This window comes from Carcharhinus amblyrhynchos, chromosome 35, assembly GCF_965287045.1.
Source record: "Carcharhinus amblyrhynchos chromosome 35, sCarAmb.v2.hapA, whole genome shotgun sequence".
NCBI lineage: Eukaryota > Metazoa > Chordata > Chondrichthyes > Carcharhiniformes > Carcharhinidae > Carcharhinus > Carcharhinus amblyrhynchos.
The window spans coordinates 9880895-9932879 of record NC_137358.1 but is presented as its reverse complement, the minus strand read 5'-3'; the positions used below and the strand labels follow the sequence as shown (position 1 = coordinate 9932879).

The window sequence follows — 51985 nt, the reverse complement described above, 5'->3', positions numbered from 1 at the left end:
GGGCTATAAATGTTGGCCCAGCCATGTCTGGATGTATCACAGCTTGGTATGGCTCTGATCAAGACCGCAAAAAACTACAAAGGGTTGTGAATGAAGCTTAGTCTATCATGGAAACTCAACCTCCCACCCATTCACTCCGTCTACACTTCCCGCTGCCTCGGAAAAGCAGCCAACATCATCAAGGACCCATACCCCGGACATTCTCTCTTCCACCTTCTTCTGTTGGGAAAAAGATACAAAAGTCTGAGGTCACGTACCAACCGACTCAAGGACAGCTTCTTCCCTGCTGCCGTCAGACTTTTGAATGGACCTACCTCATATTAAGCTGATCTTTCTCTACACCCTAGCTATGACTGTAACACTACATTCTGCACTCTCTCCCCTCCTTCTCCATGAACGGTATGCTTTGTCTGTATAGCACGCAAGAATCAATACTTTTCACTGTGTCCTAATGCATGTGACAGTAATAAATCAGATCAAATCAAATCATTGAATCAAATGGAGGGGAACGGTGGCACAGTGGTTAGCACTGCTGCCCGACAGCATCAGGGACACAAGTTCAATTCCTATCTGTGCGGAGTGTGCACATTCTCCCCGTTTCTGCATGGGTTTCCTCCGGGTGCTCTGGTTTCCTCCCCCAGTCCAAAGATGTGCAGGTTAGGTTGATTGGCCATGATAAATTGACCCGGGATTAGGAGGTTAGATGTGTGAGGTTACAGGAATGGGGCCTGGGTGGGATTGTGGCCGATGCAGACTCGATGGGCCGAATGACCTCTGCACTGTAAGGATTCTATGATTCTATGAATTTAAAAAAAAGGAAGGATGAAAATCGGGCGTGCCAGAACGCACATTCTCAAACATTGCGAAAGAGCAACAACCGACAGAAATATTTGATTGCGAAGACAATTTTCCAAATTGCCACATATTCTAAATTTAGACGAGGGACTTGGTTTTCATTTCCTGATAGTGAAAGTTTTCTCATGCTGTTTGGGTTACACTCAACATTTCCAGTGAACAGAAGGCTCAGGGAAGGTATTGCGTTTGGAGATGACTCCTCCTTAGCAACATCTGGGAAGCGGGGCTGGTTCACGACCTCTTTGAAGTCCAACCAGTTAATTTGGACTTTAACCTGGTTGTTGTGAGGCTTCTTACCCCAGTCCAACACCGGCATCTCCACATCATCATGACCCCTTGTCCATAGCGGGCGATTCTCCTTGAGGCGGGGAGGACTGGGGTTAGGGTTGGATTTTTCATCGTATGACTTGCCCACGTACTTTAGTCAAATCCGACTCATCCAATCCCCGTGATCCACTGCTGTGTCAATTGGAAAGCAAAATTACTTCACCCAGTTGGACGATACTTGACATTCAGCCAAACAGCCTCTTCTCTGCCTCGTTCTCAACATTTCCATATCTAATAAAGAAAAAGGTGACAAAAAAAACAACATTTTTTTAATATCTAGATAAGTTTTCTCCGGGATTGCAGTGTCGCGGATCGTCGATCCGTGGAGAGGCCAGGCCCAATCCTCACTCCTAGTTGGAGTAAGGCCGCATCTGTGGTGTGGCTTACAAAGAAAAGCTTACAGGGACGGCACGGTGCTTAGCACTGCTGCCTCACAGTGCCAGGGACCCGGGTTCGATTCCAGCTTTGTCAGTGTGGAGTTTGCATGTTCTCCCGTGTCTATGTGGGTTTCCTCCGGATGCCCCAGTTTCCTCTCACAGTCCGAAAGACGTGCTGGTTAGGTGGATAGGCCATGCTAAATTCTCCCTCAGTGTCCAAAGATGTGTAGGATAGTGAGATTGGCTATGCTCACTTGTTCCTTGGTGTCCAAAGATGTGCAGGTTAGGTGGATTGGCCAAGGTAAATTGCCCCAAAGTATCCAAAGATGTGCAGGATAGGGTGAATTGGCCACGCTAAATTGCCCCTTAATATCCAAAGATGCACAGGATAGATGATTTGGCAATGTTAAATTACCCCTTGTGTCCAAAGACATGTAGATTAGAGTGGACTGGCCATGCTAAATTGCTCCTTAGTATTCAAAGATATGTAGGTTAGATGGATTGGCCATGCTAAATTGCCCCTTAGTGTCCAAAGATGTGCAGGTTAGGTGGATTGGCCATGCTAAATTGCCCCTTAGTGTCCAAAGATGTGCAGGTTAGGTGGATTGGCCATGCTAAATTACCCCTTAGTATTCAAAGATATGTAGGTTAAATGAATTAGCCATGCTAAATTGCCCCTTAGTATCCAAAGACATGTAGGTTAGATGGATTGGCCATGCTAAATTGCCCCTTAGTATTCAAAGATATGTAGGTTAAATGAATTAGCCATGCTAAATCGCCCCTTAGTATCCAAAGACATGTAGGTTAGATGGATTGGCCATGCTAAATTGCCCCTTAGTGTCCAAAGATGTGCAGGTTAGGTGGATTGGCCATGCTAAATTACCCCTTAGTGTCCAAAGATGTGCAGGCTAGTGGATTGGCCATGCTAAATTGCCCTTTAGTGTCAGGGGGATTAGCAGGATAAATACGTGGGGTTACGGGGATAGGGCCTGGGAGGGACTGCTATCAGTGCAGGCTCAATGGGCCAAATGGCCTCCTCATGCACTGTACGGATTCTATGATTCTAAGAGGGACAAAAGTTCCTTTGATGACACTTCACTTCCTCTGATTCGAATTAACTACCAGAAATTACTGGCATTAATCAACTCAGTAAGAAACCTCACACCATCAGGTTAAAGTACAACAGGTTTATTTGCTAGTAAACCCACAAGCTTTCGGAAACGCTGTCCCTTTGTCAGATGTGTGGGAAGTTCCTGAGGATGGAATTTTCTGATCTCCAGAGATTAAGAGGTGGTTAAATCTTAACACAGATTGACAGAACTGGCCAATCTTTTGCCTTGCTACAAACTCAATGATACTCTAATTCTTTGAGTGCTAATCGAATAGTGACAGCAGGTAGGACTGATTATGATTTAATTTGATTTATTATTGTCACATGTACTGAGATAGAACATAGAACACTACAACTTCACGCTGCAGATGCAGTGAAAATTATTGTTACTTGCACACTACACAGACAAAGCATGCCGTTCATTGAGTACATAGGAGGGAAGGAAAGGAGGGGGTGCAGAAAATAGCTTAAAGTTTATCTATTATTATCACGAGTAGGCTTACATTAACACTGCGATGAAGTTGCTGTGAAAATCCCCCACACTCCGGCACCTGTTCGGGTACACTGAGGGAGAATTTAGCATGGCCAATGCATCTAACCAGCACAGTCTTTCAGACTGTGGGAGGAAACCAGAGCACCCGGAGGAAACCCACGCAAACACGGGGAGAACATGCAGACTCCACACAGACAGTGACCCAAGCTGGGAATCAAACCCTGGTCCCTAGCACTATGAGGCATCAGTGCTAACCACTGTGCCACCGTGCTGAATGTAGTGATACAGTCATAGCTAGGGTGTAGAGAAAGATCAATTGAATATAAGGTAGGTCCATTCAAAAGTCTGATGGTAGCAGCGAAGAAGCTGTCCTTGAGTCGGTTGGTGCGTGACCTTAGACTTTTGTATCTTTTTCCCGACGGAAGGTGGAAGAGAGAATGTCCGGGGTGCGTGGGGTCCTTGATTATGCCGGCTGCTTTTCCGAGGCAGCGGGAAGTGTAGACAGAGTCAATGGATGGGAGGCTGGTTTGCGTGATGGACTGGGCTACATTCACAACCAAAGTTTATTTATTTATTAGTATCCTAAGTAGGCTTACATTAGCATTGCAATGATGTTACTGTGAAAATCCCCTAGTTGCCACACTCTAGCACCTGTTCAGGTACACTGGGTGGTCCAGTGGCACAGTGGTTAGCACTATTGCCTCACAGTCCCAGGGACACGGGTTCGATTCGCGGCTTGGGTCACTGTCTGTGCGGAATCTGCACATTCCCCCCGTGTCTGCGTGGGTTTTCCCTAGGCGCTCCGGTTTCCTCCCACAGTCCAATGATGTGTGGGTTAGGTGGATTGGCCATGCTAAATTGTCCCTTAGTGTCAGGGGAACTAGCTAGCATAACGACAAGGGGTTATGGGGATAGGGCCTGGGTGGAACTGTAGGCGGTGCAGACTCAGTGGGCTGTAGGATTCTATAATTCTATGATTTAGCACAGCCAGTACATCTAACCAGCAAGTCTTTTGGACTGTGGGAGGAAACCGGAGCTCCCAGAGGAAACCCACGCAGACACGGGGAGAACGTGCAGACTCCGCACAGACAGTGACCTGAGCTGGGAATCGAACCCAGGTCCCTGGTGCTGTGAGGCAGCAGTGCTAACCACTGCTGAATTTATTGTTACTCATTCCTTTAGATTAGCAGCCAGTGTAATAAAAACATTTTTGCACCAACTGAAGGTGATTCAGAGTTTTTGGGGAATTTTCCTTCCCAAAGCTCTACAGCCTCACGCAAATAGTTCAGCAAGCCCATAAAAACCCCCACTAGATTTCATTTCTCAAAGGATACGATTGAAAGGTAAGGACGTCACATTAAACTGGCCTTGAACCTTGGCCAAACCACAAAGATATCAACTGTCTGGAAACAGAGATATACAAGGATAAGGTCAGAATTGAGTAGGCGTGCACTTACGGAACAGGACTGACAAGCTGCATCTAGTCATCACTTGAGAGAACGAAGGGGCAATTTACCATAACCAATCCACCCAACCCGCACATCTTTAGACACTAAGGGGCAATATAGCATGGCCAATTCGCAAAACCCTCACATCTTTGGACATAAAAGGGCAAAGGACATCATACAAACCAGCCTCTCATCCATTGATTCTGTCCACACTTCCTGCTGCCTCGGTAAAGCAGCCGCATTAATCAAGGACCCCACGCACCCCGGACATTCTCTCTTCCACCTTCTTCCTTCGGGAAAAAGATACAAAAGTCTGAGATCGTGTATCAACCGACTCAGGAACAGCTTCTTCCCTGCTGCCGTCAGACTTTTGAATGAACCTACTTTGCATTAAGTTGACTTCTCTCTACACCCCAGCTATGACTGTAACACTACATTCTGCACTCTCTCCTTTCCTTCTCTATGAACAGTATGCTTTGTCTGTATAGTGCGCAAGAAACAGTACTTTTCACTGTACACTAATACATGTGACAATAATAAATCAAATCAAATTTAGCATGGTCAATCCAACTAAAATGTACATGTTTGGACTCTAAGGGGCAATTTAAAGTTTATTTATTTATTTGTGTCACAAGTAAGTTTACATTAACACAGCAATGAAGTTACTTTGAAAACCCCCTAGTCGCCACACTCCAGCTCCTGTTTGGATACACGGAGAGAAGATTTAGCATGACCAATTCAGCTAACTAGCACGTCTTTTAGTCTGTGGGAGGAAACTGGAGCACCCGGAGGAAACCCACACAGACATGGGGAGAATGTGCAGACACCACACAAACAATGACCCAAGACAGGGATCGAACCTGAGGCAGCAGTGCTCGCCACTGTGCCATGGTGCTGCCAGATTGGTCATGCTAAATTGCCCCTTAGTGTCTAAAAATGTGCAGGTTAGGTGAATAGGCCATGCTAAATTGCCCCTTAGTGTAAGGGGGTTTGCAGGGTAAATGCGTAGGGTTACAGGGATAAGACCCGGGTGGGATTGTTGTCAGTACACCTTCAAAAGAAGTGGACAAGTGGCGGGTAACTATAGGCTGGTTAGCTTAACTCCTGGAGTAGGGAAAATTCTTGAACCTATCATCAAGGAAGAAATAGTGAGACATTTGGATATAAATTGTCCCATTGGCAAGACGCAGTGTGGGTTCATGAAGGGCGGGTCATGTTTGACTAATTTAGTGGAATTCATTGAGAACATTACATACGCGGTGGTCAATGGGGAACCTGTGGATGTGGTGTACCTGGATTTCCAGAAGGCATTTGACAAGGTGCCGCACCAAAGACTGCTACATAAGATAAAGGTGCACAGTGTTACGGGTAAATGTATTAACATGGATAGAGGATTGGTTTACTAACAGAAAGCAAAGAGTGGGGGTAAATGGATGTTTTTCTGGTTGGCGATCAGTGACTAGTGGTGTGCCTCAGGGATCAGTATTGGGGCTCCAATTGTTTACGACTGACATCGATAATTTGGAGTTGGGGACCAAGTGTAGTGTGTCAAAATTCGCAGATGACACGAAGATAAGTGGCAGAGCAAAGTGTGCAGAGGATGCTGAAAGTCTGCAAAGGGATATAGATAGTCTAAGTGAGCGGGTGAGCGTCTGGCAAATGGAGTACAATGTTGGTAAACGTGAGTTCATCCATTTTGGCAGGAATAACAGCAAATGGACTATTATATAAATGGCAAAAAATTGCAACATGCTGCTGTGCAGAGGGACCTGGGTGTCCTTGTGCATGAATCACAAAAAGTCGATTTGCAGATGCAGCAGGTAATTAAGAAGGCAAATGGAATTTTGTCCTTAATTGCTAAAGGGATGGAGTTTAAAAACAGCAAAGTTTTGTTGCATCTGTATAAGGTACTGGTGAGGCCACATCTGGAGTTACTGTGTACAGTTTTGGTCTCCTTACTTGAGAAAGGATATACTGGCACTGGAGAGGGTGCAGAGGAGATTCACTAGGTTGATTCCGGAGTTGAGAGGGTTGGCTTATGAGGAGAGATTGAGTAGACTGGTGCTATACTCATTGGAATTCAGAAGAATGAGGGGAGATCTTATAGAAACACATAAGACTATGAAGGGAATAGATAAGGTAGAAGCAGGGAAGTTGTTTCCACTGGCAGGTGAAACTAAAATTAGGTGGCATAGCCTCAAAATAAGGGGAAGCAGATTTAGGACTGAGTTGAGGAGGAACTTCTTCACCCAAAGGGTTGTGAATCTGTGGAATTCCCTGCCCGGTGAAGCTGTTGAGGCTACCTCATTGAATGTTTTTAAGGCAAGGATAGATGGATTTTTGGACAGTAAAGGAATTAAGGGTTATGGTGAGCGGGCGGATAAGTGGAGCTGAGTCCACAAAAAGATCAACCATGATCTTATTGAATGGCGGAGCAGGCTCGAGGGGCCAGATGGCCTACTCCTGCTCCTAGTCCTTATGATGGGTTGAATGGCCTCTTCTGCACTGTAGGGATTCTAGAGTTCTATTATATTGTTTCCTCTTGTGGAAGAATCTAGAAGTGGTGGGGAGGGGGCAAGTTACTGTTTCAACATATGGGATTGCTTATTTAAGTTGGAGATGGGAAGAGGCAGAGGTTTTGGATATTTTTAAGGCTGAAGTGTTGACTAACAAGGGGGTAAAAGGTTATCGGGTTTGGTGAAAGGTTCGGGGGTCGAGGGGAAATGTGGAGTTGTGGTTACAATCATAGAATCCCTACAGTACAGAAGGAGGCCATTCAGCCCATTGGGTCTGCGCCGATCACGATCCCATCCAGGCCCTATCCCCGTAGCCCCTCATATTTACCCTGTTAATCAACCTAACCCGCACATCTTTGGACCGTGGGAGATGAAACCCACGCAGACACGTGGAGAATGTGCAGTCTCCACACAGACAGTGGGGCGGCACAGTGGTTAGCACTGCTGCTCCACAGCTCCAGGGACCTGGGTTCGATTCCCGGCTTGGGTTCACTGTCTGTGTGGAGTTTGCACATCCTCCCCGTGTCTGCGTGGGTTTCCTCCGGGTGCTCCGGTTTCCTCCCACAGTCCGAAAGATGTGCGGGTTAGGCTGATTGGCCGTGCTAAAAATTGTCCTGCGATGTGTCGGTTAGAGGGATTAGTGGGTAAATATGTAGGGAAATGGTTGGGGGAGGGGTAGGGCCTGGGTGGGATTGCGGTCGGTGCAGATGGGCCGAACGGCCTCTTTCTGTGCCGTAGGATTTCTACGATTCTATCCCCGTTACAGTGAGCCGAGGCTGGAATCGAACCCGGGACCCTGGCGCCGTGGGGCAGCAGTGCCAACCGCCGTGCCGCCAGATCGGCAGCGATCCTACTGAGTGGGCGAGCACGGGGGCCGAATGGCCATCCTCCTACTAACCAACTCGTGCGAATCAAGGGCCTGGGAAGCTCTCGCCAGGCCACACACCCTTCAGGTAAGCGTGTTTCCCCTCCTTTCTGGAGTTACACCTGTGCCGGAGACACCTGTCAGCAACCCCACCCCGTAACTATCGGCCTTGTAGATTTACGGGATAACGCTGTCAAAATAAAAACCAGAACTTCCAGTCCGGGGAGGGGAGAGGGGGGGGTTAATAAAAGGCAGGTCAGATGATTGGAAAACTGGTTTCGGTCTTGACTGCAGCTGAGAAAATAGCGACTCTCTCTCTCTCTCTCTCTCGGTCTTTTGCGATCTGCTTTAAGTTTTTTGTTGCTATGTAGGAGTGGTCAGTTAGCGCCCTCCCTCCCTGCTCATTGAGCCGGGCACGCTTCCTCAAATCTAGTTTCGGTGCCCGCCACGGAGGCTTTGGTTAATCGGCCGCCTCTTTATTTCGTTTTCTTTCTCTCTCTCTCTCTCTCTCTGTCTCGGGCCTCCTGAGATGCAGCGGCAACTGAGGGAGGAGAGGTGAGGAGGAGGAGGAGGCTCTGGTTCCCACCGGGGTGACGGAAGGTTTTGGGGGGGGGTGGGGGGTATTGTGGAGGGGGGTGGGGGGGGGGGCGGTGTTGGTGTGGATTGAGCGGGAGGGCTGAGAAGCAGGGAGGTCTTGGGGGGGTGGGGGGGTGGTGGTATTGTGGGGGGGGCGGTGTTGGTGTGGATTGAACGGGAGGGCTGAGAAGCAGGGAGGTTTTGGGGGGGTGGGGGGTGGTGGTATTGTGGGGGGGGGGCGGTGTTGGTGTGGATTGAGCGGGAGGGCTGAGAAGCAGGGAGGTTTTGGGGGGGTGGGGGGTGGTGGTATTGTGGGGGGGGGCGGTGTTGGTGTGGATTGAACGGGAGGGCTGAGAAGCAGGGAGGTTTCGGGCGCCGGCTTAAGATTCCTCTTTCCCCGTTGCAGCGATTACGACCAGCTCCCTGACGATGTGCCGGTCTCTGCCCACGTTGCCGACACAGAGCCCACCAAAGGGTTCAACAGCCACTACGTGAGTATTCCGCCTCTTAAAGGGACAGCACCCACCCCCCCACCCCACCCCACCCTGCTCCCAGTACCCCCCCCCCCCCAACCAAAACCCCACCATCCCACCCCAACACTCACCCCCTCAACCCCCACCGTACCACTTGCTTCTTATTCGGCTGCTCTGAGCGACAGGTGCTTGGGCATGAGGCCAAGTTTCTGCCCAGTAGGATACCCCCCCCCCCCCCCCCCCCCCCCCCCCCCACCAAAGCAGTGGTGGTGGTGTCGACAGTGGTATTAAAATAAAAGCTAAAGTTTATTAATTGTTGTCACGAGTCAGCTGCATTGAAGTTACCGTGAAAAATCCCCCAGTCGCCGTAATCCGGCACCTGTTCTAGTTAAAGTTTATTAATTAGTGTTACAAGTAAGCCTACATTAACGCTGCATTGAAGTTACTGTGAAAATCCCTGGTCACTACACTCTGGCACCATCTCAAGTTAAAGTTTATTAATTAGTAAACTTACATTAACACTGCATTGAAGTTACTGTGAAAATCCCCTAGTCGCCACACTCTGGCGCCATCTCAAGTTAAAGTTTATTAATTAGTAAACTTACATTAACACTGCATTGAAGTTACTGTGAAAATCCCCTGGTCACTACACTCTGGCACCATCTCAAGTTAAAGTTTATTAATTAGTAGGCTTACATTAACACTGCATTGAAGTTACTGTGAAAATCCCCTCACTCTGGCGCCATTTCAAGTTAAAGTTTATTAATTAGAGTCACAAGTAAACTTACATTAACACTGCAATGAAGTTACTGTGAAAATCCCCCAGTCGACACACTCTGTGTTCGGGTACATTGAGGGAGAATTTTGAGGTAAAGTGCATTGTGAGGCAGCAGTTCTAACCACTGTGCTACCGGGCCATCCATTTCATGATCATCATTTAGACATTTCATAGAATCCTAGAATCCCTACAGTGCAGAAGGAGGCCATTCGGCCCATCGAGTCTGCATCGGTCACAATCCCACCCAGGCCCTATTCTCATAACCCCACCCTGTTAATCCCCTTACACTTGGGCCAATTTAGTATGGCCAATCCACCTAACCCACACATCTTTGGACTGTGGGAAGAAACCGGAGCACCCGGAGGAAACCCACGCAGAGACGGGGGAGAATGTGCAAACTCCACACAGACAGTGACCTGAGGCTGGAATTGAACCCGGGTCCCTGGTGCTGTGAGGCAGAAGTGCTAACCGCTGCGCCACCGGGCCGCCCCGTTTAGTAAGTATGCAGATGATACAAAATTAGGAGATATTGTTGCTGGAGTGGTAATCCAGAGACCCCAGGGTAATCCTCAGGGGATCCGGGATTCGAATCCTTCCACGACAGGTGGTGAAATTTAAAAACTTGATTTTAAAAATAAAATCTGGAATTAAAAATCTAAATGATGATGAAGTGGGCGACACGGCGGCGCAGTGGTTAGCACTGCTGCCTTACAGCGCCAGGGACCCGGGTTCGATTCCCAGCTTAGGCCACTGTTTGTGGGGAGTTTGCACATTCTCCCTGTGTCTGCGTGGGTTTCCTCCGGGTGCTCCGGTTTCCTCCTGCACTCCAAAGATGTGCGGGTTAGGTTGATTGGCCGTGCTAAATTGCCCCTTAGTGTTGGGGGGGGTTGTTAGCCGGGTAAAAATGTGGGGTTACAGGGATAGGGCCTGGGGTGGGATTGATGTCGGTGCAGACTCAATGGGCCGAATGGCCTCGTTCTGCACTGTGGGGTCTTCTGGCCGCACTCGCCTGAAGGTCAGATATTATAAATCACCCACCCCCACCCCCCAGGTCAACGGACATTTGCATGGTCCGTGTCGTGGCGGGCGAGATGACAAAATTCTATGTGACTCCAGGCCCACAGCAACATGGTTGACTCTTAACTGCCCCTGAAAAGGCTGTTAGAGACACTCAGTTCAAGGGCAATTAGGGATGGGCAGCAAATGCTGGCCCAGCCAGCGATACCCATGGGAGAAGGAAGGCCCTGGGATATATTCGGGATTCCCATTTCAATAACGTTGGCCTTTGTTCTTCCCTCAGGTCTTTGCAATTCAGGTGAAGCAGAAAGGTGGTGGCAAGTATTTCATATTCCGCCGCTACCGGCAGTTCTACAACCTTCACGTCAAACTTCAGGAGAAGTTCAGTCCGGAGAACCAGAAGAATATCCACACCTGTGAACTGCCTTCTCTCCCGGGTAAGCAGACACAGCACGGGCCTTGTTGGGCTGTCCCTAGCCTTGGTTTGTACCCGCTTAGACACCACTGAGCAGACTTGTAGAAGTTACCAGGACGTCTTCATTGACACCAAATTCCTGCACGTACTGACAGTCAAGGGTACAAGGGTGGCACGGTGGTTAGCACCGCTGCCTCACAGCGCTGGGGACCTGGGTTCGACTCTGGCCTCAGGTGACTGTGTGGAGTTTGCAAGTTCTCTCTACATGGGTTTCCTCCGAGTGCTCTGGTTTCCTCCCGCACTCTAAAGAGTTGTAGGTTAGGGTGGATTGGCCATGCTAAATTGTCCCTTAGTGTCCAAAGATGTGTAGGTTAGGTGGCTTGGCCGTGCTAAATTGCCCCCTGGCGTCCAAAGATGTGTAGGTTAGGTGGATTGGCCATGCTTAGTGTATAGGTTAGGGATGAGTGGGTAAATACATGGGGTAGATCATATATCATAGAACCCTACAGTACAGAAAGAGGCCCTTCAGCCCATTGAGTCTGCACTGACTGCAATCCCACCCAGGCCCTGCCCGCATATCCTTACATATTTTACCTACTAATCCCTCTAACCTACGCATCTCAGCAGACTAAGGGGCAATTTTTAGCACGGCCGAACAACCTACCCGCACATCTTTGGACTGTGGGAGGAAACCGGAACACCCAGAGGAAACCCACGTAGACACAAGGAGAATGTGCAAACTCCACACAGACAGTGACCCGAGCCGGGAATCGAACCCAGGTCCCTGGAGCTGTGAAGCAGCAGTGCTGACCACCGTGTTACCCACTATGTGGTACGGGGTAAAATTCTCTGCAGGACAGTCGGTGCAGACTCTATGGGCCGAATGGCCTCGTTCTGCCCTGCAGGGATTGGCCATGCTAACTTGTCCCTGAGTATCAAGGGGAATGTCGGACTGTGGGTGGCACGGTGGCACAGTGGTTGGCACTGCTGTTTCACAGCTCCAGGGACCTGGGTTCGATTCCCGCCTTGGGTCACTCTCTTGGGGAGTTTGTACATTCTCCTCATGTCTGCGTGGGTTTCCTCTGGGTGTTCCGGTTTCCTCCCACAGTCCAAAGATGTGCGGGTTAGGTTGATTGGCCGTGCTAAAATTGTCCCTTAGTGTCTTGAGATGCGTAGGTTAGAGGGATTAGTGGGTAAATGTATGGGGCTACGGGGGGGAGGTGGGGCCTGGGTGGGATTGTGGTTGGTGCAGACTCAATGGGCCAAATGGCCTCTTTCAGCACCGTAGGGATTCTATGATTAGCAGAATAAATATGTGGGGTTACAGAGATAGGGCCTGGGTGGGATTGTGGTTGGTGTAGACTTGATGGGCTGAATCGCCTTCTTCTGCACTGTAGGAACTCTGTGATTCTATACCTGGCTGCCACTGTGTGTGGATGGTGGAGGGAGTGCATGTTTGTGGATGGAGTGCTGACCAAGTGGGGCTGTTTCGTCCTGGGTAGATGTATTTGCCTGAGCTGTGTGCTGGGTCTGAGACAGTGTTGATTGGGAAGAGTGTCCGTGTTGGGAGAATATGCACCATCTAACTGCGATTGCAGAAGTATTTAATGAGACATTGCTGCCAGATGTTTGTAGCAGATTTACTCAGGGGAAGGCACTCGGTCAGCCATGAAATTCCCAGCAAAACCAGCCCTCCTCATTGCCCCAAAGGTCACGTCTACCATTTTGTTTCTCTCCAACCACTGCCCCCACGATTAAACACCTCAAACAAGCTGCGGAGACTTGGAGAACAAAGAACAGTATAGCACAGGCCATTCGGCCCACCAAGCCTGTGCCTGCAACATGACTTCTCTAAACTGCCTCTCCCCAGTCCTTACCCCTCTATTCCCTGCCTGGGTGGCACAGTGGTTAGCACTGCTGCCTCACCGCTCCGGGAACCCGGGTTCGATTCCCGGCTTGGGTCTGTGCGGAGTCTGTATGTTCTCCCAGTGTCTGTGTGGGTTTCGTCTGAGTGCTCCGGTTTCCTCCCACAGTCTGAAAGACGTGCTGGTTAGGCGTTACGTTCTCCCTCCGTGTAGCCGAACAGGTGCCAGAGTGCGGGGACTGGGAATTTTCGCAGTAAACCTAAACTGTTTGTGTCCTACCCAGTGAATAAACAAGACTGACTGTCCCACAACCCCCACGATGACGTGAAGCATTCGCGGAAATGCGCTGGGGGAGGGTTTGGCATTGAGCCAAAGTCTGGTCGCATCTTTGAGAAAAACCTCAACATCCTTTCACACGCGCGATAGGCAGAGGTTTTCCATTTTCCGGCTACGTGCCATCGCGGATGGGAAACGCAGAACTGTATCCTGAGCTCCTACCCTACAGACCCTGACTCCACGCCTCCCGCATGGAATTCACCCTCCCCTCACTGTCCCGCCCCACGGACCACCTTCACACCCGCCCTATAGAATCCCTCCCCTCCCCCCAGCTCCATCCCCGTGAATGCCTCCCCCCCCCACCCCGACTGCCCAGTGGCAAACCAACCCACTCCTTTCCCATGCCATACCTCCCCCACAGACTCTCTCAATGCCTGCCCGACAGAACCACACCCCACCCCCAGCACCTACCCCACGGACCTCCCCTCCCCGCCAGGCCTGCCTAAGGAAACTGTCCCTTGAACTCCGACATGGAGATTTCACTCCCTCTGCATCTGCCCTACAGATCCCCTTCTCAGCTGCAGAAACCACCACCTAAACTACACATCTTGGGACACTAAGGGACAATTTAGCATGGCCAATCCACCTAACCTGCACATCTTTGGACACTAAGCGGCAATTTAGCATGGCCAATCCACCTAACCTGCACATCTTTGGACACTAAGGGACAAGTTAGCATGGCCAATCCACCTAACCTGCACATCTTTGGACACTAAGCAGCAATTTAGCATGGCCAATCCATCTAACCCGCACATCTTTGGACACTAAGGGGCAATTTAGCATGGCCAATCCATCTAACCCGCACATCTTTGGACACTAAGGGGCAATTTAGCATGGCCAATCCACTTAAGCCAAACATCTTTGGATATTAAAGGGCAATTTAGCATGGCCAATCCACCCTAACCTGCACATCTTTGGACACTAAGGGGCAATTTAGCATGGCCAATCCACCTAACCTGCACATCTTTGGACTGTGGGAGGAAACCGGAGCACCCGGAGGAAACCCACGCAGACATGGGGAGAATGTGCAGCCTTCGCACAGATGGTGACCCAAGCCGGGAATCGAACCCTGGTCCCTGGCGCTGTGAGGCAGCAGTGCTAATCACGGTGCCACTGTGTGCTAACTAGTTTGGATTTTGATTGTTTCAGCTAAACAATGCCACTGTTACCCAAATCCCTTAAGAAACTAGGGAAGAATTTTCCAGAAATATTCCTACATTGGCGACAGTGGGGGGAGGGGGGTAAATTTTCCAATGATGCTTTCATGATCACCACGAGACTTTCAACTCCAAGTTCTTATTGAACTCAAAATCCACCATCTGCCGTGGTGAGATTCGAACCCTGGTCCCCAGAACATTAACCTGGGATTACTAATGCAGTGACAATACCAATACGCCATTATCATAGAATCAAAGAACCCTACAGTTCAGAAAGAGGCCCTTTGGCCCATCAAGTCTGCACTGACCACAATCCCACCCAGGCTCTAGCCCCATATCCCAACATATTTTACCCACTAACCCTCTAACCTACGCATCCTGGGACACTAAGGGGCAATTTTAGCATGGCCAATTAACCTAACCCTCACATCTTTGGACTGTGGGAGGCCGGAGGAAACCCACGCAGACACGAGAAGAACATGCAGGCTCCACACAGACAGTGACCCGAGCTGGGAATCGAACCCAGGTCCCTGGAGCTGTGAAGCAGCAGTGCTGACCACTGTCCTACTGTGCCGCCCTCACCATGACCTCAAAACCACCCAATCCCCACCTCCCTGCCCCAACCCCCAACATGCTCTCACGGTCACCGGTAACACTCCCTCTCCACAGTCAATGTGTCCCTTATTTTATAGAATAGAATAGAAATCATACAGTACAGAAAGAGGCCGTTCAGCCCATCGAGTCTGCACCGACCACAATCCCATCCAAGCCCTACCCCCATATCCATACATATTTTCCTCACTAATCCTCTAACCTACGCTTCTACAGTCAATGGCCAATCAACCTAACCCGCACATCTTTGGACTGTGGGAGGAAACCGGAGCACCCGGAGGAAACCCACGCAGACACAGGGAGGATGTGCAAACTCCACACAGACAGTGACCTGAGCCGGGAATCGAACCCAGGTCCCTGGAGCTGTGAAGCAGCAGTGCTAACCACTGTGCCACCGTGCCACCCTAAATTCCACGAGAGTCAGTCATCCTGAGGGCCAGAACCCCGATGGTCTCCGTCCTTGGTCTCTGAAGATGGTGTGAACATAATGATAAAAATATGGCGCAGTGTTGAGTTGTCCAGGGCCCTGCCTCAAGGTTTGTCCCCATCAGGGCGAAAGGTTCCCTTTCCCACGTCCATCTCCACTCAGTGAATCTATCTCCTTTCTCAGTGTTTAATCCACTAGATGGCAATCTAATACATAAATGGAAAACTACAAGTTCTAAATGAATCAATCTTCAAATTGGTCGCCCCCTCAGTTCATTATTCTCTCTTTTGGACCTGTGCAGAATTCTATTCCATCTTGTTTCATTAGTTTCATGTTTGGATTGCATTCCCTGCTTCCCTGTTCTCCCACCTCTGCAGAATTCCTCCCCACATTTCCCTCACTTTGAGATCATAGGATCATCGAATCCCTACAGTGCAGGAGGAGGCCATTCGGCCCATCGAGTCTGTACCGACCGCAATCCCACTCAGGTCCTATTCCCACACATTTACCCAGCTAATCACCCTGGCACTAAGGGCAATTTAGCACGGTCAATGCACCTAACCTGCACATTTTTGGATTGTGGGAGAAAACGGGAGCACCCGGAGGAAATCCACGCAGACACGGGGAGAATGTGCAAACTCCTCACAGACAGTGACCCAAGCTGGGAATTAAACCCGGGTCCCTGGTGCTGTGAGACAGCAGTGCCAACCACTGTGCCCACCATGTAACTTTGATTGGAGAAAGAGCATGGTGTGCTGGTAACGCAGGTGCCCAGGTGAACGTTCTGGGGGATTGGGTTCAAATCTCTCCACAGCAGTGGTGAAACTAACACTAATTGTCATTTGGGGCAGCATGGTGGTTACCACTGCTGCCTCACAGCATCACGGGGTCGATTCTGGCCTTGGGTCCCTGTCTGTGTGGAGCCTGCACGTTCTCCCCGTGTCTGCATGGGCTTCGTCCGGGTGCTCCGGTTTCCTCCCACAGTCCAAAGATGTGCAGGTTAGGTGGATTGGCCACGCCAAATTGCCTGTTAGTGGCCAAAACTGTGCAGATTAGATGGATCAGCAATGGTAAATGCGTGTGGTTACGAGGATAGGGCAGGGGAGAGGGTCTGGGTGAGATAGTCTGTCGGAGAATCAGCGCAAACCCGATGGGCCAAATGGCCTCTTCTGCACTGAGGGATTTTATGAATTGATTTGATTTATTATTATCACATGTATTGGAATAGAGTGAAAAGAATTGTTTCTTGTGCGCTATACAGACAACGCATATTGTTCATAGAATCCATAGGGGAGAAGAAAAGGAGGGGGTGCAGGATATAGTGCTGCAGTTACAGATAGGGTGTAGAGAAAAATCAGCTTAACAAAAAGTTCATTCATTCAAAAGTCTGATGGCAGCGTGGAGGAAGCTGCTGTTGACCTCAGACTTTTATATCTTCTTCGTGATTAAAGAAAGTGGAAGAAAGTATGCCCAGTGTGCGTGGGGTTCTTAATGATGCTGGCTGCTTTTCCGAGCCAGCGGGAAGTGTAGGTGGAGTCGATGGATGGGAGGCTGGTTTGCGTGATGGATTGGGCTACGTTCACAACACTTCATTGTTTCTTGCGGTCTTGGGCAGAGCAGGAGCCCATCCCAAGCTGTGATACATCTGGAAAGGACACTTTTTATGGTGCGTCTATAAAAATTTGTGGGAGTCGTAGTGGACATGCCAAATTTCCTTAGCCTCCCTGAGAATGTAGAGGTGTTGGTGGGCTTTCTTAACTATAGCGTCAGCGTGGAGGTACCAAGAGAGGTTGTGGGAGATCGGGACACTTAGAAACATGAAGCTCTCGACCATTTCCACTTCATCCCCATTGATGTAGACAAGGGTACGTTCTCCTTTACACTTGCTGAAGTTGATGACTATCTCCTTCGTTTTGTTGACATTGAGGGAGAGATTATTGTGGTCGCACCAGATTCTCTATCTCTTTCCTGTTCTCTCTCCTGTCATTGTTTGAGATCTGACCCAATACGGTGGTGTCATCAGCAAACTTGATAATGCAGTTGGAGGGGAATTTGGCCACACAGTCATAGGTGTACAACATCTAAGATATAGGAGCAGAATTAGGCCATTCGGCCCATCGAGTCCATCTCTGCCATTCGATCATGGCTGGTATGCTCCTCATCCCCATTTTCCTGTCTTCTCCCCATAACCCTTCAACCCATTACCAATTAAAAATCTGTCTAACTCCTTCTTAAATTTACTCACTGTCCCAGCACCCACAGCACTTTGGGGTAGCGAATTCCACACATTCACAATCCTTTGGGAGAAGTAGTTCTGATTATCTTCATGTGAAACTTGTTAAACTGGATTAGAGCATCCAGTTCCTTGAGGAAGGATTTGACGGCATTAGAGAGAGCACAGAGAGGTTGAACGAGAATGGGTATCGGGGATAAGGAACTTTGGATCCGTGGATAGATTGGAGGAGTTGAGAGCACCCTCTTTGGGGAAGGGAAGGCTGACAGGAGATTTGATGGACGTGTTCAAAATTACAATGGATCTGGACAGAGTCGATCAAAAACTATTTTGACTGAGGGAAACCAAGAACAAGAGGGTGCGCAGATTTAAGCTGATTAAGGAACAGGGAGAAAAATTTTCCACACAGCGAGTGGTTATGAGCTGGGATGCACTGCCTGAATAGAAAGGTATTCACACAGAGGATGGTGAAAGGGTGGAGTCTGCACATTCTCCCCATGTCTGCGTGGGTTTCTATCGGGGGCTCCGATTTCCTCCCACAATCTGAAAGACGTGCTGGTTAGGGTGCATTGGCCGTGCTAAATTCTCCCTCAGTGTGACCCGAACAGGTGCCAGAGTGTGGCGACTGGGGGATTTTCATAGAATCCCTACAGTACAGAACCATACCATTCGGCCCATCGAGTCTGTACCAATCACAATCCCCACACAAGCCCTATAACCTGCAAACCTCTTTGACCCTGCCAATCCCCCTGACACCAGGGTTAATTTAGCACGGCCAATCCACCTACCGGGAGTGTGGAGACGAGGGAATGTTCACAATAACTTCATTGCAGTATTAATGTAAGTCTATTTGTGACACTAATTTAACTTTAAACTTTAGCCCGCACGTCTTTGGAGTGTGGGAGGAGCACACGGAGGAAACCCACTCAGACACGGGGAGAACGTGCAGACTCCGCACAGGCAGTGACCCGAGGCTGGAATTGAACCCAGGTCCACTGGCACTGTGAGGCAGCAGTGCTGTCGTGCTGCCGTTTGCACAGTAACTTCATTGCAGTGTTAACGTAAGCCTACTTGCGACTAATAAACAAACTTTTTTACTTAATACTTCATCCAAAGGACAGCATTGTCAACACAGAATATGTGCTTCAGGCAAAATGAGTGCCCTTTGCAGAAAGGTTGAGTCAGATACTGTACTGGTTATTGTGACTGTGACACAATATGATTTGTTATGTCTGGGGCACGCTGTCTCAGAGACACATTCAGTAATAACTCTGAAAAAGAAACTTGGTGAAGTAATTTTCTTTCTTGTTCATTGACAGGACATGGGCATCTTTGGCAGTCATGATGTAGAGATGCCGGCATTGGCAATATCATTGGCTGGGCCAGCATTTATTGCCCATCCCTTGTTGCCCGAGGTCTTGGAACTCTGGTGGAGGCAGGTTCAACTGGGGCATTCAAGAGGGCATTATTTGAACTCCTCAGAATAGTGTGCAAGTCTTCCCCTGCTCCCTGTCAAAGAGGACTTTTACCATTCTCTTCCATTCCAATTCTCTCCCTGCACAGACTAGTGCACAAAGGAGACTTTCAGCTGTTTCCAGAGATAGTAATTCTCAGAACAGGTCACTAATCTGTCACCAGGGGGCTTATAGCTTGAGGAGCGCCGCTCCACATCAAGATAAAGGCAAAATACTGCGAGTGCTGGAATCTGAAACAAAAACAGACTCATGATATGGGAAATCACGTTGCAGCTGTATAAAACCTTGGTTAGGCCGCATTTGGAGTATTGCGTGCAGTTCTGGTCGCCATAGGAATGGGTGGAATTAGGGAGAGGAAGGAATTAGCTGATGTTATGACTAACAGCTGGACACCTTTTAGTTGCAGAAGACTTTACAATTCTAAGCCAGCATCTCTCTATTCTTTGTTTTATTCATTCATGGGACACGGGCGTCGTTGGCTGGGCCAGCATTTATTGCCCATCCCTAATTGGCCTTGGAGGGCAGTTGAGAGTCAGCCACATTGCCGTGGCTCTGGAGTCACATGTAGGCCAGATTTCCTTCCCTAAAGGGACATTATTGATCCAGATGGGGGTTTTTCCGACAATGGTCATCAGTAGGTTCTTAATTCCAGATATTTTAAATTGAGTTCAAACTCTACCATGGGGGGATTCGAACCCGGGTCCCCAGCTGCATTTCTGGATTAATAGTCTAGCGATAATATCACTAGGCCATCGCTTCCCCTCTTCCTGGAATAACAATTTGTTACAATAATAATAATAAACCCTTGACCCAGAGCAGCCAGGCAATGATAAAGACCCACATTACCACCTTGCCTTGTTTGTGTTGCTCATAGTAATTTGAGTGCAATGTATCCACTATTTTTTAACCATATTAGGCTAATTCAGTACCATTCAACCTCGTCTCAAGGTTGCCTGGATTAAATTCCTCTTCTGGTTAGTTTTACCTCCGTCATCCGAAATTCTCGATTTCCTGCATACCTTGGGATTATCCACAAACTCTTAGGCAAGTCTAATCTGCAATATTACGAGCTGACATTTCATAAGTCAAGCCGTCGTCACTTCGAGAAGATTCTGTTTCTCTTGGAACCCACCCAAGCGCCCCACTGCAGGGTGCCTCAGTGAAAACTGGAAGTCCTGGAAACCGCACGTCCTGACCAGCAGCAACGGTGGGAGAAACTGCTAGCCTGTCAGGAACAAAGAACTTGCCCCAGAAAAAGGGAGGTAGACGTATAGAATCCCTACAGTGCTGGAGGCCATTTGGCCCATTGATTCTGCACTGATTCTCCAATGGAGCATCCCACTCAGCCCCAAAACCCTGCACATTTAGCACGGCCAATCCATCTAACCAAAACATCTTTGGACACTAAGGTGCAATTTAGCATGGCCAATCCACCTAACCTGCACATCTCTAAACATTAAAGGGCAATTTAGCATGGCCAATCCATCTAACCTGCATATCTGTGGACACTGAGGGGCAATTTAGCATGGCCAATCCTTCTAACCTACACATGTTTGGACACTGACGGGCAATTTAGCATGGCCAATCCTTCTAACCTACACACGTTTGGACACTAAGGTGCAATTTAGCATGGCCAATCCACCTAACCTACAAATCTTTGGACACTAAGGTGCAATTTAGCATGGCCAATCCACCTAACCTGCACATCTTTGGATGTTAAGGGGCAATTTAGCATGGCCAATCCACCTAACCTACACATCTTTGAACATTAAGGGGCAATTTAGCATGGCCAAATTTGGACACTAAGGAGGAATTTAGTATGGCCAATCCACCTAACCTGCGCATCTTTAGAAACTAAGGGGCAATTTGGCATGGCCAATCCATCTAACCTGCACATCTATGGGCACTAGGAGGTAATTTAACATGGCCAATCAACTTAACCTACACACCTTTGGCGACTAAGAGGCGATTTAGCATGGCCGGAATTGAATCCCTGTCCCTGATGCTGTGATACAGCAGTGCTAACCGGTATGCCACCATTTTAGAGATCAAATGTTCTAATGATCTAAGCAAGGACAGAGTTGGTCTGGGGGTGGGAGTATTAATGTCATGTCAAATGCAGTGTTATGGTTAAGATAAACAGCTGATGGGTATCAAGCGTCTGTGAGTGCGTATAACCAGGGGATGGCCGGGACACTGGACTGGATGAAATGAGAGATGTGGGACTCAACATAGGAATAAACTCCCTCAAGGAAGAAAAGCCCAGTGTCTTAATCTCTGCTTCACTAACCTACTTGTGCTGGGAGGCGGGGGGAGGATGGAAGGGGGCAAGTGAGGAGGGAAAGGTTAAAAAAATCAAGGCAACAGAAGGAGTTAGGTTTCAGGACAGAGTGGAGGACAGGAATGATTAACAGCACAAGGCATTTGATAATGGGACAGGAAAATGAGAGGCTCTGGGGAAGGATGAATGGTTACGGGAGAAGAGCAGAGGCGGAGGGAAGCATCAGGGATCTGGAAAAGTGGGAATGCTCCTGGGAATGTGGGTGAACCAATCACTGGTCAAACCCTACAACTGCCGACTAGGTTTCTGGCGAGGCTGGTCGGAGGAGGGGCTAAGATAGGGAGAGAGAGTGATGCGAGATGACAATAATCTCTCCCTCAATGTCAGTAAAACGAAGGAGATCGTCATTGATTTCACAAAGCGTAATGGAGGACATACCCCTGTTTACATCGACAGAGATGAAGTGGAGATGGTCGAGAGCTTCGAGGTGTTCCTATCACCAGCAATCTGCCCTGGTCCCTTCATACCAACACTATAGTTAAGAAAGCCCACCAACGAGTCTACTTTCTCAGAGAAATTTGGCGTGCCCACTACGACTCTCACCAAATTTTACAGATGCAGCATAGAAAGAATTCTTTCCAGGTGTATCACAGCTTGGGTATGGGCTCCTGCTCTGCCCAAGTCCGCAAGAAACTACAAAGGGTTATGAATGTAGCCCAGTTCGCCATGCAAACCAGTCTCCCATCCATTGACTCTGACTGTCATGTTAATTGCAGTGTTACGGTTAAGATAAACAGCTGATGGGTATCAAGTGTCTGTGAGTGCACATAAACAGGGGATGTTTATACGCACACCCCCTGCCACGGGGAAGCAGCCAACACAGTCAATGACCCCACACACCCCGCGGATTCTCTCTTCCGCCTTTTTCCGTTGGGTTAAAAGATACAAAAGTCTGAGGTCCCGTACCGACCGACTCAAGAACAGCTTCTTCCCTGCTGCTGTCAGACCTTTGAATGGACCTACCTCGCACTGTTGATCTTTCTCTACACCCTAGCTATGACTGTAACATTATATTCTGCACCCTCTCCTTTCCTTCTCTATGAACGGTATGTTTTGTCTGTGTAGCGCGCAAGAAACAGTATTTTTCACAATACCCCAATACATGTGACAATTAATAAATCAGATCAAATCACAGAATCCCGATAGCGTAGAAAGGAATAGAACTTTTGACGGGGCAAGAAAGGGTTAATGCACTGTGAAAATTTGTCACGGAAACTTACGTGGCGAAAAACTGCAGCAGGCGACGGTGCAGAGGGACCTCGGGGTCCTTGTGCATGAGTCGCAAAAACCCAGCTTGCAGGTGCAGCAGGTGGTCAGGAAGGCAAATGAGATGCTGGCCTTCATAGCGAGGGGGATTGAATATAAAAGTAGGGAGGTCTTGCTGCGGCTGTATAGGGCATTGGTGAGGCCGCAGCTGGAGTACTGTGTGCAGTTTTGGGCGCCGCACCTGCGCAAGGATATTTTGGCCCTGGAGGGAGTGCAGAGGAGGTTTACTAGGCTGATACCGGAGTTGAGGGGATTGAGCTATGAGGAGAGGCTGAATAAACTAGGCTTGTACTCGTTAGAGTTTAGAAGAATGAGGGGAGATCTCATTGAGACGTATAAGATGATGAATGGGATGGATAGGATAGAGGTGGAGAGACTCTTCCCGCTCAAAAAAGACAGTAGGACTAGGGGGCACAGCCTCAAGATAAAGGGGAGGCGGTTTAGAACGGAGTTGAGGAGGAACTTCTTCACTCAAAGGGTGGTGAATCTCTGGAATTCTCTGCCCGTTGAAGTGGTGGAGGCTGCCTCGCTAAATATTTTTAAGAAGCGGGTTGATGGGTTCTTGATAAGAGAGGGGATTAAGGGTTATGGGGAGAGGGCGGGAAAGTGGAACTGAGCCACAACAGATCAGCCATGATCTTATTGAATGGCGGGGCAGGCTCGAAGGGCTAGATGGCCTACTCCTGCTCCTATTTCTTATGTTCTTAAACATCTCCGAAAGCGAAGAGAGTTAGAAAGCTAAGGATCGTTAACGCGGTGGTTAGCACGGCTGCCTCACAGCGATAGGGACCCGGGTTCGATTCCCGGCTCGGGTCACTGTCTGTGCGGAGTCTGCACGTTCTCCCGCGTGTCCACGTGGCTCTCCTCCGGGTGCTCCGGTTTCCTCCCACACTCCTGAGAGGTGTGCGGGTTAGATTGATTGACCGTGCTAAATTGCCCCTTGGCGTCGGGGGGGGACTGGCGAGTGGGGTTACAGGGATGGAGTGGGATTGTGGTCGGTGCAGACTCGATGGGCTGAATGGCCTCCTCCTGCACTGTAGGGATTCTATTTCATAAATACTTGGACCCAATAATTGAATGAAAGGTAGCAATTGTCTTTGTGATTCTCCTGAGACGGTTGCCTTAGACACTGCTCTTATCTACAGATGACTAATTGAACCAATGATTAATTTCTTCATATTTTACTGTGCAAATTATCACCTTCCAGTGAAAGGTATACTTAGGAGTCATAAAAGATGAAGTGATTTAATGTTGTCCTCAATTCTTCACCCTTCAGGTAGTGACGCGGTTCGATTCTTTGCTTGACAGCTGTGACCTTTCTGGAACTTTCTCTTATTTAATTTCCTCTGTCGATTGTTGTTGCCCCCCTGAACCTCCTCCCCCCATCCAAAAAAACCGCCCACCCAGACACGGGGAGAATGTGCAAACTCCGCACAGGCAGTGACCCAAGCCGGGAATCGAACCCGGGTCCCTGGCGCCGTGAGGCAGCAGTGCTGACCACTGAGAGAGAGGAAGAGGGAGAGAGAGGGTGGCTCTCCCCAGCCGGTTGGAAATTCCCGCCTCAGGCCGATGGAACTTTGCAAAGTCCATCCCTGCCCGCTACAATCCCCATAGCAGGTGGAATGGGAAAACTCCGCCTAGAGAGAGAGAGAGAGACAGAGACGGAGAAAAAGAGAGACAACAGAGAAAAAAACGAGAGAGACAACTGAGAGATGAGAGAGAAAGCAGAGAAAAAAACGAGAGAGAGTGACAGAGACAGCAAGAGAGACAGAGAAAAAGAGAGAGACACAGAGAGAGAGGGAGGGAGGGAGAGGAGGAGAGGGAGACAGAGACAGAGACAATGGAACCAAAAAGAGAGAGAAGAGGGAGAGAGAGAGAAAGAAAAAGAGAGAGACAGAGAGGGAGAGAGGCAGAGACAGAGAGAGAGAGAGAGAGAGAGATGACAGACAGAGAGAAATAGAGACAGAGAGGGAGAAAGGCAGAGAGAGAGAGAGACAGACAGACAGAGAGACACAGAGAGAAAGAGACAGACAGAGAGGGACAGAGAGAGAGAGAGAGAGAGACAGACAGACCGACAGACAGAGAGAGGCAGAGAGAGAGAGAGAGACAGAGAGAGAGAGAGAGAGGGAGAGAGGCAGACACAGAGAGAGAGGCTGGGATATAGAGAGGGAGAGACACAGACAAACACAGAGAGAAGGAGACAGAGAGAGATAAAGAGAGACAGAGATAGACAGACAGAGAGAGACAGAGAGAGAGACAGAAACAGAGACAGAGAGAGAGGCAGGGACAGAGAGAGAGACAGAGATGACAGAGAGAGAGACAGAGAGAGAGACAGAGAGAGAGAGTCAGAGAGACAGAGAGAGGCAGAGAGACAGGGAGAAAAACGGAGAGACAGACATAGACACAGTGAGTGAGGGGGGTGAACCTCAAACATGGAGGCAACTTCCCTCCAACTTCTTAAACCTTTGGATAAAGAGCCTCTCTCAGTGTTGCCAGACCATCATTTCCACCTGAGGCTACGGCTAAGAGCCGATAGTCGGAGAGGGCTACCTCCCAGCAGCTGGCCAGTAGCCCAACACCTACAGGGCCATAGGCTGACGGGAAAATTCCAGAAGAAATCCTCAGGGGGGTTAAAGAGCTGTGATATTCTGTGACCTTTCCTCACTCGGGCAAATCCATTTCTCTTTGTTCCACCTGTAACACGCTCTCCATGTTTTCACACTAGGGAAAGTTTACATGGGCAACAAGCAAGACATTGCAGAGAAGAGAATCCCTGAACTCAACGTCTACATGAAGGTGGGTCATCGCTTCAGAAGCTGCCTGTTTCTTCGTTATCCCTCTATATCTCTCCCCTTCTCATTCCTCTCTCTCTCACTCTCTTCATCTTGTTCTCTTCATTTTGCCTTTATCCTTCTCTGACTCTGCCTCTCCCTTTCTGAAATTGCTGCAAAAACACACATGCTGTCAAAGTTTTTCATTTTGCACTCATCAGGAAAGATGCAAGAATACCAAATTTTAAAGGGAGCAACAATTTGTACTGCACGAGAAAAGGGGTGCCGATTGGCTGTCAAGTCTACTCTGATTGGTTGAGAAGTCACTGTCGCTGAGGTCGGAGTCCTAGAATTCCCTCCCTAACAGCACAATGGATGTACCTACACCACATCTACACGAAAGGTTCAAGCAAGCAGCTCGCCCCCACCTTCTCAAGGGGCAATTAGGAATGGGCAAAAAATGTTGACCTAGCCACGATACCCACACCCCATAATTTTTCAAAAAGTTATCTCCGAGGGCCATTAACATAGAAACATAAAATCCTTTCAATGCAGAAAGAGGCCATTCAGTCCATTGAATCTGCACCAATAACTATCCCACCCAGGCCCTATCTCTGTAACCCCTCATATTTGAGCCGCTAATCCCTCTAGCCTACACATCCCAGGACAGTAAGGGGCAATTTAGCACAGCCAATGCTCCTATCCTACACATCTTTGGAGTGTGGGAGGAAACTGGAGCACCCGGAGGAAACCCACGCAGACATGGGGAGAACATGCAGACTCCACACAACTGGGAATCGAGCCCGGATCCCTGGCACTGTGAGGCAGCAGTGCTAACCATTGCGCCACCGTGCTGCCCAGTTTGGAGGATTTTCTTCCCCAGAAAGAGGAGGTGGCTGGGTCATTGAAGGCGTTCAAGGCTGGGTGGGACAGGTTTTTGAAAGAGAAAGGAGTCCAGGGCTATGGGGGGGTGGCAGGCAGGAGAGTGGGGATAGGACCACAGCCTCTTCAGCCTTGATTTTATTGAGTGGCTCAAAGGGCCGAATGGCCTGCCCTTGCTCTGACATTTTGTCGTCACCCAAACAACACCATTAAAATGCAGATTATTTGGTCACCTGGAGGAATGTGGCAGAAGGCGGGGCAATGTCACTTGGTGCATTGTTCATTCGAACAGCCAGCACAAGATGTGATGGACTGAATGGCCTCTTCCTGTACTGTAACAATTTGGTCTGTGATCCTGTGTCCCAATTGCTGCTAATGGGATCTTGCTGTGTGCAAATTGGCTGCTGCGTTTCCCACATTAACACAGTGACATTTCATAGAGTCCCCATAGTGCATAAAGAGGCCATTTAGCCCATCGAGTCTACACTGTCTGATAGAGCATCCCACCCAGGGCCTATTCGCTATAACTCCACATATTTACCCTACTAATCCCCCCAACCTTCATATATTGGGAAACTAAGGGGTAATTTAGCATGGCCAATCGACCTAACTTGCACATTTTGGATACTTAAGGGGCATTTTAGCATGGCTAATCCCCCTAACCTACACATTCTTGGACACTAAGGGGCAATTTAGCATGGCCACTCCCCCTAACCTACACATCTTGGGACATTAAGAGGCAATTTAGCATGGCCAATCCCTCTAACAAACACATCTTGGGACACTAAGGGGCAATTTAGCATGGCCAACCCATCTAATCGATACATCTTTGGACTGTGGGAGGAAACCGGAGCACCCGGAGGAAACCCACACAGACATGGGGAGAATGTGCAAACTCCACACAGACAGTGACCCAAGGCCGGAATTGAACCTGGGTACCTGGTGCTGTGAGGCAGCAGTGCGAACCACTGTGTCACCATCAAAACCACTTCATTGGCCCTTTGAGATGTTTTGTGATTGTCAGCGTCTCTATATATAAAGCCAATGTCTTCCACTCGAATGCCCTTTGTCGAATTATGGTTTTACTTCTCGACTGAAATGAAATGTTATATTTTTTCCACTGATGACTCATCTCAGTGTTCGTTTCTGCATCATCTGTACACACCCTCGCCTTCTCGGAGCACATTAACACACTCGACTACCTTTCACTACTGGTTGAGGAAATGTTTCTGATAAATACACTCACCTCTCCGCAGATGCCAATTTGACCTGCTCTGTGGATTGGGTGCCTTGAGGGCAGCCATTATCTGCTCCAGAAACATCTTTAGGAGTCCTTCGCCACCTCGGGGTGGTTGCTGAGGCCTACCCTGCCTGGAATTCCATTAAAGCCCAGGCGTGTGTGTGTGTGTGTGTGTGTGTGTGCGCGTGTGTGTGTGTGTGTGTGTGTGTGTGCGCGTGTGTGTGTCTGTGTGTGTGTGTGTGGAGATGTGTGTGTGTGTATGTGTGTGTGTGTATATGTGTGTGTCTGTGTGTGTATATGTGTGTGTGTGTATATATGTGTGTGTGTGTATATATGTGTGTGTCTGTGTGTGTGCATGTGTGTATATGTGTGTGTGTGTATATGTGTGTGTCTGTGTGTGTATATGTGTGTGTCTGTGTGTGTGTATGTGTGTGTGTTGTCAAGTAACCTTGTCTCTCTGCTGTCCGCTGTACAGACGCCAACACAGACAGCCCAGGAATGCGCGAATCCTATCAAATATTCCTCTCTGCCATTGCAGTATTTCTCACACCAGCCTAGGCGACACTATGACCTAGGATTTGGATAGTGGCAGCACAGAGGCTCAGCGGTTAGCACTGCTGCCTCACTGTGCCAGGGACCCAGGTTTGATTCTGGCCTCGGGTGACTGTCTGTGTGGAGTGTACACGTTCTCCCCATGTCTGCGTGGGTTTCCTCTGAGTGCTCCAGTTTCCTTCTGCAGTCCAAGGATGTGCAGGTTAGGTGGATCGGCCATGCTAAATTGCCCCTTAATGTCCAAAGATGTGCGGGTTAGATGGATTAGCCATGCTAAATTGCCCCTTAATGTCCAAAGATGTGTAGGTTAGGTGGATTGGCCATGCTAAATTGCCCCTTAGTGTCCAAAGATGTGTAGGTTAGGTGTATTGGCCATGCTAAATTGCCCCTTAATGTCCAAAGATGTGCGGGTTAGATGGATTAGCCATGCTAAATTGCCCCTTAATGTCCAAAGATGTGTAGGTTAGGTGGATTGGCCATGCTAAATTGCCCCTTAATGTCTAAAGATGTGCAGGTTAGGTGGATTGGCCATGCTAAATTGCCCCTTAATGTCTAAAGATGTGCAGGTTAGGTGGATTGGCCATGCTAAATTGCCCCTTAGTGTCCAAAGTTGTACGGGTTAAGTGCATTGACTGTGCTAAATTCTCATTCAGTGTACCTGAGCAGGCACCGGAGTGCAGCAACTAGGGGATTTTCTCAGTAATTTCATTGCAGTGTGCACGTAAACCTATTTGTGACTAATAAATAAACTTTAAATTGCCCCTTAGTGTCCAAAGGTGTACAGGTTAGGTGAATGGGCCATTCTAAATTACCACTTAGTATAAGGACGCTCCGTGCGGTAAATACTTGGGGCTACAGGTATAGGAGCCTGGTAGGCTCGATTGGTCAAATAGCTTCCTTCTGCACTGTAGGAATTCTATGATTCTAAGTTTTAACATCAGTGCGGTAAATTAAACCTGAATGATATTTCCTTCTGGGCTGATTATTTTCTAATATTGAATGGAATTCTAGAAACTTCTGGGACTGTCGGTCCCGGTTCTCCTTGACGAAGATCTCCGCGTGTTCTTCCATCAAACGATCGAGGATTCTGAGCATGTCCCACGGTCGCTACGGAGACTGAGGCCGACTACCCAGAGAGTGTGAGTAACTGCGCCAAGTAAAGATTCCCCGAGCCCGGAATGTTCTTCCTACCGTCAGCACATCTGCTGTTACTTGGCTGCCACGTTGCCCTGTAGGAATTTAGGAAAAACTGGCATTAACTTGAAAAGTTCACCTCGGGACGCTTTATTGAGTGCTTTTTCGGAATCTCCACGGCCTAAAGGTTCGCCAAGGAGTGCACCTCTGCCAAGCCAGCACTCCCCAGGCTGAACCAGCATGGATTGGTACAAAGGTGGGACATTCGCCATCATTTGGGAGGGAGAGCCACCTTGGGGAAGGCAGTGAGCCAATTGGATAAGGCCGGCAGCTCTCCAACTCCAGGCACAGCGCTGCAGTGGCCAGAAGAGGCACTGCAGTTAGCTGCCTGGAATGAGGCTTTGGGGCGGCAAGTGGCAGGGGCCTCAGGGCGAGGTGGGGGGGGGTTGCGGTTTTGTATTTACTCATGGGCGTCGCTGGCTGGCTATTGTCAGGGTGAATATGTTGGGTTATGGGGATAGGGCTTGTTGTCGGTGCAGACTCACAGAATCCCTACAGTGCAGAAAGAGGCCATTCAGCCCATTGAGACTCCTGTACAGTCAGGATTACAGCAGAATTGTAGAACCCCTACAGTACAAAAGGAGGCCATTTGGCCCATCGAGTCTGTACTGATCACAATCCCACCCAGGCCCCATTCCCATAAGCCTCATTGACCGTGCTAATCCCCCTCACACTGGCAGCAATTTAGCATGGCCAATCTACCTAACTCGCACATCTTTGGACGGTGGGAGGAAACCAGAGCATCCGGAGGAAACCCACGCAGACACGGGGAGAATGTGCAGACTCCACACAGACAGTGACCTGAGGCCGGAATCGAACCCGTGTCCCTGGTGCTGAGAGACAGCAGTGCTAACCTCCATGCCACTGTGCCACCCACAGGTTCTACGATCTATGAGAGACTCACCCACACTTCAAATTTTTTTTGGGAGTCGGGGCTGAAAGATGTTGGCAAGGTTTGCCCCTCAGAGATCGGGGTGCCATTTTTAAGGGCATTCCAATCTCCAGGCGACCCTACACCCTGCTCTCCCCCCACCTCCACCCCCACACTCGCCAGCTAAGAGACCACCCCGCCCAGCTCACTGGCATCAGGCCTCCACCACCCCCTCCCCCTTTGCTGGTGCCACCTTCCCCTAGGTGAGTGATACCCCGATGTGGGGTCATTAAATGCCCCTCCCCTTGAGAAACAAACCCACCCTCCACCCCCAATGTCTTACCTTTCAGGAGCACCCTTCATGCCCCCACCCCATTCAGGTCCCCCCCCATGGGCATTGCCAACCTGGCACCTCGGCAGTGCCAGCCAGGCAGTGCCAACCTGGCACCTCGGCACTGCCAGGGTGTCACAGGGCATTGTCAGAGCACTACCCAGCCATTTCCCTGACCGCCTGCAGGCTCCAATGATCTTCAAAGCCCCCCGGCCCCCCACTTCCTTGCATGGCCATCATGAGTGGACTCCCTCTGTGGAGCCCCCTAGTTGCCGGTGACAGGATCCTGCTACGCTGGAGGGTCGGAGATTTTCTGAAGCCAGGAGAATCTGACTCCAAATGCTAATCTGAACTAGATCACACTGGGGCATGGGAACAATTTGTGCATGAACCAGAGAATCTTACCCGATATCTTAACTTCAAATAACCCAACGTTCCAAACACTATGGGATTTAAACAGAGCCTTTCAGGACACCCCCACACCCCCCTCCTCCCCAGGGCTCCCCTACGCATCTTGCCGTCAACAAAGTAATCTTGAAATGTTCAGTAAAACACATCCGACCGATTTGCACACAGCAAGATCCCACAATCAGCACATGATAACGTGCAGATCAATGTGCAATGTTGGTATTGATTGGTATTGGGTGGCACAGTGAGTTAACACTGCTGCCCCACCATGCCAGGGACCCGGGTTCGATTCCGGCCTCAGGGTCGCTGTCTGTGTGGAGTTTGCACATTCTCCCCGTGTCTGTGTGGGTTTCCTCCAGGTGCTCTGGTTTCCTCCCACACTCCAAAGACGGAGTTAGGTGGATTAGCCATGCTAAATTGTTCCTCTCTGTTCAAAGATGTGCAGGTTAGGTGGACTGGCCATGCTAAATTGCCCCTAGGTGACCAAAGATGTGCAGGTTAGTGGAAAATAAGCGTCCAATTCTGTAATGGGAAATAATTTGATGTGTTCATGTCAGAATGGAACGGATAATTGATTAACTCTGCATCTGTTGCAATAAGCTTATTATTTGTTTAATGAACCACACTTAGCTCAGTTATATTATTATAACACTAATAATTCCTTATTTGTTATTTAGCAAATCCGACAAAGGAAAGGAAATTATACGTAAAAATTCAGAAGCCCCTCAGGCAGAGGTAGGTGTTCAGATAGATTTCAATCAATATTCGCTGAGGAAACTACGGGCTGTTAAATATTTACTTTATTTATTGTTTATTAATGTCACAAGTAGGCTTATATTAACACTGCAATGAAGTTACTATGAAAAGCCCTTAGTTGCCACACTCCAGTGCCTGTTTGGATGCATTGAGGGAGTATTTAGCACCTAACTCACACATCTTTGGAGTGTGAGTGGAAACCGGAGCACCTGGAGGAAACCCACGCAGACACAGGGAGAACATGCAGACTCCACACAGGCAGTGACCCAAGACTGGAATCGAACCCGGGTCCCTGGCACTGTGAGGCAGCAGTGCTAACCACTGTGCCACTTGCGCCGCCCCATCTCTTTTCTTGGTGTCTCTTCCAATTTTCATTCCCGTCCTCCTGACTGGAGCTCAGCTCTTTGCTGGCCTCAGACTCAAGTGGTCATCGCAACATAGGAAATGGGAGCAGGAGTAAGCCATTCGGCCCTTCGAGTCTGCCCTGTCATTCAATATGATCATGGCTGATCCTCTATCTCAATGCCACATGCCCACTCTCTCCCCGCATCCCTTGACACCTATTGAGTCTAGAAATCTGTTTCTCTGTCTGCCAGGATCAAACATGGCTGCCAACAAACTGCCAGGAACAATCATGGTGGCCAACATACCCAACAACTTTCTCTGAAAGTTGCCATAAGATTTGTTGTTTTCATTGACGCTTCAGTATTGGAGAACCTGTAGATGTGGGAATGCTGAACTGAGGGCCGCATGGTGGCAGAGGGTGGCACGGTGACACAGTGGTTAACACTGCTGCCTCACAGGGCCAGGGACCTGGCTTCGATTCCCAGCTCGGGGTTGCCGTCTGTGTGGAGTTTGTACCTTCTCCCCCGTGTCTGCGTAGGTTTCCTCCCACAGTCCAAAGATGTGCAGGTTAGGTGGATTGGCTGTGTTAAATTGGCCCAAGTGTTCCAGGTTGTGTATGTCAGGGGGTTAGCGGGCGGGGTTTCAGGGATAGGTTTTGGGTGGGATTGTGGTCGGTGCAGTCTCGATGGGCCGAATGGTCTCCTTCTGCACTGTAGAGATGCTATGAAAACCCCTCATGACCTGCCAAATGGGTAAATAAGAAAGATTTGGTTTAAATGAAGAGTGGGTTTTGATCGTGTGAAAGAAATCCATTATACTGAAGTAAACATTTGGTTAATGCGTTTTTCTCAAATTGTTAAGTGCGTTGCTAATAAGTTTCAATAATTTACCTTTTCAATTCTTCACAATGGTGGTGCTGCTTAACTGAAACTAGTTGTAAGATCATGGTCTGATGTGGGTGGCACAGTGGTTAGCACTGCTGCCTCACAGCGCCAGGGGCCTGGGTTCGATTCCCGGCTTGGGCCACAGTCTGTGCGGAGCCTGCACATTCTCCCCGTGTCCGCGTGGGCTTCCTCAGGTTGTTCCAATTTCCTCCCACAGTCTGAAAGATCTGCTGGTTGGGTGCTAAATTTTCTCTCAGTGTGACGACTAGGGGGATTTTCACAATAACTTCATTGCAGTGTTAATGTAAGCTGACTTGTGACACCAATAAACAATGTCAGTGATGACTCAACGCAGTATTGCTGCCATCAGTGAATCGTACAAACCAGCTGGGCTGGGATCAGCTTCCCCTTGGCGTCGCTGTGTAATTGGCCAGTAACGGATACACATCTTTTGTCAAACAATCTTGCCAAATGGGCGTTGGCTAACGAAAGCAGAGATTCAAAGTTTAAGTCCGTCAACTGAGCAGCGCTTGGCAAGGGCTGAGCGTCCAGAGCCCATCCGGCATGGAGGCCACCAATGGGGGGACTTGAACTGGAGCTGTCTTTCTTAAAGGGGCCACGTCCGCACCTCACCAGACTCCCAGGAAGAGTTGGACCTGTCACAGTCAAGAGGTTGCAGGAAGACTGTAGATAAAGTCGCACAGAAACAAAGAAAATAGGAGCAGAAGTAGGCCTTTGGGTCCTGCTCCACCATTCAACATGGTCATGGATGCTCCTCTAACTCACAGCCACACTCCCACGCTCTCCCCCTTGATGCCTTTAAGACTCTGGGTCTGTATTCAATCGAGTTAAGAAGGATCGGGGTGGGGGGGTAATCTCATTGAAATTTACGGAATACCGAAAGGCCTGGATAGAGTGGAAGCGGGGTAGATGTTTCCATTAATCAGGAAGACTAGGATCCGAGCCTCAGAGAAAAGGGACAACCCTTTAGAACCGAGATGACGAGGAATTTCTTTAGCCAGAGGGTGGAAGTCATTGCCACAGAAGGCTGTGGAGGTCATTGAGTGTATTTAATACAGAGATAGATAGGTTCTTGATCCATAGTATCATAGAATTCCTGCAGTGCGGAAGGAAGCCATTCAGCCCATCGAGTCTGCACCGACAACATCCTACCTATCCCCATAACCCCATGCATTTACCCTAACAAGTCCCCCTGACATTAAGGGGCAATTTAGCACGACCAATCCACCTAACCAGCACATCTTTGGAGTGTGGGAGGAAACCGGAGCACCCGGAGGAAACCCACAGGGAGAACATGCAAACTCCACACAGACAGTGACCCAAGCCGGGAATCGAACCCGGGTCCCTGGCGCTGTGATGTAGCACCTCTAACCACTGTGCCAGTAAGGGGATCAAAGGTTACAGGGAAAAGTGGGAGAATGGGGTTGAGAAACTTATCAGCCATGACTGAATGGCGGACTCGATTGAACCCGATTCTGCTCCAATATCTCATGGTCTTAATCTATTTCCTTTTTAAATACAATCAGTGTCGTGGCCTCCACAGCTTTCCGTGATAGAAAATTTCTCAGGTTCTCCACCCTCTGAGTGAAGAAGTTTCTCCCCATCTCAGACCTAAATGGCCTCCCCCATATGCTGAGACTACCCCTTGTTCTAGAACACACCCCCCCCACAGGAAACAACATCCCTGCATCCAGACTGTCAGAATTTTATACACTTCAAGAAGATCCCCCTCTCATTCTTCTAAATTCCAGTGAATACAGGCCCAGTCTCTCCTCACGGGACAATCCTGCCATCCCAGGAATCGATCTGGTGAACCTTCGCTGCGCTCCCTTTGTGGCGAGCACATTCTTTCTTAGATAAAGAGAGCAAATTCCACGTAAGTACTCCAGATGTGGTCTCACCAAGGCCCTATCCAGCTGTTGTAACCATGATGTGGAGATGCCGGCGTTGGACTGGGGGTGGACACAGTAAGAAGTCTCACAACACCCAGGTTAAAGTCCAACAGGTTTATTTGGTAGCACGAGCTTTCGGAGCACTGCCCCTTCATCGGGTGAATCTACCCATCATCGGGTGAATCCACCCGATGAAGGAGCAGTGCTCCGAAAGCTAGTGGCTTGTGCTACCAAATAAACCTGTTGGACTTTAGCCTGGATACTGTGAGACTTCTTAAGCTGCTGTAAGACACCCTTGCTCCTGTACTCAAGCCTTTTTGCAAGGAAGGCCGAGGGACCCTTTGCCTTTATAACTGTTAGCTATATCTGACTGCCGCCCACTTCCAACTAATGTATTCCTCGTACTGTTTATTCAATCACATCTTAATTTAATGTGCTCTTTTTCAGTGCTAACACCTGTTCTGTTTTTATTTTCACTTCCCCCCCCCAGGCTCTCTATGATTTTACCGGGGACAATGACTTGGAATTAACATTCAAAACCGGCGACATTATCTACCTGCTAAAAAGAGTCAATGATGACTGGCTGGAGGTGAGTGGGACTTAGTCCATACGCACTCTGATGGACTATCGCCACCTGTACTTTGGTGCACTGGGGTCATAATAGAGAGACTGTGCTGTGAGCATTGTAAACTTTCCACATGTACCCTTCCTAAAGTAGCAGGTTGAGGTTTGGGCTTTGCATAGACAGGCAGGCAGGCAGACAGACAGGCAGATGTAAATAGATAGACAGACAGACATAAATAGATAGACATACATAAATAGATGGACAGACACTCAGACGTACATAGACAGATGGATAGATAGACATACAGACAGTTGGATGAACAGACAGATGGATGGATAAGACATACAGAGAAATAGACAGAGACAGATATATCTAGATATATAGATAGATAGACAAACAGTTGGATGGATGGACAGATGGACAGATAAGACAAATAGAAACGTAGAAAAATTACAAGTTGTGCTGAACATGTCCCTACTTACTAGGCTTACCTATATTACTTTTCCTTATTAAGTTCCATGTACTTATCCAAAAGTCTCTTAAAAGACCCTATCGAATCCACCTCCACCACCACCGCCGGCAGCCCATTCCACGCACCTACCACTCTCTGAGTGAAAAACTTGCCCTTGACATCTCCTCTGTACCGACTCCCCAGCACCCTAAACCCGTGTCCTCTTGTGACAACCATTTCAGCCCTGGGGAAAAGCCTCTGAGAATCCACTCGATCAATACCTCTCAGCATCTTATAGACCTCTATCAGGTCACCTCTCATCCTTCAACTCTCCAAGGGGTGTGGGGAAAGGGCTGAATCCTGGGTGGGGAAATCCATTGTTTGGGGCTGGGAATGGGGGGGGGGATTCCTTTAACAACTAGCTGATGGGTACGAGGTTGGGGGTGGGGGTGGAGGGGGGGGTGGGGTGGTGACACACTTGAATGGAAAGATGGGTGCAAACGTGGGATGAATTATCTCGGCTGCATTGCAAGTCTGAAAAGCTTCATGTCTATCCCACAACGTGAAGGCTTTCATGATCAACATTTGTTCAAAAGTTTTCCATTCTAATTAGAGAGAGTAAATGCCAGGGTGTGATCCCACCTGTCTGGTTTACATTTGGTAATGATTTGTAATCTGCGGAACTCCAACTGGATGATTCTGACATGATTTTGAATAAATCACCTTAATGCAGGTTATCAAATTTTAAGCATTTGCTTCACCCTGGCAAGGTTAATTCCAGGCACCCAAATCTCCCTGAGTCATTTGAGCACAGCTAGGCTAAAGTTTTTTAGATTTTATGGTTTATCAGTGTCACGAGTCAGCTTATGTTAACACTGCGGTGTGAAAATCCCCTAGTTGCCACAGTCTATCACCTGTTCCTGCACACTGAGGGAGAATTTAGCTCGGCTAAAGTGCCTAACTAGTACGTCTTTCGTTCTGTGGGAGGGTCGCTGTCTGTGTGGAGCGTGCACATTCTCCACATGTCTGCGTGGGTTTCCTCCCACAGTCCAAAGATAAGCGGGTTAGGTTGATTGGCCGTGCTAAATTGATCCTGCATCAAGGGGATTAGCAGGGTAAATATGTGGGGTTATGGGAATAGGGCCTGAGTGGGATTGTAGACGGTGCAGATGGGCCAAATGGTCTCCTTCTGCTCTGTAGGGATTCTATGATTCTATGAAACCACAGCACCTGGAGGAAACCCACGCAGACACGGGGAGAACATGCAGACTCTGCACAGACAGTGACCCAAGGCAGAAATCGAACCTGTGTCCCTGGTGCTGTGAGGCAGCAGTGCTAACCATAGTTTGGGCCTCTGGATTATAGTCCAGTGACATTACCACTCCACCACTGTACAATTGCCAAAATTAAAAAAAAGTTTGGGGTCTAGGCTAGCTTCGTAAGAAAGCTTGGAGTTTCTCATCTGGTTCCTAACAAACAGAAGGAGAGTAATGGTGGCAGTAATTAGCACTGCCTCACACTGCCAGGGACTCGGGTTCAGTTCCGGCCTTGGGTCACTGTCTATGCGGAGTTTGTGCATTCTTCCGGGTGCTCTGGTTCGCTTTCACACTCCAAAGATCGGTAGGTTAGGTGGATTGGCCATGCTAAATTGCCCCTTAGTGTCCAAAGATATATAGGTTAGTTGGGTTGGCCATGCTAAGTTGTCCCTTAATGTCCAAAGATGTGCAGGTTAGGTGGATTGGCCATGCTAAATTGTTCCTTAGTGTCCAAAGATGTGCGGGTTAATGGGATTGGCCATGCTAAATTGCCCCTTAATGTCTAAAGATGTGTCAGTTAGGTGGATTGGCCATGATTAATTGCCCCTTAGTGTCCAAAGATATGCAGGTTAGGGGGGTTAGCGGTGTATAGGACCTGGACAAGGAGCTCTTTCGGACAGTCAGTGCAGACCCGATGGGCCAAATGTCCTCCTGCAGCATAGTAGAGATTCTATGATTCTCTCTCTTTTGTTAGTTTTAATTTCTCAATAAGTTCTCTTTTCCTTCGTACTGTTTACCCATTCCTCCAACCCTTCAATTCAATTGGAAATCCCCGTTTGTTTGGAAAGAAAGCAAGGGGATATTTTGAAAAGATGGAAGTTTTCTGCTGTGGGCAGATGTTGGCCAGCTGTGCTAAAACAACAGGGCCAACAGATGTGCTAAGTGTCAATGATCTGAGTTTGGCAAGAAGGGGATTTTGTGTTTGGCAAGGAAAATTTATGGACTGTTTCTTCTAACATGACAACTCTTAGCTGCAACAGGTCCATTGCAAAACCAAAATCACCTGGCTTACTTAACAGAAATAACAAGGGGAGGCAAAGGTCGAGTGATATTATTGTTAGACATCAATCCAGAAACTCAGAGGGGGACCCAGGTTCGAATCCTGCCACGGCAGATGATGAAATTTGAACTCAATAAAAAATATCTGGAATTAAGAATCTACCGATGACCATGAAACCATTGTCGATTGTCAGAAAAACCCATCTGGTTCACTTTAGGGAAGGAAACTGCCATGCTTTTCTGGGTGACTGTGTACGTGTGGAATCTGCATGTTCTCCCTGTGTCTGCGTGGGTTTCCTTCAGGTGTTCCAGTTTCCCCCTACAGTCCAAAAGGCGTGTTGGTTAGGGTGCATTGACCATGCTAAATTCTCTCTCAGTGTTCCCGAATAGGCACCGGGGTGTGGTGACCAGGGGATTTTCACACTAATTTCATTACAGTGTTAATGTAAGCCTGATTGTGACACTAATAAAATACTTTAAAGTTAGTTTTGGTCTCTTTATCTGAGAAAGGATGTCCTTGTTATGTAGAGTGCTTTGGTTTCCTCCCACAATGCAAAGATGTGCAGGTTAGGTGGATTGGCCATGCTAAATTGTCCCTTAGTGTCCAAAGATGTGTAGGTTAGGTGGATTGGCCATGCTAAATTGCCCCTCAGTGTCCAAAGATGTGCGGGTTAGGTGGATTGGCCATGCTAAATTGCCCCTTAGTGTCCAAAGATGTGCAGGTTAGGTGGATTGGACACTGGGTTACGGGGTACGGTGAGTGAAAGGACATGGGTAAGACACTCTTTCCGAGAGTTGGTTAGACGCGATGGGCCGAAAGGCCTCTTCTGCACTGTAGGGATTCTGTAATTCATTTCCTCTTTTCTCTCCTCCTCCGCTCTCTCAAATTAGGGCATTCTGAATGACTGCACTGGAATCTTCCCCAAATCGTTCGTGAGGATTATTAAAGATTTGTCGGAAGGAGCACTTGATGTGAAGGAAGGACGCACAGGCGCTCACATCATCCGGTGCATCTACCACGATACCCACTGTTGTGAGATCAGGTATCTGCCGCCCAGCCAAGCATTGGTGGATTCATAACAACCCATAATATTCCAGATTTGATGTAGCGAAATCTCTCAAAGCGCATTGACAAATAACTCAGATAATGTGGCCTCATAGATTGATTTGATTTGATTTACTATTGTCACAAGTATTGGGATACAGTGGAAAGTATTGTTTCTTGCTTACTATACAGATAAAGCATGCTGTTCATAGAGTACATAATAGAGAAGGAAAGGAGAAGCTGCAGAATGTAGTGTTACAGTCATAGCCAGGGTGCGGAGAAAGATCAGCTTAACACAAGGTAGGTCCATTCATTTGCCCAATGGCAGCAGGGAAGAAGCTGTTCTTGAGTCGGTTGGTACGTGACGTCGGACTTTTGCACCTTTTCTCCCAACAGACTGTTGCCTCACAGCGCCAGGGACCCAGGTTCAAATCCTGGCTGGGGTCACTGTCTAGGCGGAGTCTGCATGTTCTCCCTGTAACTGCATGGGTTTCCTCACACAGTCCGAAAGACGGGCTGGTTTGGTGGATTGGCCGTGCTAAATTCTCCCTCAGTGTACCCGAACAGGTGCCGGTGAGGGGCGACTAGGGGACTTTCACAGTAACTTCATTGCAGTGTTAATGTAAGCCTTACTTGTGACACTAATAATTAAATGTTAAACTTTAAGAAGTTGGAAGAGGCTATGTCCGGGGTATGGGGGGTCCTTGTTGTTTTCACTTGAATGTGAGGGGCAATTTGATAGAAGTTTACAAAATGATGGGAGGCACGGATAGAATGGTTAGTCGGAGTCTTTTTCCTGGGGTAAAAGTTTAAAGTTTATTTATTAGTGTCAATAATAGGCTTACATTAACACTGCAATGAAGTTACTGTGAAAATCCCCCAGTTGCCACACTCCTGTTCGGGTACACAGAGGGACAATTTAGCACGGCCAATGCACCCTAACCAGCATGTCTTTCGGACTGTGGGAGAAAACCGGAGGAAACCCACGCAGACACAGGGAGAACGTGCAAACTCCACACAGACAGCGATCCATGCCGGGAATCGAACCTGGGTCCCTGGCGCTGTGAGGCAGCAGAGCTAACCCACTGCGCCAACCCGTGCCGCCCCACAGTAGGAATGTCAGTTCAGATAAAGCCAAAATATTGCGGACGCTGGAATCTGAAACGAAAACGGAAAATGCTGGAAAATCTCAGCAGGTCTGACAGCCCCTGTGGAGAGAGAATCGAGCCAACGTTTCGAGCCTGGATGACCCTTCGTCAGAGCTGCCGAAAGATCATCCAGATTTGAAACATTGGCTCGATTGTCTCTCCACAGAGGCTGTCAGACCTGCTGAGATTTTCCAGCATTTTCTGTTTGTGTTAGAAATCTCAATTACCAGGGGACGTAGGTTTAAGGTAAATGGGGGAAAGTTTAAAGGAAATGTGAGGGAAGTTTTTTTTTATGCAGAGGGTGGTAAGTGACTGGAACACGCTGCCAGAGGGGATGGTAGAAGCGGGTACAAAGCAACGTTTAAGAGGCATCTTGACAGATACAGGAATAGGCAGGGAATAGAGGGATACGGACTGCGTAGAGGCAAACGGTCTTTTAGTTAAGAAAGGCGTCATGTGTTGGAACGGTCTCGGTGGGCCGAAGGGCCTGTTCCCGTGCCGTACTGTTCCTTGTTCTTCTTTGTTCTGTGTAGGGATGTTCGAGGCCTTGCTTCCCTGACTGATAGAAGACAATTTCTGGTGGGTAACCACACTTAGCGATGTTTAATGGGAATCGTGGCTTGTTTGCAGATAGCTAAGGACTCTGCTAAGTGGTGGAATGGTGTTAAGTAGGCTTTGGGGCCTCTGAAAGTTTGAAGTATGTTGTTGGCACCTCAGGCCCACCAATGAAGAATTCCAGCTGTGAGCGACTGAGAAGATTGTGCTTCTTAATTTATTTACTTGTTTCTTAAGAGGCCCAATTCTGGCTCAAACCTCTGCTAGATTTGTTGGATATTTAGCACATTAATTTTTGGTTTTGGTTGGCAATGAATATAAACAAATAAGATGGAATTCTGCTGAAGGACTCAAGGGCAGATGGCAGAACAAGGGATTGACTTAGTAGGATTTGATTTGATCTGACGAAGACCAGAAGAAATTACAAAGGGTTGTGAATGTAGCCCAGTCCATCATGCAAACCAGCCTCCCATCCATTGACTCTGTCCTTACTTCCCGCTGCCTTGGAAAAGCAGCCAGCATAATTAAGGACCCCGCGTACCCCGGACATTCTCTCTTCCACCTTCTTCGGCCAAAAAAAGATACAAAAGTCTGAGATCACGTACCAACCGACTCAAGAACAGCTTCTTCCCTGCTGCCATCAGACTTTTGAATGGACCTACCTTATCTTAAGTTGATCTTTCTCTACACGCTAGCTATGACTGTAACATCACATTCTGTACCCTCTCCTTTCCCTCTCCCCGATGTACTCTATGAACCGTATGTTTTGTCTGTATAGCGAGCAAGAAACAATACTTTTCACTGTATCCCAACACATGTGACAATAATAAATCAAATCAAAACATGATTTGGTAGGCCTTAGGCCTGTTGAACAAGATTAGGGCCCCTGGAACAAACAGTGAGACTTGAAGTGAATGTATAATGGCGCTGGAAAGGTGGGGTCAGTAGCTATCAGTGGATGGCACAGTGGTTAGCACTACTGCCTCACAGTACCAGGGACTTGGGTTCGATTCCCGGCTTGGGTCACTGTCTGTGTGGAGTCTTCATGTTCTCCCCATGTCTGTATGGGTTTCTTCCGGATGCTCCGGTTTCTTCCAAAAGACGTGCTGGTTAGGGTGCATTGGCCATGCTAAGTTCTCCCTCAGTGTACCCGAACAGGCGCCGGAGTGTGGCGACTAGGGGATTTTTACAGTAACTTCATTGCAGTGTTAATGTAAGCCTACTTGTGACACAATAAATTAAAATATTTAATTCAAGGGGGAATGTGCCTGCAATCAAAAGTGAGAATCTCACACAAGTCCAATAGGTTTATTTGGAAACACGAGCTTTCGGCGCGCTGCCCCTTCATCAGATGAGTTCCGAAAGCTCGTGATTCTAAATAAATCTGTTGGACTTTAACCTGGTGTTGTGACACTTCTTACTGTGCCCACCCCAGTCCAACGCCAGCATCTCCACTTCATTGCAGTGTTAATGTGAGCCTACTTGTGACACTAATACATAACTTAAAAAATTTAAAATCTAATTCAAGGGGGAATAGGAGTGAGAATCTCACAACACCAGGTTAAAGTCCAAAGAGCGGTGCGGTAGCACAGTGGTTAGCACTGCTGCTTCACAGCTCCAGGGTCCTGTGTTCGATTCCCGGCTTGGGTCACTGTCTGTGTGGAGTTTGCACATTCTCCTTGTGTCTGCGTGGGTTTCCTCCCGGTACTCCGAATTTCCTACACTGTCGAAAGATGTGCGGGTTAGGTTGATTGGCCATGCTAAGAAATTGCCCCTTAGTGTCCAGGGATGTGTAGGTTAGAGGGATTAGTGGGTATAATGTGTAGGGATATGGGGGTAGGGCCTCAGTGGGATTGTGTTCGGTTCAGACTCGATGGGCCGAAGGGCCTCTTTCTGCACTGTAGAGTTCTATGATTCTTTGATTCCAACAGGTTTATTCTGAATCACGGACTTTCGGAGCGCCGCTCCTTCCTCAAGTGAGTTCCGATAGCTCGTGATTCCTGTTGGACTTTAACCTGGTGTTGTGAGACTTCTTACTGGGCCCACGCCAGTATCTCCACATCATTGCAGCGTTAATGTGAGCCTACCTGTCAAACTAATAAATGGACCTTAAACTGCAATACTTCATGGGTTAAGAGTGATTATTGTTCAGCGTTTCACACACTTTCTCCTTTCACAGGAACGTGACCCTGAGAGGTAGCATCCCCGTACACCCGGACTACACAGAGCTTCTGTCCTTGATGAGGTATTGTCGGAGATAACCCGTTGTTGGAGTCGTAACCGTTGCATTGATTTATTTTTCTCTCCTTGCTCCTGGCTTCACTTCTTTTTTTGGGCTGAATTTTAGTTCAGTCACAAACGTGAGGCAATCCTAGTTGCCTTCTCTTCCATTCCTCCCCTCCCTCCCCCACTACCCCAGCAACACCCCCCCCCACCCACCCCAGACTCAGTTGGAGCTCCATCGTGTTTACCAGACAAAGAGCCTCCGCCATGCCAACCATCTGGCACTTGCGTCGGGCATCAGCTTTTCCAGCCCTCCAACGCACCATTGAACTGGGCAGCCGGTGATAGAAACCCATTGTTGGTGGCTCCCTCGGAGTGGATTATATTCGCTCGGAGCCTCCCCTTCGGCTTGTCACCCTTCCAGGAATTTTCAAGGAGCCTCCAAGAATTGGTCAGGCCACGTTGGGAGGGCTGTGTACAATTCTGGTCACGCTGTTACAGCAAGGATATTATTAAACTGGGGCAGGGTGCAGGAGAAAGATTTACCAGGATGTTACTGGGACTGGAAGGTTTGAATTATAAGGAGAAGCTGGGTAGGCTGGGACTTTTTTTTCCCCTGGCGTGTAGGAGGATGATGGGGTAGTGGTTTATAAAACCATGAGGGGCAGAGATAAGGTGAAGAGGCAAAGGTCTCTTTTCCAGGGTCAGGGAGTCAAAATTAGAGGGCAGAGGTTAAAGGTGAGAGGGGAAAGATTTAAAAGAGACCCGAGGGGCAAATTTATTAGGGTGATGTGTGTGTGGAACGAGCTGCCAGAGGAGGTGGTAGAGGTGGGTACAATCACAGCATTTAAAAGACATTTGCACAGGTACATGGATGGGAAAGGTTTAGAGGGATAGGGGCCAAACGCAGGCAAATGGGATTAGTTCAGTTCAGCAAACCTGGTCAGTATAGACGAGTTGGGCCAAAGGGCCTGTTTCCGTGCTGTATATCTCTACGATTCTAAGGGTTATGCCACACAATGCACAGTAAATGTGCTCTCCTGGCGATCGGTTATTACCGGAAATAGTGTGTGAATTTCTCTCCATCGCTTTGAACGTTCGTCATGGAAAGGTTTTGAAGATGTGGGGGGAAGGACACTTATTGGTGTTGGAGGAAGCTCTGAGATCGTTTACAGGGTTGATTCCCGGGATGAGGAAGGTTGAGCAGGTTGGGCCTATGTCCGTTCGAGTTTAGAAGAATGAGGGGTGATCTTATTGAAATGTGGCATTACTGAGGGGGCTGAAGATGGAGCGAGGATGGATTTTTAATTCATTTGTGGAACATGGGCTTCGCTGGCTGGGCCAGCATTTATTGCCCATCCCTAGTTGCCCTTGGAGGGCATTTGAGTGTCAAACACATTGCTGTGGCTCTGGAGTCACATGTAGGCCAGACCGGGTAGGGATGGCAATGTGGGCAGCACAGTAGCACAGTGGTTAGCACAATGCCAGGGGCCCGGATTCAGTTCCAGCCTTTGGGTGACTGTTTGTACGGAGTTTGCACATTCTCCCTGTGTCTGTGTGGGTTTCCTCAAGTTGCTCCAGTTTCCTCCCATAGTCCAAAGACATGCAGGTTAAGTGCATTGGCTGTGCTAATTTGCTCCTTAGTGTCAGGAGGATTAGTAGGGTAAATGCGTGGGGTTATGGGGATAGGGTTTGGTTGGGATTGTGGTCGGTGCAGACATGATGGGCCGAATGGCCTCCTTCTGCACTGTAGGATTCTATGATTTCCTTCCCTAAAGGACATTAATGATGGGTTTTTCTGACAATCGACAATGGTTTCATGGTCATCATTAGATTCTTAATTCCAGATTATTTTTATTGAATTCAAATTTTACCATCTGCCGTGGAGGGATTCGAACCCGGGTCCCCAGAACATTAGCTGAGTTTCTGGATTAATAATACAGTGATAATCCGGAAGAAACCCATGCAGTGAACATGTAGTCTCCACACAGACAGTGACCCAAGCCGGGAATTGAGCCTGGGTCCCTGGCACTGTGAAGCAGCAGTGCTACCCACTGTGTTACCCGTCAGTTGGGTATATAATTTGACAACATTGCTTTCTGTTTCTTTATTAATATACACTAATTGACTTTTCTCTGAATGCATGCTGCAGAATGTAAATATCTGGGATTGTAATTGGATGTCCCACCTGACAGTTCCATTTCCCACCTTTTTAGCATTTAGATGAAACCAGAAGCAGGAATAGGCCATTTGGCCCTTCAATCCTGCTCCACCATTCATTTTGATCATCATCAAATTCAATATCCTAATCCCCCCTTCCCCCCATATCCCTTGATCCTTTAGCCCCAAAAGCTATATCTACTTTCTTCTTGAAATCATGTAATGTTTGGCCTCAGCTATATTTAGTGATCGTGAATTCCTCACCACACTCTGGGTGAAGAAATTTCTCCTCACCTCAGTCTGACCCCTAGTTCTGGACACCCCACACCATCGGGAACATCCTTCCTGAATCTCCCCTCTCTAACCCTGTTAGAATTTTATAAGTTTCTATGAGATCCCCTCTCACTCTTCTAAATTCCAATGAATACAATCCAAACCGACTTAGTCTCTCCCCATATGACGGACCCGCTATCTCAGGAATCAGCCTGGTAAACCTTCTCTGTGCTCCCTCTACAGCAAGGACATCCTTCCTCAGATAAGGACACCAAAACTGTACACAATAATAAAACACCATAACAAAGAAGACTACGGACCATGTGTTGGAAAATGAATCATAGAACCCTACAGTGCAGAACGAGGCCCTTCGAGTCTGCACTGAACACAATCCCACCCAGGTCCTACCCCCGTATCATACCCACTAATCCCTCTAACCTACGCATCCCTGGACACTAAGGGGCAATTTCTTAGCATGGTCAATGCGCCTAACCCACGCACCTTTGGACTGTGGGAGGAAACCAGAGTACCCAGAGGGAACCCACACAGACACGAGGAGAATGTGCAAACTCCACACATACAGTGACCCGAGCCAGGAATCGAACCCAGGACCCTGGAGCTGTGAAGCAGCCGTGCTAACCCACTGTGCTACCGTGCCATCTATGGGATGAGAATGGATAGGTGCTTGATGACGAGCACAGGCATGATGGGCCAAAGGGCCTCCTTCTGTCCTGTAAAACTCTACGGCTTGTCTCAGGCTAAGTATAGAGCTCCCACGACTGTCCTGGCTGGGATTAACTAATCCAGCACAGTCTAAGAATTGTGTTTGGGATCACTGTTCTAACAGGCACAGAATCCATTGAGTCTGATCAGTGGGGCCGCTCCACTGAAACACAAGTCAGGAGTGTGATGGAATACTCTCCACTTCTCTGGATGGGGGCAGCTCCAACAACACTCAAGAAGCTCAACACCCTCCAGGACAATGTAGCCCGCTTAATTGGCAGCTCTAGCACCTCCTTACAGAGGTGTTAATCAGATACGATGCACAGTGGCACCACTACAATGACTCACCAAGGCTCTTTCGTCAGCACCTTCCAAACCCCCAACCTCATCCGTCAGAGGGTTAGATAGGGTGGACAGTGAAAGCCTTTTTCCTCGGATGGTGATGGCTAACATGAGGGGACATAGCTTTAAATTAAGGGGTGGGAATTATAGGACGGATGTCAGAGGTAGGTTCTTTACTCAGAGGGTAGTAAGGGCGTGGAATGCCCTGCCTGCAGCAGTTGTGGACTCGCCAACTTTAAGGGTGCTCAAATGGTGAGTGGATAGGCATATGGATAACATTGGAATAGTTTAGGTTAGAGGGTCATTAGATTGGTTCCACTGGTCGGCGCAACATCGAGGGCCGCAGGGCCTGTACTGTGCTGTAATGTTCTATGTTCTATGTAGAAGGACAAGGGCAGCAGATACCTGGGAAATTCCACACCCCACAAGTTCCCCTTCAAGCCACTCACCATTGGCCTTACTTTCACTGTGGTTGGGTCAAAATATTGGAACTCCCTTCCCAACAGCGTGGTGGGTGTACCTACACCACAGGGACTGCGGCGGTTCAAGAAGGTGGCTCACTGCGACCTTCTCAAGGGGCAATTAGGGATGGGCAACAAATATTGGCATGGCTATAGCGACAGCCACATCTCATGAACAAGCTAAAGAAAGTGGCCCTGAGAAGTCCCATTCCTCTCCCACCCTCCCCAACCACCAAGAGGTAGGAATTCTCTACTTGGGAGGGTTGTGGATACTTAGGGCAGAGTTTTATGGCCTCGCTCATCCTCCCCCCCAAACCTATACAAGCCCACTTGAGGTCAACAGACCTTCCCATGGTCCTCCCCCTCACCCACTCTGGCAGGCAGGATGGGAAAAGTCTGGCCTCATTGCTGGCTAGATTCAAGGCTAAAATTTTTCTGCCATCTGTAAGGGAATCAAGGGACCTGGCGATAGACCAATTTCAACTCTCTTTTGCTGTTCTGTTGGATGTCCATCCCACCAAACTGCAGCAGAATAATTCAATTCCAGATGCTGACACCACAACACTTAACGACCCAGGGAAAACCGGTCACTTTTGTTGACTATATGGACTCAACACAAACACATCCTAATCCAAATCTGGAATTCCTATAGAGAAAAGCAACTTCCTATTCAAAACATTTATAATTGCGGTTGCTGTCCAAGTATAACATGCTAGATGAAATGTTAATACTCCACACACCAGACTCATAATCCATCCCGTACTTTTCTATTCCAAAGTACGCGGGACTCTAGGTCTTAGAATCCCAACTGTGCAGAAGGAGGCCATTTGGCCAATCAAGTCTGCACTAACTCTCTCTGACAGAGCATCTTAAGATGTGTGGGTTAGGAGATTGGCCGTGCTAAATTGCCCCTTAGTGTCAGGGGGATTGGCTCGGGTAAATGGAGTTATGGGGATAGGGCCTGGGTGGGATTGTGTTCGGTGCAGACACATTGGGGAAAATGCCACTATAAGATTCCCTGAAGCCCTTTCCCCATCTTATCCCTATAACCTCACACGTTTACCATGACCAATCCACCCAGCCTGCACATCTTTAGACACTAAGGAGCAATTTTCCATGGCTAAGGCACAGTGGTTAGCATTGCTGCCACACAGCGCCAGAGACCTGGGTTTGATTCCTGGCTTAGGTCACTGTCTGCGCGGAGACTGCACGTTCTCCCCGTGTCTGCATGGGTTTCCTCCACGTGCTCCGGTTTCCTCCCACAGTCTGAAAGACGTGCTTGTTAGGCCATGCTAAATCCTCCCTCAGTGAACCTGAACAGGTGCTGGAGTGTGAGGACTAGGGGATTTTCACAGTAATTTCATTGCAGTGTTAATTTTAGCCTACTTGTGACACAAATAAATAAACTTTAACCTGAACATTTTGGGACACTAAGGGGCAATTTATCGTGGCCAGCCCCCCCTAACCTACACATCTTTGGACAATTTAGCATGGCCAATGCATCTAACCTGCACATCCTTCAGACTATGGGAGGAAACCCACGCAGACACAGGGAGAATGTGCAAACTCTGCACGGACAGTTGCCCAAGGCTGGAATTGAACCTGGGTCCCTGGTGCTGTGAGGCAGCAGTGCCACCGTGCCACTCTTACTGGAGCCAGTCACCTTGTGACACCTCAACTAAATTGTCTCACTTGTCTCGCAAGTGAGTGTCAGCAACCCAGTCATAGGGGTATCATGACCAGATCCAACCCTGCGCTGCACAGTTTACCACCAAATGTCACTAGAGAACAAGCAATCATTCTAAACATGAGTTCTGACATGAGGTCATTGTCCTGATGTGCTGGGGACCAGGGTTCGAGTCCCGCCACAGCAGGTAGTGTAATTTGAATTCAATAAAAAACCGGAACTGAAAAGTCGACTGATGACCGTGAAACGAATGTCCTTTTAGGGAAGGAAATGAAGTCCGAGAACAGGTTGAGATCATTTTGGACTCAAATAAATGCATCAGCCCCTCCCCCCAGGAATCTCAGCTAAAAGCACCAAGTCGGTGCCCAGAGGCAGGCGCTGGGAAATCTGCCACCCTTACCCAGTCTGACTTCTTTGGTTTGATTTATTATTATCACATCTATTAACATACAGTGAAAAGTATTGTTTCTTGCGTGTGATACAGACAGAGCATACTGTTCATAGAGAAGGAAAGGAGAGAGTGCAGAATGTAGTGTTGCAGTCATAGCTAGGGTGTAGAGAAAGATCAACTTAATGGGGGATAGGTCCATTCAAAAGTCTGATGGCAGCAGGGAGGAAGCTGTCCTTGAGTCGGTTGGTACATGACCTCAGACTTTTGTATCGTTTTTCCCGACGGAAGAAGGTGGAAGAGAGAATGTCCGGGGTGCGTGGGGTCCTTGATTATGCTGGCTGCTTTCCCGAGGCAGCGGGAAGTGTAGACAGAATCAATGGATGGGAGGCTGGTTTGCGTGACGGATTGGGCCACATTCATGTCCCTTTGTCATTTCTTGCGGCCTTGGGCAGAGCAGGAGCCCATACCAAGCTGTGATACAACCAGAAAGAATGCTTTCTATGGTGCATCTATAAAAGTTGGTGAGAGTCACAGCAGACGTGCCAAATTTCCTCAGTCTTCTGAGAAAGTAGAGGCGTTGGTGGGCTTCCTGAGCTATAATGTCAGCATGGGGGGACCAGGACAGGTTGTTGGCGATCTGGACTTAGAGGTGACTCCAGACCCACAGCAACGTGGTTGACTCTTAACCGTGTTGTGAAATATTCAAGCGTTCCATTCAGTTGGAGGGCAATTAGGGACGGGTAACAAATGTTGACCCAGCCAGTGACGCCCACAACCATCCCCCCCCACCCCCTCCGTGAATGAAGATGATGGTGAGTCACCTGCAGTTTTCATAGGTCCGAATACTAACCTTTATCTATGACTATGGTACCATGGTTCACTTGCGTTCTTTAGACTTAAATGTCCTCTCTTGACTTTCCAGGACTGAATTTGGGAAGGAGGACATTGCCCTTAATTACCGCGACCCAGAGGGAGACATGGTGCGCATTATAGACAACATGGATGTTGAATTAATGGCTTTGGAGGCCAAAGTTCACTCAAAGGTCAAGAGGTCTGACTTTGCCCCATGGGAGTTACATGTGACCAGAAAGGCTGATCTGTCGGTGTACAACACTAATCCATGAAGCTGTTTACTAGCAGAACCTGCAATCAGAGTTTGCCAACAAAGGCCTTTTGAATTGGTTCTTTCTCAGTGACCCTGCTCATCTGGGGAGGAATATTCTTTGGGTTGCTGCCTCTATATTTCAAAGATATTTAACTCTTACCTCATCTGCATCTTTTGGCTCATTTGGCCACTCTAGTCTAGTCTAGGAATTTGTCTATGGCCAGAGCTTGTATTATAGAATCCCCACAGAGCAGAAGGAAGCCATTCGGCCCATCGAGCCAGGAACAACTCTCTGACAGAGCATCTTACCTAAGGCCTATCCCCGTAGGCATGGACTTACCCTGCTAATTCCCCCTAACTTACACACAAAGGGACAATTTAGCACGGCCAATCCACCTAACCCACACATCTTTGAACTCTAAGGGGCAATTTTGCATGACCAACCCACCTAACCTGCACAAATTTGGATTCTAAAGAGCAATTTAGCATGGCCAATCCATCTAACCTGAACATCTTTGGACACTGAGGGGCAATTTTGCCTGACCAACCCAACTAACCCACACATCTTTGGATTGTGGGAGAAAACCAGAGCGCCTGGAGGAAACCCACGCAGACATGAGGAGAGTATGCAATCTCTGCACAGACAGTGACCCGAGCCAGGAATCGAACCCAGGTCCCTGGAGCAGTGAAGCAGCAGTGCTGACCACTGTGTTACCATGCCTCCTTAAGGCATTGCTTTCCACATCCTAACCACTCGCCACGTGAGCAGTTTGGGTCACTGTCTGTGCGGAGTTTGTACATTCTCCCCGTGTCTGCGTGGGTTTCCTCCGGGTGCTCCAATTTCCTTCCACAGCCCAAAGATGTGCGGGTTAGGTGGATTGGCTATGCTAAAGTTGACCATTACTGTCAGTGGGACTCGCTAGTGTAAATGCATGGGGTTATGGGGATATGGGCTGGGTGGGATTGTGGTCGGTGCAGACTTTATGGGCTGAATGGCCTCCTTCTGCACTGTAGGGGTTCTATGATTCTAAGTGATGTGAAAACCAGTCCGAAAGACATGCTGGTTAGGTATATTTGTCATGCTAAATTCTCCCTCAGTGTACCCGAACAGGCAACTGGGGGATTATCACAGTAACTTCATTGCAGTGTTAATGTAAGCTGACATGTGACACTAATAAATAAATTTAAAACTTAAGGTTGGGTGTCAGATCGCCATTCCTTCATTTGCCAATAAATACAGATTGACCGTGGGTTCATGAGATAGGTCAGGCCCAATGGGCTGAATGGCCTTCACCTCTCGGTCCTTATTTTCCATTGTTTCTCAGTATCGGACCAGTCCCCTCAGCAGTGTAGTAGCCGACCTTGTGTATAATGCAGACTCCCTGTCAGTGCTACGTTTACATCCCGTAACTCTCTGTGACACTCGGCTCT

The 51985-nt window shown here is 48.5% G+C and overlaps 1 protein-coding gene across 1 annotated transcript; it reads left to right on the top strand.

Annotated features, from left to right (window-relative positions):
- Positions 1–8308: 8308 nt before the first annotated feature.
- ncf4 (neutrophil cytosolic factor 4) lies at positions 8309–51102 on the top strand. Its single transcript, XM_080217378.1, has 10 exons — positions 8309–8547; positions 8975–9059; positions 11120–11273; positions 25689–25759; positions 29420–29547; positions 31890–31947; positions 35601–35699; positions 39333–39484; positions 43369–43434; positions 50372–51102. Exons 1-10 carry the CDS (start codon positions 8522–8524, stop codon positions 50571–50573), a joined length of 1041 nt encoding a protein of 346 aa, XP_080073504.1. The 5' UTR covers positions 8309–8521; the 3' UTR covers positions 50574–51102.
- The last annotated feature ends 883 nt before the right edge of the window (positions 51103–51985 follow it).

Bases quoted from the DNA above. Each gene is read 5' to 3' on its own strand.
- ncf4 (XM_080217378.1), top strand. From the start codon at position 8,522: ATGCAGCGGCAACTGAGGGAGGAGAG. The intron at 29,548-31,889 runs GTGAGTAACTGC...TTTGTTATTTAG, and splicing joins AGGCCGACTACCCAGAGAGT to CAAATCCGACAAAGGAAAGG. The intron at 43,435-50,371 runs GTATTGTCGGAG...TTGACTTTCCAG, and splicing joins GAGCTTCTGTCCTTGATGAG to GACTGAATTTGGGAAGGAGG.